Source organism: Antennarius striatus, chromosome 20, assembly GCF_040054535.1.
Source record: "Antennarius striatus isolate MH-2024 chromosome 20, ASM4005453v1, whole genome shotgun sequence".
In the NCBI taxonomy this organism is placed as follows: Eukaryota; Metazoa; Chordata; class Actinopteri; order Lophiiformes; family Antennariidae; genus Antennarius; species Antennarius striatus.
In genome coordinates this window covers 12,592,144-12,646,643 of record NC_090795.1, presented here as the reverse complement: position 1 = coordinate 12,646,643, position 54,500 = coordinate 12,592,144, and the positions used below count along the sequence as shown (strand labels likewise).

General features: G+C 41.5%; 2 protein-coding genes across 2 annotated transcripts; one reads left to right on the top strand and one right to left on the bottom strand.

The window, feature by feature from the left end:
- Positions 1 to 22,341: 22,341 nt before the first annotated feature.
- mtpap (mitochondrial poly(A) polymerase) lies at positions 22,342 to 31,435 on the bottom strand. Its single transcript, XM_068304586.1, has 9 exons — positions 31,251 to 31,435; positions 30,456 to 30,622; positions 30,102 to 30,332; positions 29,751 to 29,972; positions 29,355 to 29,563; positions 27,782 to 28,008; positions 25,569 to 25,661; positions 25,403 to 25,476; positions 22,342 to 23,329 (listed from the first exon to the last, which is right to left on the bottom strand). The coding sequence occupies exons 1-9, from the start codon at positions 31,399 to 31,401 to the stop codon at positions 22,973 to 22,975; spliced, it is 1,731 nt and encodes a 576-aa protein (XP_068160687.1). The 5' UTR covers positions 31,402 to 31,435; the 3' UTR covers positions 22,342 to 22,972.
- Positions 31,436 to 31,849: 414 nt separating this feature from the next.
- On the top strand, positions 31,850 to 38,156 carry map3k8 (mitogen-activated protein kinase kinase kinase 8). Its single transcript, XM_068304196.1, has 8 exons — positions 31,850 to 31,952; positions 32,292 to 32,760; positions 32,886 to 33,056; positions 33,979 to 34,240; positions 35,076 to 35,182; positions 36,022 to 36,174; positions 37,055 to 37,301; positions 37,391 to 38,156. The coding sequence occupies exons 2-8, from the start codon at positions 32,434 to 32,436 to the stop codon at positions 37,513 to 37,515; spliced, it is 1,392 nt and encodes a 463-aa protein (XP_068160297.1). The 5' UTR covers positions 31,850 to 31,952; positions 32,292 to 32,433; the 3' UTR covers positions 37,516 to 38,156.
- The last annotated feature ends 16,344 nt before the right edge of the window (positions 38,157 to 54,500 follow it).

Below are 54,500 nucleotides of genomic sequence, written 5' to 3'. Positions count from 1 at the left end.
CAGACACTCAGACAGTCCCAGTAAGCCAGACATGGAAAAGTGAGGGAAGAAGGATGGAGGAGTGCCAGAGGGAAAATACAGAGTTATCGTGTAGACAGCCCAGTGTTTCCAATTTACAAAAAGTTTATGTAAGTTAGCAGTAACATGTAATTACAGCAGAGCTAGCATAATTACCGGTCTGACAATGCAGAGAAAGCACATTATTTCAGGGCTATAGGATGGATAATATGAAGGTGACTGCAGAGGCTTTTAATCGTTTGTTTAAATGACTTTTATTTTGTTTTTTTGTTTTTTTTCTACAGGAAAAACACCATTTGTGTCACTGGAGAGACTGAGTCACTCTGAATAAACAAGCGGAACAGTTTTAATTATCGAACAAAGATGATGTTTCTGTAAAAATTGGTTTCATGTTCCCAGAGAAGGCAAGAAGCCTCCTTTACATTATGAGACACCTGATATCCTGATGTCTCCCATTTGCTGTTGCTCCATGAGCTTTACCATTCATATGCAGAAACTGCATATGAATGAAATCACATCCATGTATGTGTGGGTGTAAGACTCTTGAGGGGGGCTTTGGCCCCCTATGAGCAGGAGGGCTCCTTACATGGCAGCCTTTGGATAAAATGGTGATGTTGGTGCAAATAAGTCACTGATATTAAAGCGCTGTATGAATAAATGTGAGCCTTAATCCCCAAAGGCATCGTGCCGACATAAACTCATTTAAATAAAATTTTTGAATGTTTTTTCTCCTGTATTTTAAAATAGCTGTGGGTTCAAAGGTCAAAGCTTTCTGAACGATCCCTATCCATGACTTGAATGGTATTGAATGGCGATGGACCCTTTGCTCTGTTTTGTGTTATTGTTCTACCCATAGTGTTGTGTCTGTGTATATAAATGAGGCTGGAACCATAATAGATTTACACAAAGTTGGATTTAGTCATTATTTTCAGATCACTTTTGCCCACTTTAAACAGGAACAGAAAAGATCAAGATGCAGTTTATCATTTAAAAAGAACAACAATCATTTCATGGTAAAATTGTTGCTGTGTAAACACCACCTAATATCAAAGCCATTTTAAAAAATTGTTTCTAGAAGCCGAGTTCTACTAGAATGGAGGTGGAGGCAGAATTTCAGCCGTACAGGAAATATAAAGCTGTTACCAGAAGAAAACACAGATATGATTTTATTTCAGGTAACCAACTTAACCCCTGAAGCTGATGATCATGCTGGCAGGATGACACATATCTTGTCCTGACCAGTACCAGGCACCCATCTCTACCCATCAACCCCTAGTCCATCCCCCTCCCCCTACTCCGCCCAGCAGGCGGGTGATGATGACCACTCACATGGAATGAGATAACTCACAGCTGGAGTCACAAACAGGGTCTCTGCTCCACTTGCATGGGAGTCACAAAGGCTCTGGAGAGAGGACAAAAACCTGCTCTAAATATTAGAATCTCTCCAGTGACTACACAGAACCTAACATTCATTGTTCAGTGAAGAAGAATGATGGTTCAGCTAACAAGACGCAGAGAGGGAACATTGGAACTGACCAAAACCACAGGATTGCAGAACGTCTGTAAAGGCTCTCCTATCAAAACTGAAATGGCATTCCAAAATAGCAGAGGGTGATGATAACATGTTTGTTGAACTAAAACCTGCTGCCCTTTTTGTGCCGGTTGTTCTTTTTTTTTTTTGCAGATGCAAAAGTTATGATTTACTCTCAACTGCATGCCGTGGCTTCCATTATCACTCACTCTCACAGGGCAGCGTGCATAAAAACACGGAACGGCATCCATCCTTCCCAGAAGAGACGTTAGTGGTATAACTCGCTCAGAGGGGGCCAGCAGGCGTGAGAGATGGATGAGCGACAAAGGTTGATGGAGGGCGTGCACACACACACACATGCAAACACACACACACACACACATACAGAGCAGACATGGTTGGGATGCCTCTGCAGGTTCACTCCCTCTCCTGACATGTTGTTCTGGGTTGAAGGAACTCTCTTCCTCCACCCTGAGGACTCACAGCGGTCACTATTAGCTTTTCACAGAACCTTTCCAGTGACTAATTATAGTGTCAGCCTATCTTGACTCATTCCTGCACCCTGCTGTTCCAGACACTCCCTGGCCTTTGCCTATAGCAGAGCAAACTTTGCTGTTACTTGATTCAGGATATTTCTTTCAAACTTCTTTAATGGATGTGCTCTGTGAGAGTGGGCCTATGGCATAAGGAGCACTTAATGTTAATGTTACCTCGGTCCCACTGCACTCATGAAACCTGTGGGTTACGCTCCAAAGGATATAATATGGATCTCTTGGTGAAAGCTGCCCGATATGATGCGGAAAAGTTGAAAGAAACTGAAGAAAAGCAATAAAACTATATAAAAGACAAAGAACAAGTAGAAAGACACAGGAAGGTAGAGTGTGGAGAAGTTGGAGAGGTATGTCATGAGTGTACCCCAACAGAAGGACCAGTATTTTCTGAGCTCAGTTGAACAATAAATCACTTTAGCAAGGAGAATATGAAGCGGTGTTATTTCTGCAGAGCTCCAAAGCAAGCGCTCATGAGAGGTAAAGATTGAGGGTGGAAGTTGAGCCAAGAGGACTTAAAGTATTTGTTGTTTTTCAGTGTGTTGATCCTACGTGGAATCTAACCTCTCTGTGCTGCTCTGTACAACAATGGAGGTCTGTGTGAAAGATTCACTCAAGGATGTAGTTAAAGGTTCAGTCCGCGACTCTCAAGAGCCCAGCCCGCACCTCATTACTTCTGCTTGGGTGATGCTTGTAGTAGGATGGAGTTGAGGAGGTTGTGTCAGATTTATAATTCATGTGTCTGGCCACATCACTAGACTGTGTTGGTGTAAACAATTCAAGAGAGGACAGCAGGAAGCTCTGGGAGTAAATCTGGATGCTCATTGTGCAGCGAGACCCCACCCGAATAGATCTGCTTCCAATCAGAATCACGTGGACCTCCTACAACGCAGCCGCATACTGCATATAGAGTTCTCAGCACCGACTTCCAGCCACTCATTTATTAACATTATCAACGAATGCCCAGTTCACTCAGAGTCCATCGGCGCAGGATTGAGCAGACGGCACGCTGGTCAGACGGTACCATTACCGACTCATTCCTCCAGGCTCTTACTGGGAGCTATGGGACTGAGGCAGCTGAAGCAGATGTAGCTCAGCTCAAGCCAACCTCTTCACTGCACATTCTTTTAGGTGTCTATGCACATGTTAATGTGGATGAGTTGGATTTTCATTTAAATGTGCATTTCCATATGATGTGAAACATGAGGTGACTTCTATTTCCCTTCTAATCCCTATGATAAAATACCTTGAATCTGCAGGGCCAGCTATTCGGAAAATTAATGTGATAATTGGCACTCATGTCCAAGTCAACATAATTGCCATGACTTCTATTAATGTAAATGGAACTTGAAGCATGAAGAGGATGTGCCACTTTCATTAGAATGCAAATGTATGCATCTGGGTTCTTCGGTAATCAGTTCATCTGGGTGAGCATGCACTGTACTGTACTCAACATGTATTGTTCCTCAACAGACACAAAGAGATAGCATTACGTAACGTACGATGGCGGAGAGGCGTTGTGGAAGAAGAGGCTGTCATGACTGATGCAGAGCTAGAATTGCTGCTCAGTGTTCATTATTTAATGAACAGTGACAAGCCTGATGTCTGGAGTCCATCTTCATGGTTATGTGTTCTGCAGGCTTTCTTCACATCCCTACACAAACTCATTTACAGTATGACATCTGATCTGTCCATGAAGGTGTTGCGTTCACCTGTATGTATCCAGTATTTAGGAATTAAATATGACAGGCACACCCCATCATATTTCAACAATTGAATTCAGAAGAGAAGCTCTAATATCCATCCGTTTACTGTGAGGGATGTTTTATTACCACTTAATTCAGGAACAATTATTATACGTTTATCCTTGTTCATAACTTTATAACAGTTATGTCCATGCCGTAAGAAAAAACCCACCTGTTTGCGCTCCCTGTCCTGAAGTTACATCAGACATGTCCAGAATAACCTCATGTAGTCCAGACACGATTGTGAAGCGGGGGGTGCTAAAGTCAGAACACTTTCAGATCAGATTGGGTCAGTCGGAGCAATGGGAACGCCAAGCAGATTGCTTTATTGAAACAATGTGGGGGCAAATTCAGTCAAGAAAAACTTGACCAGGTTCAATTGTCTGGAAAGTCAGTTTAACACTAGATATGAATGTACAGTATATCTGCAATTAAATACATTTAAATGTAAAATATAATAACATTTCTCCATTTTAACATGTTCCCCTTCTCTGGTATTGCCTGATCAGCAAACCACTCGCTCAGAAATGCAGTAATGTGTGCCGGTGAAAGAACAAATACAGAATCAGAGGTTAAAAGCCCCAGCATGTTGCGGGGCAGATCTGGGGCTGCCTGGCAGCCTGTTTTGCTCTGAGGTCGCATGCACACAACCTGTGATCTGAAGCCAGCAACCAACTATCTACTCAGCCACCTCTACCACCTCCCTGTTTCTCACTAAACAACAGTAATCTGCAGTCCAGCTGCAGCTCAGGGACAGTGGTGGGAGTCAGGGACGGGGGTCAGCCATGGAGCTTTGACACTGTAGCCGAGGGGAGATAGGTGATGAATAAATGTAACCAACAGCAGCACATTCCACTCATTTAGCTCTGTCCACTCCAGTTACTCCTCTTCTTCAGACTGTTTTTGTTTCTTTATCTTTGAAACATGGTGCTCAATTTCACACAAAGGCGTTCATTCCACAACTGACCCTGACCCAGTTGGGGAAGGAGGTGCATGTTTTCCAGTAGGCTTCAGCACCGTTTCAGTTTAAGGGAGGAATAAGCCTTCATACACATCAGGGTTCTTACACACATGCAATACATTACAGCATTCCATTTCCACTCGCCGTCTTTTGCCATTCAACAAAGACCTGTAAGCACTGACTAGACTGTGCCATAAAATCTGAAGGGGGGGGACCACCAACATAGTGAGACCCTTTGGAGGGCCCATTTTACTGGTTGCTTCCTACCATCTCTCCACCCTCCCCCAGTTGGTGGGTATTACAGGGTTTTACCATCCGGCCACATCAACCTTGCTGATATCTGCAGAATGAGACAAGGCAAAAGATAACTCTGAAAATATTTACACATGTGGTTTTGTGTAGAAGTGTGCAGCGAGTAGGTTTCGTGATAACTCTGCCTCCTAGAGAATGCTTGAGCTGTTTTTTTTTCTTCTTTAAGTAGGCCAGTGATTGATGCTGGGACACCTGTAGGTTAAATAGCATGTTAAAAGAGAACTCAGCCAATAAACACTTTGCTCCTTATGCAAATAGCGGATGGTGATCCATGCCTGGCCCCATTCTGTTTTAATCAAACATAGATTAATCAAAGATCCTCTTTGTTAAGTCACCATTTAACACAAACGTTTAGTAATCGCATAGGGAGAAATTTATTGCAGATGAGTTTCCAGTTTCCAGCTGTGGTTTCAGTGAGCCATACAGCAATGCACAACACATGTTGGTTGGAGTAAGAATCACAGCTCTCCTCTCCTCACACTGTAAACCTCTTTTTTTTCTTTTCTTTAAGTATTCAGGATTTGTGCATCCTTCGGAGCAATTTGAATTTTACAATCTAGTAACATCAGAAAAAAAGATGCCTCGTGTTAAAGAAACCACAGCGAATTACACAACTGTACGGTTCCTGTCAGCTGTGCAAATAGTTTTTGCATCTTTCAGCTGGTTGTTTTGGTTTTTGGGGCCTTCAACTTAATGGAACACTTCATCCAAAAAGGAAAGTTCAACCATTCTTGTCTCCTGTAGATGGAAAGCAGGCATGAAATAATTGCTCGCAACTTATAGGACATAATCTAAATTTATACCCCAAAGCCCCACAAATGTATTTGAAAAGATATAATTCACTTCCTAAAGCCGATCTTCACTGTAGGCTGTGTGCCAAAAAGTTTTAGTTCTCACTCATTCTAAGGAGCCTGTTTATGTGCAGCTATACAAGATAAACAAGGACTTTTAGTATTTGAATACGTGGTGTTTATTTACGACCCGGTAGCTGTGGCACACACAACAAAGACAGCCCTGCTTTTGTTGCAGCAACAGGTGCTTCTTGCAGATACGCTGTTGCTCTCTGCTTTATACGGTGCATGCAAATGTTTTTTTAGCTTGGAAGCTGAAGTGAAGATTTTTGTTATGTAAATGTCATCTTCGTGAGTGATTATGGGATGATTAGGCTCCTGGAGACTTGGATCACACTATGTGAGCTTTATTGAGTTCAGGTTCACTTTTTATTGAACGCTGTAACATTTTTTGAAGGTCAAGAAGAAAGTGAACCCAATTTTTTTTAAAATCTATCTCTGTTAGGTAATGTGATGTTGACATTTGGTTTTTGTGCCAATTTCAGTGCTCTTACTGCTAAAACACACCACACCCATCAGCGAGCTAATGGCAAATGGACACATGTAGACATTAGAGGGTGAACAGATCCAGATATTTCTCTCACACATCAGTGGAGATCAGAATTGAAGCCATAAAGAGAGTATTGAACTGAATGCTGACAAAACAAAAAGATGCTCACATTTCTCTGTCTCCTGATAGATAAATGCTTGCTAACAAGTTTGACTGGACTAAGAACAGTTGTTAGACTTGCAAGGAAATTGTCTGCTTTGAAATAAACAAGCGTTTCGAAAAACGTCTGACGTACAAAGCAATGTGCAGATGTAAAGAGATGGTGGTGAGGGTTTGGAATTGCTGTAATTGCAGGATTTTTTTTTTTTTTTAATCAGTCTGGTTACTTAATAAAGTTGAATTAATATGTGCTTTCGTGAAAGTGCTGAAGTGATAATAGTGTCTGTAATTCAATATATTAACAAGACTTCTGTTTAATTAAGATGGATTCAGTTCTGCTGTGAGTCCTCTGTCCCTTCCCTCGTCTTTATCTCGCTCTCGGTGGAGTCGGCTTTACTTTGAGACATCAGTGCCACTTGTTGATGTCTGCAGTGTCCTCACTCGCTCTGGACAGCGTTTCCAGTGAGAGACACACCCATCCCGTTTCTGCTGGAGCTCAGCCACTGCCGATTCACATTCCAAGAGATAACGGCGAGGGAAAACTGATAGCGCGTCTCTGTGATAGTACTCCAAAACAAACTTGATAACACACTATAAATACGAGACTTCAAGACAGCTTGATTCCATCAGTAACAGTATTTGCCTTTGAGTTTTGCCTTGACAGAAGAAGTACAGTAACAAAAGGCATCCATCATAATTATAGTGCAGTGTTTTACGTCTACACCCACATGCTGATTGTTTGTAGAGGGAAGAGATTCCATTTGTCATGTCACTTTAATAGGCTACCATGTAGGCCAGAGGAGGGAGAGTGTTGTTTTGGACTGATGCAGTACTCAACTTTCTTGGAAACACACCTCCACACATTACTCACATGCCGACAGACTTTAGGTTAAGTCCACACTGTCTAGCATATGGTGCAACCAGCATCCATGTGGTGAAAACTATGAACCAGTCCCGAACAGCCCCCCTCTGTGTCTCGGTGAGCTGTCCTCTACATACAGCCTGCTGGTACCCCTTCTTTGGAGGAACACTGATTTGCAGTACAGCTAAGTTATGAAATGGAGTTTGTTGTCCCAGAGGTGGAGAGGAAATTATACTAATAAATTGTTCTGGGACAAACAGAGCAGAGCAGACTGTACAGTACTTTTCAGAGTAGCAATCTTGAAGTGCAATGTTTGGTCTAGCCTGAACACAATCCCACAGAGTCTGTCTCTCTAACGAGCAGTCAGGGGTCCATCATCTGAATGGGGCTCTGTTGTGACTCTGTGGGGGTTGGACTAAGGTCAAATTTTAGTAAAGATGGAGGTCAGAGGTTAATCTCAGAGGGTCGGGCGGTCACTTTCATGGGTCAGAGCTCACAAAGTCTCCAGGCCTCGGGGTTTGTCATGGTGGTGGAGACGGACCCTGACGATCAGGGTCAGTGGTTTGCATGCTTGTGCAATAGTGCACTTTACACTAATATGAGCAGCAGATTAAAAAAAACAGGTTCTCTGGAGAGAAAGCTACCTTTGCACATCGACGAGTTTATGTGGAAATCAACTGTGATTGCAGGGAGACCGTTTCCTTGTTCAAATAAGAGCAAAATAGACCATAAAGGTAGCTGGCAGCACCTTGGACTGAAACCTCTCATCACCAAAATGATCTTGGTAGATTGCATGTATGCAGCAAAGTGCAGAGCTACATGTAAACGTGTGATTAAGACGTGATTACACACGGCAGGTATGGTAACCCCTCCCTTGCAAACACATAGCAGCCCCAGTCTTAACAAACAAGCGCACACGCTCCTCAACTGGCCTGGCTCTGCAGATTGCTCACACATGCTCGTGGCTCCTGGCTTCCCGCCACCCGCCTCCTCCTCTAACTCCCTTTCCCCAACACAGAAAGCCCAGCAGGCTAGTGGTGAGGGTCTGCTGAGACAGCCAGTCTGGACGGAACAGGCAAAGTTCACACTGGGTAACTTTGGCATCCAAAAATAACAACGATGGCCGTTTCTATATCGCTCACAGCGGAGTATTTCTTCAACTTCACTGCGGGCCCTTGAAACGGGTCACGGGCCAGATTCTGAATGGATGCCACATGGCAAAATGAATGGTACGCTTCAATGAGCCTGTGTGCCTACAGAGTACATTTCTGATTTGCAGTGTTAGTCTAAGAAGTGCCCAGAGATTTCTAGAGTATTTAAGTTACTCACTCCCTCAAACCACATGCTTTCACTAAATCCAGCCATTTGTCCTGAAATCCGACTCTTCATGTATTTAACTTTGCACCTTTGAATCTGTCAAAATGAAACGAATAGTTAGAGCTGATGATTCTCTTGTGAGAAAATAGTTTCAGTCATGTTTACAGACCGTTGTCAAAATTAATCACTTATGACTACTTTTTTCAGTCGTCCTATCTTGACAGATTCACTAACTTCATCATTTTATCATCTTAAACAGAGTCATCAGCCGCCGCCACCACCATGATCAGCGTCTGGACTCTAAGGGTGGGATGGACAGCATACCTCACTGCTGGTCAGGACAAATGCCATTCACTCTAAAATCTGAAGGATTCTCACATATAATGACATACTTAATCATATTTACTTTAACTACTAGTCTATACTGATTGAACTATTGGCGGCACGGCGTAAAGGACAGAGTGTTAACTATCCAGATGAAGCACCAGGGTCTAAAAAAGAGAATTTTTTATCGCCTTCACATCCTTAAATCAAACCATTGTCATCCCAACCTGTCAAAATCTGATGAAAAATGTCAAACTTTTTCATCAGAACTCCTTGGCTATCCTTTAGCATCTTTAATCAAAATACCAATTTTTTCAGGCACAAAGCATTTATTGTATTATAGTATTTGGTTAGGAAAAGACAAGTAAATATTACTATTACTGTGTTATGTAAAACCAGATGTGGTTTTTCCTGCTGATTCAGTGTCGACTCGCATTGCCAGTGGTCGGTAGTGTTATAGTTAATTCTAATAAACTGTGCAGTCATGGGTGTTACTTGTTAGGGTGTACGTAAACTGCCTCAAAAAGGCGTTATGATTCGTATTTTGGATATTGGTTTTCGCTTCATACCACACCAAAGCAAATGGCTCTCCAGAGACAGACAGATGATTTTCACTGTCTCTGCTTATGTCACTAACCTTAATTGAACCAGTCTGACCCACCACTAAACCTCCTCTTCACAACTTGACAAGGAGAGGAAAAGGGTAGATTTCACACCCACTACTCACCCCACAAAGAGCATCCACTCTTCCCCCTTTGCGTGACGTCTAATGTGAGTTGTTGGTATTGACTGTTGAGAGTCAGACAGTGGTCTCACCTCAGTGTGTCTTGAGTTCAAGGAGAGGATACAGACTGAAAGAGCTGACCACCCAGAGAACCCACTGCACACCCTCCTTTACCTCACACTATCTTTAGTCTCTACTTTCAACTATTCCTCTATCTATGTGTTCTTTTTCAGTCCTTGAGTTTGTCCTTCACTCTACCCACTTGAGTCTTTCCTTGCTGTCATCTCATTCTCTATCTCTTACTTGCATTGCCAGTAAGAGATAGAGAATGAGATGACATTCTCTATCTCTTACTGGCAATGCAAGTAAAACATATGCTTGTCAACACAGTTCTATGAAGTTGTGTTAAATCTCTGGATTTCCTCAAAAAAAAAAAAAAGAAAAGAAGAAAAGCTATGAAAAAAGTCACATATTTCTTCCTTCCTTCTTCCTCCAGCACACACCCTTGTTTTCATTTGGAGCACAGAGCTGGAGTTGGCCAGACAGCAGGGGTGGGTTTCATGTAACCAGAGCTGGTACTTGAAGTCATTCTCTTTCGTTCCCTGCTAATAGATCATTACAAGGCAGTCACACATTTTCCTGGTTACAGAGGAAGGAGAAGATGATCCTCCATTTGTAGTATATACTGTATCATTCCATAGAAACACACTCGTAGTTTTTTTTTTTACCGATTATGACAAACAGGAACTAGAACAGCGAGAGAGAGAGAGAGAGAGAGAGAGAGAGAGAGAAGATCATCCGTCCATCAATTTATCAATATGTTACTATTGCAGGCATAGCAGGGTCACATCGGGATAGATCGATAGATCAATAGATCAATAGATCGATAGAGCATTAGATAGATTGTTTTCTCTGTTACTGTTTTGTGAACAGGAACCTAGAACTTATTCTCTCAGTATCCAACATATCAAAGTCTTAGTATAATTACTAATTTCAAGTTGAAGAGACAGAAATGTTTTTTCCACTCCTCTACACAATTTCATGTGTAAAACTTCAAAGGCCTCCAGTCACTGTTCTTTTTATAACCCAGTCTTTTCTTCAGCAGAGAGACAAAGGGATCAGAAACCAAACCAAGGACATGAGTAGCAAAGCAGGCCAGACGGTCAAACACAGATCCCACAGATCCATCATGCAGTTGGTGACTTGGCTAGTCAACTGGCTAACGGTGGACAACGGGTGAGATAGATGCGGATTTATTTCGTGGGATGGAGAAATTTTCATCTTCTTCATTTTTACGTAACAGCATTCATTATTCTCTTGGGACTGGGGTGCCTATTATAAGGAATGACTAAGATGAGATCCAGCTCATCGTGCGAGACGTGATAGACAAACATTTTCTAAATGAGTGAGAGGGGAAGTGAAATAACGAGAACGGGTCATGTGGGTTAAGATAAATATTCTTCCACGCGTGGTCAATGCTATTGGCCTCCTTTGACACAAGGAGGAATGCAGTATGTATCCCTCCATCACCTCGCACCATTTCCTGGTTATCTCTCCATCATGTTTCTGTCACTGACCTTAGTGAGTACTGCTTTCTCTTTCATTCACACACACACAAACACACTCACACACCAATCGCTTCCTTTTCCAAGCCAACATTGCACCCCACTCTTTTTCCTTAATTGCCTGAGGGCGCAGGTCGGAGGCAAGAGTGGAAAATTCCACAGCCGTAAGATAACTTCACTCTTGCTCTGCCTCATTCCAAATTAAAGGCATGTGTGGAATTTCATGCCAGACCTGTGAGAAGACGATGGAGAATACAGAAGAATACCGCTTCTACCTCTGCAGCTTTCCCTGACCAGCTCCTCTCTCACCTCCTCTCCCCACTGCCACCCCCTCCCTCCAATGAGGGCACAGAGAATGAAGGTATTATAGAGGCTCAAGCCGGGCTGCACATGCCCCGAATGCCTATTTAATAAAAAGAAAATAAACTTGAGCAAATTCACATATTGGTGTCTCCGCAAGTTAACCTGCCTTGCCGATGGAGAATTGAAACCTGCTGTTGGAGCGTGCAGGCTTCTGGCCCACGTTGCTTTACCCTAACGCCTGCTACCTAAACACAGCAGAGGAAGGCACACCCCGCCCTCAGCTCAAACAGTCCGTCTCAGAAAATAAGCCTAAATGAAAATATGGCTCCTGCCTCGCAGTCTTATCCAAGAGAGTTTTTAATCAACAACTTCAGCAGTACCCTCCCTCCTCCTCCCAACCTTGCAAGTGGAAGGATAATGAAATATGATAAGAAGAATAATCTATTTGGGATGTTCCATTTTTTTTAAATAAGCAAAATGTTTATGCCGCTGCAGAAAATGAGCTCCCAGCAGACTCCAACATCCAGAGACTAACCACTTTCCAAGAACTCCTAACTGCAGACGCATAAGCTGAATGCCAACCGGCCATCCTTGTTAAAAGCTGTTTGGGCTTCCTCTCAAACACAACGCAGCTTTTCTTAAAGAGTATTTGAGGGTGGATATTTACGGGAGAACGGCCTCTGTCCAGGAAAAAAGCGTCAACATCACGCTGCTTTCGGCCCTCGTTTGCTTCGGCTCTTCTTGTCCTCTCTGCTCTATTACCAAGGCAGGGCTATCCTGTTACCATAATGAATCCCTTTAGAGGAAAGACCTGTCTCTACTGGGCCCCCAGTCAGGCTCTCACTTCTGGTCTAATCTCTGCCAGTCTTCTTTTCTACTTACTAAATTTTTCCAGTCCTTGTCTGCTCATTTGTGCTTAAAGAAACCCTCTGATGAACTCTGCCCCAGCAGAACATCTCAACCATCTTTGGCTTCTTCTGAACTCCAAGGCAATGATGCTCCATTTCAGGGGCCCCTCTGTACAGACGATAGATTGGCGGGATGCTTCTGCATGCAAAAGTCTTCTTGGCCGAAACGTGTTTAACATGCAAAGCCACAACATATCGTAAAGCCACTGACTGAAATTATCAGTAATGGGCTGTTTAATAGCACTGTGAGACATGAAAGCCCCCGGGGAGCGCGACCCTCATTGCCTTCTCGATATGACCCATAGACTCCGCTTGAGGGGAGCATCCAAGGTTGAAAAATGCGTGTGACTGACTGCTGCTATTAAAGACAGCAGCGTGTGGAGTGAAATGTTTAAGTATAGCGATATTACAACCATATTTAAGGGCTTACAGTAATAATACTGAGCACATTATACACTGAGTGATTCACTGAGTGATTCATTGCTGAAGCATAATCTTTAAAGAGCGATGTTCCTGCACTGGCTTTCTGAACTGTTTGTTATTTCAGGGCAACTTAAGCCGTGCCAGGGAATTACAGGAATAATTCATCTTCCAAAAAAACTGCTGCAACATTCAACAGTTGATAATCCATTAAAAAGGGAGATATTAATTTCTCCTCTGACAGTAGCATTCACTCACCAAGCATTGCAATTTTAGTGGTCACAAGAAGCATTGGAAGAAAATGACTCTCAGTTTTTCCTGCACTGGAAAATACGATTTTCCCTTTGTCTGTGTAGGTTCTCAGTCACCCAGGGTTGGGGTGAATCAAGAAGAACAAAACTAGAACCGACTGGACTTGTTTCAGGTTGGATGAAGACGTTTCACCTCTCATCAAAAGGCTTCTTTAGTTCTACCTGATGCTTCCAGATACTTCTACTCCTCATGGAGCAGAAAACAACAAATGACTGAAATCACCAAGACAAGAAGGCTCATTAGTAGTTATGGCTATTCATAATGGGGTCGCTGTCCCGCCCACCCTGGTGTGATCTGCTATGGAGAGCTGCACTCAGGTGTGAATGGTTATAGGGATAGACATCAATACTGCACTAGGTGGTAGGTGGCTGATAAAAGGTGTCTTAATCCTCCTCCTCTGTTCAGAGATGGTTTCTGAGTCATATATTTGTTGTACAAGTCACAACATACAGTACAATGTACAAATCAGTGCATTCCCCACTGTATTGGACATTGTCTTTTTTGCGACGTGGTGTTTGGACAGGTGTTACTGTGTAACAAGAAAAAAATCTGCACCAGTACAAAGTCAGTGTGTTACATGTTCTTTCAGATCTGTTTGACATCTGTGACATTCCTTTGATTACTTTGATAAAAGCATTACATGTTGTGCTGCTATTTATTGGTTCCTCAAATATCAGCAGGGAAACGTGTTGGGCAGGATCCCTCTGTAAAATCTGTAATACAGGATAGATAAAATGAAGCTTAAAAACTGCACAATCAGCATTATATATGCTCAGTGGGTCAAATGAATATATGTAAGATGCAACAGGGCTACACCAAACCTACATAGAATTATGAAAACTCTGCAGTTCTCTTCTTCTCTATGGAGCTTTTCAGCAACTTTATACTTGTTTCAGTTTTATGGCGTTCAACTTTACTGTTTGGTTTTTGTCTGTCACATCAACACCATCTCCACTGTAATCTACCTATGTACTGTACCACAATTTGTTACCTGTTCGGCAGAGTAACCAATCAGCTGGTTAGCACAACAAAGCATTTATCATATTCCAAAATGGAGCAATAAGGTAAGTTGAAATTTGAAAAAGTAAGAGGATATTCCAAATGAAAGCTAATGCTAGTCTGTGGCTAAAAGTGTAACCAGACCAATATTTTCTATTCTGTTTGCCATACCTGGTCCATAATTAATCCATGGGGCATTCCTGGACTTTGCCTGTTGCCTGCCCCTCGTTGGATTTGTTTGCCTGCATGGACTGATTACCTGATATTCTGTTTCTTTATGTTGAATAAAATACAAGCTTTGATTCTGCATCTGTTGACTCTCCTGTCGGGCTTTTGGGTTTCATCTGGAATGTATGAGAAGCGTGACACTTTTGTTTAACATGAAGATGTCCAATTTCAGTTATTCATACCAGTAAGTAATGGGAATTTTACAGGAATTTTCTGCTTTTTTACAAATCAAAACAAAAGTAAGCAGATCACCTCAAGTTCAAACACAACATCACAGGCCTTTATTAGGTAAAGAATCTTGCTCTCTCTGTGAATCTTGTGAACCATGCCAGGTGATTATTTTTGGACCATCTTGAGCTATAAATAATAATGAAAAAGTGCACAAAAAGAAAAACGGATTTATAGAAAAAAATACAGGTCAATCAGTCTGGTGAACCAGTCAGTCTATCACCCAATCATGTCGTCAGTCTGCCTTGTACAGTAAGTGGGCCATTACAGATGCTCTCTAATGAGCTGGGTGCCTCTGATCCAGTGGGCCCTGCCACATTCCACTGGCTCTAATAAGACCTTGTCCCGCTCTGTGAGCTGATAGCGGCTTCATTAACCACACTATGAACTTGCACAGGAAGCCGATAGGGGGTTTTATTGGGGTTTTATTATGCAAGAGGAACCAGAGCCGGTTTAATTGGAGCCAACAAGGAAGGTTGGAGACTGGGGAAGAGGGGGCGAGGAGGAAAGGAGAGACGGTAAGCCACGTTTCATCTCTGCCTTTTCTACTATTCTCCCTGATGTTGAGGAAATCAGAGGTGGGGGCCGAAGGGAGAGAGATATATTGAAAATATACTGTAAAAATAGGATAATACTCCTGAGGATGACTTTATGTTTGTTCCCTTTCTTATTCCTGCACAGTTAACCTCAGTCCTGTTGTGCCGATGCTGGGCATCAGGAGCGGTTTGAGACGAGAGGATTTTTGACAGGCTTGAGATGTTTTAAGAATTTGGGTTGATTCTAAGTAAGGATGACTCCATACTTAGTTCAGAGCCTATATTTATCCAGCTTCTCAGTGTAGATTATTCATGTCAGAGTGCAAAAGGTGATAAAAGATCTGAGCTGCCTCTTTTAGCTGAACAGATGTTAGGCGTAGACCTAGTTCCCTGGGATAGCTACAGACAGTCATAGTAAGGCTTTGATAACAAATACCCAAAAATTACTATATTTTCTTTGGATAAAAATGTGACTTTTCACTCTTGATGCACACTCAACACATCTGGATGGGTTTGTGTGTCATTGTGGGAGTGTTACAGAACACTGAGTTCCATGGAATACACACAATACTGATCTGTCTGTCTGCCAGTAAGGGCCGCCCGGAGCTCACGCTGAAACAGAGTTGGCTTTGTGGCCTCCACCCTCACATCCATGTCCTGAACTGAGCCCACCAGGTTAAGTGTCCGCATCCATCCTCCTCCTGCAGCATCACCATCGTACCGGGACAAAGCATTGATTTCAGCGGCCTTACAAAGAACCAATACAATAACTAGGAAAAAGCCCTGAATATGGTTGCATCAAAATAAGCTACATAAATGATACCAATGATTTATTTAAAAACACGGATGCGATACACGCAATGTTAAAAAAAATAAATCAGTAAACAAATGTATAAATCCGAAAGACAAACACAAGAATTTTGATTATTTTGAAGTTCTAACCAGAAAATATGCAACAAAAATAGTGAAAATTACATTCATTAATGTCACTGTAACAGAATATGTGTTAATGCTGATGGCTCCATCATTTTCAAAATGATTGTTACATGACACTATGAGCTAATGGCAATGGCTAAAGGAACATTTCACTCAAAACAAATTTGTTCCAGGAACGCTCCTCTCTGACCAATCAGAGGTCCGCTAAACTACATTTTCATTCCACGTTTGAGTGCTTGCTCAGCTTTTTTGGAGCCTTAATGAAAGTGATGCTAAATCAATTAAAGTGCATCTAAAATCATTCTGGATTCTGAGAGCTTCTGATGAATATCATTGTACAATTGAAGTTATAGAGTCAGGTTTTTATATCAGTATTTCTGAACCCTATAAAGCATGATTTAATGTTTTTAGGAATTAATTCATCAAAGGACACTGAAAAAAAAATGCATTTTATTCATGAATATTTTCTTTTCTTTACATCCCATAATTTTTTTGACAGATTTATGAATTTGAGTTGTGAAATAATGTCTGACAAGCCATGGAAAAGAAGGTATCGCATCCCGTGTATCTGTCACAGCTCATTCAACCTGAAAACCTGCCCTCCGCGGACGCTGACCACCCTGTCTCTGTGGCTCTGGATAGAGTGGCAACCAAAACGATGTCAAATGTAGCTTCAAGTTGAGCGTGGCACTAGGAGTTCTTCTCTGAAAGTACCAGTTACAGTGCATTTCTTTTCATTCTGTCTCAGTTCATTTCCGTCGTTCCTTCTGATGCTCTGATCTCCAATTTGTATTTACTGGAAAACAGTGAGGCAGAGAAAGAAAAACACTCCAGCATTTCAGGAATTCACCAACCACCTACAAGTGACATCTGAAATTAATTGTGCATGGAGGAGTTGGGGGGGGGGGGAGGAAAATGTTTCCATATAAGTGAAATGCATGGAGGTCACAGTCTACACCACATGAGCAATAACGCTGAAGAAAAACAATCTTTTACACTGAGGAGGAATGAAATTCTGCGGCTTTGATTGGAAAAATAATAGAAAAAGGAGCCCCTAGTTTCTGATTACAAAAACAGAGTCTCTGAATTGTATCTTTATGATTTCCTGGAATGAATTCCATTATGTCTAAATGGATGGAAAGCAAAAGAGCCCAGAGAGGAGAGTCTGACCTGGAAAGACGTTAAGGAGTATGCCACACATATAGCATAAGCACACCTACTAATTTGGTGCTGCTACGCTGTTCAGGAAATCAGCAACACAATTTGTCAAAACAGGAAAGTGGAGGGAATCATTTCATAAATGTCACTCGGGAAATAAAATTAGGGCTATTCCTCAAAAATGATGGATGGGGATGGAAAGTTAAACGTGTCAAATTTACTTTAGTGCTGAGTCATGCAAAAATATTATATTTCACAGAAACGAGAGCATTTTGAGGACGATTTTACACACCAGTGGAATCAAACCTGCAGTTGAACCCCGTAAGAGATCAGAAGTTAGATGTTAGTGGTCCCAGGATTACAAAACACAACAAACAAATCATTTGTACAAAAGAATTTAAATACTTTGACCGTGAAATAATCATAATTACAATAATGACTGGCTGGAATGAAAACTACAGCTGCACTGGTTTGAAGATAAGGCCTAATACACATTTTAATAAACACGTTAGCATACTAAAATAAGCTTAGTGGCAATACACATCAAGGCACAAAGGCACTTGAAGCTGATTTGACCTTGTGACACTAGGTGTGGGTGAGGAATCATGAAATTGAGATTAATTCATCCAAAATGTAAGGCCAGTCCACCCAGTAGTCTTCAGAGATATTTCCATTTAGCACAAATTGGTTGTTCTCTGAACAATGCAACCTGGGTTTGATACTTTTTTTTTCTTTTTTTGGGGGGGGGGGGGTACTTTGAATTATCTGAACCAACTGCCCTGTTGTCCACTCTTAAGGGGCAGTGAACTCAAACCATGAATATGCATGTCCATAGGATTGTGTATCTGTTCAACCAGGCGTGTTCAGTGAAGGGAGCCCCGGCTGGAGCTAACATGCAGCCTCTCACTCTGCTGATAACGTCCGCTCTGGCTGTGGTGCAGAATGTAGATTAAGCTCTTATAGAAAAGGAAGAAGAGATCTGGCTCATGAGGATGAGGAGGAGTGGGGTGGGGGGAGGTGATCAACCTTCCAGCCACATGGCTAACGTCACCATCTCTTCAAGCCCATCGTTACACCCCCAACCCTCTTTACAGTCCTACTGTAAAGAGGGTTGGGGGTCCACATACGGTACTGGAACACACACTGGAAGAAGCTGATGGAGTCGTATTAATGGTACATTCAGAACGCGTGTCGCTTCGTTTTTATGAACCATACAATGCAGTGGTGTGAAAAAAATAGATTTATATACAATCTTTTTGAAAAAAAATTCTAGTACTTTAATACTTTTTACAAATTTTCAAAAGCTGTCATTATTTCCAGTGTGCTGCTGTTATAAATGGACCAACCATCCTAAATATACCAATAGAATTAATTTAAAATAGCATGATCAAACTGTTTCTCCATACATCTATTAACTGAGGATTTTATTTCATGAATCTATAACATGAAACTTTTCTTCAGGAACTCTCTTGGAAATATTGTATTATCAGTACAAATTTAAGCAAAAAAAAAAAAAAGGCAGTCAGGGACTGCAACATCCTGCGACACCCCTGAATTAAAAATTTTACCCTGAACTTCTTTCATAGGTCATGGTCATTTAATAAAAGACCCATGATCCAACATGTAACTGGTGCATTCTATTTGTCATGAGGTGTCAGAGATGTGTCCCTAAAGAGATATAAAAGTGAAAATGTGACCTTGATATAGTTTTGTCTTTCTATCTTATCCGGTTCCTGAGATATGTGCAAAAGTATCTCAGGATAGAATCTATCTCAGACCGTAAATCAAAGCACTAGCTTTGATTTACGGTCTGAGATAGATTCTCCTTCGTCTATCTATCTTATCCGGTTCCTGAATGTACAAAAGTTGAAATTTGACCGTAACCTACTTTTCTCAAGGTCAAGATCATCATCTCACTTTCATCACCTTTGCTGCCCGAGTGACATGTTTTTTCTTTCTATTTGCAATGGTTGTGAAGATATTTGATGGAAGGACGGATGAACAAAAAAACGCTCCGCGAGATGTAAACAGCAAATGTGATAATGTCTTGTCTGGGATCACACATGCACTGCAGCCCAGCGAGCTGCTGTGGAAGACTGGGGTCTTGTCATGGATACCCTCCTCCATCCTGATCACAATGTGCCCTGTGTGTTTGTGCGTGTTGTATCTGTGTGACGGTTCGTCTTCCATCAGATGTGGTCCCGGTCTCAACAGGGCCTGATCTCAGTGGACGCCTCTCTACCATCCAGTGAGAGGAAGAATGTGCGACCCACCAGGGTGGCCGTCACTTGGGGGCTTTGGTTGCTAGTAGCTCTGTGCCAGGGTCCAATTAAGCAGCCATGCGTCCTACGCTGAAACAATGGGACAATGTGTGGGCACAGTAAGTCCAGGGCATTCCCATACAAGTTACCCACATACCTTTAACCAATGGGTTTGTGGCCAATAGCTTACCTCATCTTTTCAATGTAGAGGGGATGTGGAGACCTGTACTACAGGCTCCTTTTGACTGGGGTCACTGGAAGGCAGCTTTCAATAAGCCATTTTTCAGCCAGAACACACCTCCTCAGTTACACACAGAGCTCTGCAGCCTGATAACATCTGGGGCCTCACTGTGCTGAAGTGCATTCTGGTGCTCCTTCTCACCACCTCCTATGCAAAGCAAACGTGGTGTTGATGAATGGGAAACCTTGCAGAGAAGTGGGGTCCCCCAGGATGCTTGTCCCTCAACCACGGAAACTGGTGTAATGACTTCAAACAATGTTGCAGGGACAATACATGGAACTGCAGAGGAAGTGTTTCTGCGATTATGTTTTCCACACTGCTCTCAGGGCTTGGAGTCGGTGAAGGTAAGTCGGGGAGGCGTGTCGATCGGACGGCTTGATAAGACAAGTTCTGAAAGTGCTCCAACAGATAAGCTTTCCACATCAAACATCATGTTCTCCAGGAGCTGAACCCTTCTCCAGCGGTCTGAGAGTGGCTCGAACAGGGGGGCACTGAACCAAAACTGCATGCCATGATCTTTTTCCTTTCTTGTTGTTTTTCCAACCCCCCCCCCCCCCCCCGCCTCCCACCACCACCACACCCCCTACTTCGTTTCTTCGACTCCCTCCATGTTTTTCAAACCCTCCAGCCACCTTTTTACATTCTTTCAGGCTCTGAAGGCACGTCAGGAGCCGAGGAAAAGACAACAACATAAACTTTGGCCATCACCCGTAGGACTTCCTGAGAGACGACCAATCCATCTAGGACTTTTCATCAGTTTTCCTAATGAAGGTGCGCTGCCTGTAAATACCCCGGAAGGTCACGATTGTGTAGGTTAACCAAACACAACCTTGGTCCCGTTGCGAACTTCACTCTGAGATGGTCACATAAAACCTTGATGCTGTTAATGTTGGCCTGAGCTACAAAAAATATTAACCTTGACTGGAGGCAACCTTTTGGAAAATGGCCACAGTTTCTATCTATACAAGTAATTACCCAATAAAGTGTTCAATAAATGGAGCGAGTGCCGTCAAAGAGGGGTCTATAGATAAAAAACAGTGGAGCACATCCTAATTAGATGATCCACAGCACTGGCATCTCGCACCTTCAAATGAACAATACCCTGCAGCACCAGTTCATCAAAGTCTCTTGAGTAGATGATTTCTCCACCCATGTTTCGTAATGGATGCTCCATCAGACCAGATCCACCAGTCAGAAGCACTTTACAGAAATAAACAAATAAAAGGACACGGCCTCTCTGGGCGGAGAGGGAAAATGACGGAGGTAGAAAAAGGAACGCGTTGAACTTGAAGGAATTGTAAGCTAGGACAGACGAGGCAGGGGAACCAAGTCAAGTTGAAAACCACAGGTGGCGTGCGTCACCTCTTTCCTCCCATCCGTGCCGTGCCCCCATGGTAAAGGGTGGAGGAGGTAGTTAAAAGTCTATTCTCTCACCCTCCTGACCTCCCAAAGCAATGAGTGGAATAACAGCTGCAGGCTGCACACACCCCCCTACTCCTCAAACAGTCCCATGGGCTCCAAACACACACACAAACACAATCAAGAACACTCATAGGAAGTGAACCTGCACATGAACTCTAAACACACGCACCCTACTGTCTTTTCTTTCTCCTACCTTACACACACACACATAAACTCCGGGCTATGCTTCCCAGTTTGTGGGGGGAAAATTCAATGGAAATGTCAATAGCATTTTTATTCCTACAATCTCCAGTTTGGACCACATTTGAAACGGAGTGCATACAGTCCTATTAGCCTGGAAACTGAATTAAGATGAGTTTGTATGACAAGTCAACCAGTGGGTGTTTAAGGTCAATTCATTCTACAGACACGAACACAGAACTGGCTGACTTTGACTCCAGGGAAACGGATGACCAAACTGATGGGCTGCTTTCTGAATAACACATGCTCGCACCATTATGTCGCTGCTTTAGATCCTTTACTGCTGAAAACTTCATTCTATATGTAGCAGTGGAGAAAATACTTCATTGCCCTTTGTGTTCTTTTACTAATAAGCCATGAATGCAAGTACAGGCATTCAAAGATTATCTAATTTAATGCAAACACATTAAAAGTAGGTAAAATGCTTAATATTAAATGGCCCAGGGACCAGAGGGTGGCTGGTTCAAGTCCAAAACGTTTGGCGTGTGAACTGGTAGTTGGAGAGGTGTCAGTTGAACTCCTGAGCACTGCTGAGGTGCCCCTGAGCAAGACCCTGAAGCACGCAAGCTTCACATGGGGCGCTGCTGCGTGGTCACACTTCACTGCACCATCTATTTATTTGCATGTCTACAGTTCCTCACGAGAGTGTGTGCGTGTGTGCGCTAAGTGTAAAAAGAATTTCCCATTTGGGGATTAATAAAGTTCAAAACTGAATAAATTGCAAATTGTTTATTCAAAGTCATTTATTTTTATTCACACACGCACACACACACACACACACAGAGTGTACCAGCTGCTAGATTTTGATGTAAAACAAGGAATTGAGGGAATCTGTGAAAATGATTAAAAGATATTAACTTATATACAGTATATAGCATACGCATAATACATATAACTAATACATGATATATAAAGTTACTTTCTAATTCATATATCTCTCTACACTCAAAATACAGTATTGTGGTGTTCATTTTTAAAAATATTTTACGTTATTTTTTGATCATCTGATACCTTTTTAAAACCTTTGTCAGGCTTGAGATGCCATGAAAACTAAACCATTTTGCAGAGTATTCCATGTGTATTGAAACCATACCAAAAAAAAAAAAAAAACACATCCGTGGTGATTTTGTGTCAACAAACAAACAGATGTTATTGATGTAAATCAAAATCCTGACATACAATTTTAAATTCACATGAATCTTTGAATGCATAATCTTAATTTAATATTTGAGTGAGATTTACAGAGGAATCTTCAGTATTAGCAACAACCGCAAAAGTCGTCAGTCCCATACAGACTCAGGGCCGCCCTCATGTGTTTGTGTCTGGAACTACAGTGGAGTGCAGCAGCAGCTCCTCTCATCCCTAGTGGGCCATCAGGTAGTGTTCTTCACCGAATGAGCCACGTTTTTTCTTCTCTGGGTCTCATCTTTGCTCGGCGCTTGAACACCTTCCAACAGGCTCAGAATCATCTCCTTGGAGAAAATCTGTCCCTGTTTCCTGCCTTTCCTGATCCCTCCAACCCCGCTTGGCAGAAGGAGGTTAGCGAGTCCCCAAGGTTTGGTAGCCGAAGGTTCATCACTACCCTGCTGGAGCATCCAGACGCTCTCCTGACACAAACGCACAAAGTGATTGATCTGTATTGTGTTGACGTTCTTGCTGACGTTCAGGCTGGGTTCAAACGGGTTCTGGATGTACAGCGGTGACATATCCGACTTATTCTGCTCTGTGCCCTGGAGAGATGGAAGAGAACAATGCTGGGAGATGAAAACACAATCTGAAACAGCAGCTGTCACAAGCGTAGTCCTGCATGTACAGTATGTTATGGTCCATCTATCTCATTGGTCACAGTTCTAGCTCTTTGGTGCTGTATCTGGGGCAACTTTAACTGACTGGATCCCCTCTCCACAGGACTCGGACATGGCTCTAGAAAACATCTAGACTTTAATCGTGAAAACTGATAATAATTCTTAAAGGGTAATGAAAAATTATGGAGACAAAGTTGAGCTGATAAGAAAACCTACTATGGAATGTCAATTATGTTAGCTGGAAAAGCATCTGTGATCTGTACATCTGTTTGGAAGTCATGGGTAGCACATGATTCATCAATTTGTAGGGTCACACAGAAGTCAAGAGCCTTCTACAGTACTTTGCATGCACTATCCCGCCTAAAGCCTGACAGTAAAGATGAGGGTGGGACAAAAGACGGCAACGTAAAGCCATCAGTCAAAGGAGAGGAACGAACCGGAGAACTGCAGCACAGTTAAGCAGATTTATGGCTCTTGCCCTGCTGGTGAAAGCCTGCAGTCATGGGTCACGGCCACAGCTACATGAAGGCTTCCTCTGCTTTGTCAAACCTGATATTAGTCTCATATATTAGACTGCAGTGTCTCCTATTCCCAGAGGCATTCATTCATTAAATTCAAAGCTCCACTAGTTTGCTCCCTGTATCTTCTGTGACAATATGAACTAATACCTATTTTATCAATGATATGTCTTGACCCAAAAGGAAAAGACAGTAAGGATATTAATTGCTTCACACTATTAGAGGTAAATTAACTTCCCAGTACTGTTATGAGGATAATTTGCAAATACTCTCTCTGATATAATCTTTTAGATGCACTGTGATATGAATATAGATTTACAATCATTTAGGCTCCATCTTTTCTCTCCATTTCATTAATAAAATCTTAATGTTTTACCTAATTCTCAGGGCTGCAGATGAAAATAAATACAGCAACAGGCTTGACTTAGATATAAATAGAATAAATATGGTTGTTTACACTTCCAGCTCCTAATTGGGACCCAGCTCAAGGATGACGGGCCCTGTGGGGCTGGCATTCAATCACATATGACAAGGACAGATGTCATCTCTGTGTGTGGGACGATGCCATCCACCAAACGTCGTCTTTATTAGCAGCAGATTTCTCTGCTGGAGCTCAGCAGCAGTGCTGGTCAAAAGGACATTGAAAAGAATACTGAAACTCTTTTTGATGACATGTGTTTTGTGTGTGTGTTCTGGTTTCATAAAGACGCACACACAATCATCCAAGCAACAGATACGACCTTATGCATAGACGGACCATTGCATAAGTTGAGCCTGACTGAGGACCTTTGAGGTATTTACGGTAAAGATTTGCGATCAGGAGCCCAAAGATTGTTCACATCTTAAAAGGCTTGCTGCCCTCTGGTGGAAAAAAATAAAACCAAAGCGTTTGAAATCGTATTAAACAAATCTTTGACATTTCTGTGCTTAATTTATCAAAAAATGTCATTGAATCTGCACATGCCCGATTACCTCACTTAAAATAATACCTTTGGTTTGTTTGACTGGGTTTTTTTTGTTTGGTTTTTTTTTTGCATTGACAGGATTGCACAATAACAAATTGATGGATTTAGATGAAACATTGCCAATAAGAACTCATTACATGTAATTTTAAGGAGCTCAGTATGTTCTTGTTCTATGGTTGAATCGTACTAAAATCTGCAATAATGCATTTGTTTCGCTTGCAGAAATTAGTTTTCAGCAAAGGACTGAGTCATTATTTCTGTATAAGTTTTAGAAAAACTAGCAGTTACAGAGAAACAGTATAGTTTGTTTGGCAATGTGTTTCTATGCATACCTGCTGAACGAAAGCATAAGAGTGACTCCCTGTGATCTGACTATTCCAGTGTCACCCACTGTCTCCCTGTGTTCACTAGCTAGTCGTTACCTTTACCTGCACTGACAATGAACTAGAGGACACATGCAAGCTAATTATGAGACTACATTGGGCTTCACATATGATATGAATATTTGCACCTACCTTTCTGATATTTATGGCCATCTTTTGGAATGCAAAGGTGGAATAGAAGTCAAAGAATCCACACAGCAGACACTCTGACAAACAGCCAGAAAAGAAAACGTTAAATGACACATTGGCATCGATCAAAACTGAATAACCGCCCCCCCGACCCTGACTCTGTGCTCACCGAGGGTTTCCGTGTTGCTCTGGAGTGGGATCTTGGTGACGTCGCTGACAAACGTGCAGTCTTGTCCCTCAATCACGCTCTGGTCCGAGGGACCTTGTGAGATGAGAATGGGGATACAAATGACTGCCTTAACAGGCCTATGATAGCAATAAACAAAACACAGATGAATGGTGCGGGTCTTCTTATGGTGAGGAAACAGAGGAGAGCAGGTGTTTGGACATGTGTGTGCCAAGGTGGTCTTAAGGAAACAGCATGACAGCACAGCTCACGTCCCGATCTGGCCCGTTTACTTCTCCACCAACGCCCTTGTTACAAGTCACCTTTGTCACGAGGAGGCTGGTGGTGTGTGACCACTGTTTAAATAGATGTATGCATGCTTTTGTGTGTTTTGTGTGTGTGTGTGTGTGTGTGTGTGTGTGTGTGTGTGTGTGTGTCCGAAGGAGGCGGGGTCATTGACCTTCCCAGACTGATGGGCTTTTTATTGTCCTGTAAGCACTCTGTGTGATAGAGTCGGTGCCAAACGGGGCTGGTAGTGGGGTTGGGGGGTCGTGGCAGAGGGGAGGAGGGGGGTTGGATTGCTTTTGGAAGGCAATTATCAGGTAGCCAAGGTGACAGAATAGACTGAGATGAAGGAGCTGCAGTCTTGCAGGCAGGAAGGCGATTTCATTACAGATTTCTGTGAGCTAAGGTTGGCTTTGACGTTCCTGCGAAGCAGGAACAGCTGGGTTTGTGGGGTTGGTGTCGACACACCTGGGTCACACCTGGCACTGGAATGATGCTGTGTGTTAAAGGTTATAAAGTCTACTTTCGCCACACTGACTGACTCAGCTTTGGCATTAGATCTTTTTCTGGAGATCATTTTCCCTGAGAGGATAGTTCAGGCTGATCCGTCCTTTATTTTTAACAATCATTTGTTTCAGCTTTTTGATCCCAAAGGAAATGTTCATCAGTTGGTTGAACAACAACAAAACATGAAATGACATTTCTTTGGTCCTCAATTACTTTGATTGAGCAATTAAATCAAACAAAAAAAAAATCTGTATAACACCTCATTGATCCTAATAAGTACCTGTAAGTGCAATTTGGATCACAAATTTCCTTTTAGATCAATAAATGATTTATATCTATCTTTCTGGATTGATGACTCTTCTTCATTTACAGATCTACAGATTACAGATCTTATTTTGTGGATCATTAAAAAACGTTTGTGTTTTTTCTTTTCAGTTACACGAAAACAATCTTCTTTTACAGTATTTGATACATTTTTTGGACACGATTTAAAAAAAAGACTTGAAGCTATTTTGCTGACTTATTTCCGGTCTGCTGAAGAAGTGAAATAAGTTTAAAAAGCTCCATTATTACATGGCTATTGTATCACTTAAAACAGACCAGACCAATGGTATTGCTTTGGCTCAATAAAAAGGCCAGCTTTTATTGGGGGTAATAATTTTGATCCTGGTAGTTTTTTTTGGGTTTTTTTGTAAAATAATTGTGCTTCTATGTGCCAAATAAATTAATGTAATCAACCAGTTAAAAAAAAATCATTCATCTGTTTAAATGGGGGGGTTAATCATTTTGACCTCAACTTTCAGCAATTCAGCCAACAAGACTGATCAGGGTGAAGATGGTTCCCACCAGGCTGCTTTACACATTTTCACATTTCACATGTGTAGACATATTTTCACCCATAAAACAGCCATGTGATAATAAACACAATTTAATTGCTTTCCTGTCTGAGTACCTAAGGCTTAAAAACAGAAGGATCCTCAGAGTGAAACTCACCAGAGAGGGGGCACCTTACACACCCGAGTTACACTCCTTGTAGATCTGTTTTATGACTATAATAAATCAGTTTCAATAACCCTCACAGCTAAGGCCTAATAACATGGCTAACAGACACAATAGCCAGAGCAGCCTGTGTATTTTTTATCTCTTCCTGACAAATTGAGGTACTTCATCATATGGATGCATTATTATAAGAGAGACAATATTAACCAGACAACGTAACACCGGCATGTAATGTGTGTTGTCCCTCCTTGCAGAATGACGCACACTGTGGTGTAAGGATGAATGATATGCAAGCGCTGCTAGATTACACTGTGACCTTGTCACACCAAACCTCCATGACGTGTCTGTAAGGCTGTAGAAAAATCAACAATAATGCAGAACCACTGACAATAACGAAGCTTCTCTGGGGAGGAGCTGGGGAGTACCTGCCAGGTCCTTTAGGTGGTCCAGAGTGGGGATAATGGGAGGGTTCCTCGTCTGCAGGAAAAACAGCACCATGAGGGTGAGGGAGAAATTGGTGATCCAGGCTCCGGAGACCCTGCTGGTGATGCCCTGAGCTCGCGCCCAGCTGCGCACGGCGAACACCAGGTGACGCACCCGAGGGTCCAACTCAGAGTACAGGTAGAGCAGCTCTGTGCTCTTGACCGCCACCCTGTGGAGAACAAGCAGTGTTACTAATGCCTCACCAAGCACCGCGTGGAAGAAGTTTGAATTCAGCATTAGCGGTTCCGTGTAACACAAGAACACACAATAAAAAGCATGTGAGTGACAATGTAATAATTTATTTTCTGCAATCTGCCAGCTCTATTTTGCAAAACGAAATGGATAAAAAGTCAGTGTCCTGCTGAGAGCCCAAAATAACCATCAAAGGATTTGAGTGGTATTTTGTGTGGGGAAAGGGGTGTATATCTCCTTCCAAATATACAGGAAGGAGATTAAGAACAGCTTTAGGTTCTGGATTATTTTTTTCTCTACATTTTGCCAATATGTTCCAGCCCTGTATACAGATCCAGGTCCAGAATGTAGCCAAGAAAGTATCTTCCAACTTTTTAGGTTTCGGTAGGAGCAGCGTTATGGAGTCTATCTAGTGTCTGTTTGTTGTTAGTTGTTTTATTAAAACAATCATGATAGAATAGTCATTACAACAGTACCATAATATAACAATCACATAAATTATGATTATTATACGTAGTCCTACATTCAGCCATTTCAGAACTATTAAAGATGCTTTTGTGGATAAATATGAACGTGAGTTTGGAACATTGCTTTAATGCTGTGCCTCAAATTTTCAGATTTTTGCTCTACTTCAAATGTAAAATGTAGGCCTGTATTAAAATATCTACAGTGTGTCTTAAACAGTGTTTCTACGGAACTATTGTACGAGAAATACAATTTGATACTTAAGACCTACTCAATCCCCACGTCATTCCAGACTTCAGAAAGTAAAATAGTGATGTGAAGGGATCAGTGAAACTCAAATCAAAGCATAAAAATCACCAAAGAGCAGCGTTTAGCCTGTGACACATGATGCTTCAAAAGCCTCAGAGCACGAGAAAAGTCCCAGTAGCCCCCCCGTCTGAACTGCCTCCGCCCACAGGCGGTTCAGATCCATTTCTTAGAAACTGCAGTGTGGTTTGTGTCTACGTTAGCAGGTGCGTTACACCATCAGTGGCGATCACAGTGAGACCCGTAAGGCTGAAGGAGGAAGAACTGAAACTCACCCGTCACACACACACACACACACACGCACACACACGCACAGCGTTCTGTACAGTTTCACAGTGGCAGGGTGGAACTGAACTATTGCAGCACTTCCTGCAGGACTCCTGTTCCATTTGGGGCTTTTGCAAACTCAGTGTGACTATGACCAATTCTTGCTGACATTTCTGGACCCGACAGTCTGAAACTGACGGCTGCCATCCAAGAAAATGACTAACACTTCATTCTGTTTCTGTATTAGAAGCAGCCCATCTCTTACATGAGACAAGAGGTGTATACCTGTTATTGGCTGTGAGGTCACACTGAAAACCAGAGGGCTGGTGCATAAACCGGAGCAGGGGACATCGAGCGTTAAGAATCTTTTGTACCCCAACAGATCCAGGCATAAAGTGCTCGACACACTCCCCAATGACTGAGAGGATGTGCTGAGTGACAGTTCGCTCTGAGGTGACTTCCTTCATGACGTACTCCAGGGACAGATTTCCCCGCTGAAAAGACAAAGTTTACAAATGATTAAATCAACCTTCTTTTGTTACAGAATGAACTGTTTCTCTAGGTCCCTTTTCACTCTGCACAATTCACTGAACTGAAATGGCTGGACCAGCTGTTTAAAAATGTCTAATAATTTGCTAATTTCATACTAAAGTAGAACCCCAAACTGTTAAGAGTTACCACCTTTTTTTGTTTCCCACTGATGCCATCCAGGTCCAATCTCATATCTAGGTCACAGCCTAGTTTTCCGAAGCCATTAACGGATGAGCCAAACAGTTGTACGGTGCACTCAGGGAAATAAGTAGCAGTAATGTCCTGGACCAGAGAGCAGACGAGGAAACGAAGGCGAATATTCTCCTCTGTAAGCTGATAGGCTTCTGTCAGAGAGGTTATCTGTTGGTCTATCTGAGGGGCAAAGAAACGTTGTTCATGGTTAACTCAATCCTTGAGTCACATGTCTGTATCAGATGTGGAATGAATTGTCCTGAATCCAAACTACTAATATTATAGTTTAATCTATAGTGTTGCACTTACAGTTTTCAGTGCTGATAGTCTGCTTATGAGATGGTTGATGTGAATACTGTTTTGTGGCTGAAGCTTTTTGTCCGACAATGCTGATGAGTTTGGAGCACTGAGGTTGTTCAGTGACAGCATTCTTGACTTAAAAGGCACCATCAGTTCACTGTTTGTTTTGGAGATGACTGCTTCTTCAAATAATGAAGCAATACTTGTCCTGCTGTCGAATTCCACGGCAGCATAACTTCCCTGGAGAACAATCGTGAAAAGCATGTCATCAACTAAATCCTAACATGATACCAACATTTGTCATATATAAAATTTATATCAAAAAACCGCTTAGTTATCAGATGAACATGTGCATTTACATACATAGCTTTCATAAAAGAAGTATTTGTTGATCTTTCCATGTTTTGATAAATAATTGAGGAAAGTTTTCTCAGTGATCCTGTGCTGTAGGTTGATGAGAACAGATCTCTTTGCCTGTTCTTGTCTCTCTGCATGGACAGTGAGCAAAGACTTGTATTCAGCAGGTTTATCTGGCGACAAAGAAGCAAAGCATTAGTCAGAAGAGAAGAAGAAGAAGAAACACTTTATTATCCTCCTGGGGAATTTATCTAGTCAGTAATGTAGCATTAAAGAAAAGGCTTTGAGGAGAAACATTCTCTTTCTTATTATTGCTCTTGTTTATTTGTATGTAATATTGAGACAGTTGTGTCACCATTAGCTGCAGAAGGGTTTAACACTATTTAAAACAAGTGTGGCCATACAGTATACATTACGTCCCATCAACTCAATGCCAAATTTCATTCAAACTTAACGTTATAAGTATGGATTCCTCTAAATGCATAAATGCAAACTAATTACACCCATAACACAACAACTTTCATAACTCCTAGACACAATGTCTTTCATTCATCCCACAAAGAATCAAAGCTCCATCATTTAAAATATATGTCAGAATCAATTTGACAGAAAAATAGTTTATTAGCGGAAAGATTACAATAGTATATTCCTATTACATAAGTAATTTATTACTATATTACTTATGTTACATAATTAGAGTTAAATCCATGGATAACTAAATCATTACATTGCTGACAGAAGGGTGAAATAGCGCTCCATTAGCATTTAGGCTAACTTGGTTTAGAAGTTTGACAGACTAACCAGAGACGTCATCAGGAAGTGTTTGAGCCTGGGCAGGAACAACGTTAGTTCCAATATTCCTGCGAATATATGACTCGATCTTCTGCTGACATGTTACGAGGCTACCCTTTCCTCTCATGTGTAACTTACAACCAGCGAAGGAGGACGCCATGCTAGTTGGAACGAAGAAGCCCAGCGCATGCGCAGAGTACTCTCTACGGCAACAAGGAGGGCCCAAATTACCCATAAACTAAGCGGAAAATGCAACAACGCACGTAGCTCGTTTTGTAACATGCCGTTGATAGATATCAAATTATAACTATGAAATAATTCGTATATTAAATTATTCATATGATATTTCAGTTTATATTTCTATAATATATATATATATTTTATATATATTTTGTATATATTTATATTACTATTACTTGTAGAGTTTCTTATACAATTTGCAACAGGGAAACACCCAACGTTTCTGTGGAACATGATGTTCTATGTTTAAGCAGGAAAAACATGAAATTTACTGTTCATCCGAGAAAACAAGGGAAAGAGAAAACGAAACTGACACAGAGAAAAGTGTTTGGCACCTGACGCCACCATCGAGGCACCTCCCCCGAGCTGTCCCACTTCCGGTGTTTACTTCCCTTTAATAACAACCTGAAGCCTCCGTCACCGTCAGACCCGCGAGACGGAACGGAGGCGCGAGCCTTCCGGTGAGAAATGGTAAGAAACGCTTTGGTCTTTACGTCTCATTTAACCTAATAAATAAAAAATAACCGCGGAGACCGTCATGAAATCAAAAATATTTCATTTTCCATAACTTACTGAAATTTTATACTAATAATTATTATTTTATTTGGAATTTGCAAATTTGAATTGTGGCGTAGATAAAACATTGGTTGTTTTTCTTGCGCAGTGAAATTCCTTTGAAAATCTTAAAGATCTTTTTTTGTTTTTTTTGTTGTTGTTTTTTAAATGAGATCAGCTCTTTTGGTTTTACAGATGAAACTTCAGCTTTAGGGACTTCCCAGATTTATTAAGAGACTCTTTCCATTTGTTTAGAAATGCTCCTCCCAGTGGTGTGTCCAGCCAGAAGAATCCAGCTCCAGTGTTTCAGTGAAGTGTCTGGATCCCTTGCAAGATGTTCATGAACTGACTTCTGGATGTTTCCTGTTAGAGGTAGCGGCGCACGTCAGTCATCAAGATGGATTACAAATATGATCATGGGCTAGAACTGCTGTTGGCTCACATGAATATAGAAGACATCATCAACGCTTCAGAGTCGTTGTATCAGCTTGAAGAGGCGAGAGGCTTGTCATTTGAAGAGGAAGGTCTTTCCCAGGAGGAGATGGATGAGAACGAGGAGACGAGTTATTCTGAGGGGTTGGAGGGGCAGGAGAAGGACTATGTGGACGGAGGGGTGCGATATGGGACTGTGACGGACCTCCTGTCCTTTGTTAACCGGCTGTCTAACATGCAGACAGCGTCACTTGAGCATCTGCCTGAGGAGACTGGAGTCTTCCTGAACAAGGTGAGAAACACCTGTTAACCACACTGCGTGTGTGTTTGTATAATCAACAGTCTGGGGAAGAAAAAAAACAAAAACAACTTGCAATGAGAAGTAGTTTCTTATTTCTAGCTTTCTTTTGTTTGCAGAAATACATGATGATCAAAAAGGGCCGCTACCAGATCAACATGGATGTGGTCCTGTTTCCATGGAGACTGGCCTACAAGAATCCCAGCTCTGGCCTCGTTCCCAAGGGATCATTTGGGAAAGTCCACTTAGCTCAGGACAGCACAACCAGGAAGAGAATGGCCTGCAAGCTGGTGAGTCGTGCTGAGCAACGTCTGGAATCCTGCCAGCGCTGACTTCTTGAAACTGCACTGCCAAATAGTTTGTCTGCCAAGAACTATTTGTTCGCGGTGGAGCTACTCCTCTGTTTGTACGGTGACTTTTAATGTCAACACGACATCTGTTTTCTTCTCAAATAAGGACAAAACAGGAACGGTTCGTTCAAAAGAAGAACTTAAAAAACAGTCCAAAATGAATGCAGGAATTTGGAAATTTAGCGGTCACTATTAGAATATTTTTGTGACAAAGATAAATTAATGATAAAATCAATTCATAGGTTATTTGTGATTTAACTCTGCTGGCACTCAACAACTCATTTTTCTCTTATGTAACTGGCCTCTTCACTTCAGGGAGTAAACAATGCGACCACATTCTTTTATTTGTCATTTATGATGTCGTCAATAAATTCACGAGAGGGCAGAAAACTTTCAAAGGTTTGATCGCAATGAAACGTAATTGGTAGAAGATGTGATAGTCTGCTTTGTCAATGAGAAATAGCACAAGTGGAATCAGGAATTTTCGTCATAACTGAGATCTGTGAGGTCATTCCAAACATTGTGATTGAAAGCTGTGTTTTCCTTGAATTAATGTCTTCCTTGTTGTGTCCATGAACATTTTTGGTGCTTGTATTTTGGCTCCACTCTCCCTGGTGATTTCCAGGAATGCTGCGACATGTTTATTTGTTAATTTACAGAGTAGCTGTATCTTTCTGCTCCAAGTCTCTTTGCTGATCCACATGAACAAACTACTAGCTTTAGCTTCACTATTACCATTTGGGTTAAAGAGGTAAAATCCTTTCTAGTAACTCTCCAGTAAAGTGAATAAGAAGGTTTCACAGTACTCTTGCCACTGACAAATGATAATGAAGTTGATGACATCTTATCATTATCTTCACAGATCCCTTTGGAGAATTTTAAAGCAGCGGACATTGAATTCCAGGCCAGGTTCCAACATGAAAACATTGCCGAGCTCTACGGCGCTCTGCTGTACGACCAGAACCTCCATCTGTTCATGGAGGCCGGTGAGAGTGGCTCGGTGCTACAGAAGCTGGACACCTACGGCCCTATGAGAGAGTTTGAGATCATCTGGGTGACCAAGCAAATCCTGCGAGCCCTGGAGTACCTGCATTCGCACGGTGTCATCCACCACGACATCAAACGTAAGAGTGTTAGGAGAGAAACACGTGTTGTTGACGGATGTGTGTGTAATGGAGAACAAGTAGGTCAGGAAATTACGTGATGTAGACTTGGGTACGTCACAGTCAAGCCACAGAGATACGCAGTCACGTGGATCATTCTAGAGAGAGAATTGATACGGAGTTGAAAAGAGATTAATCGGTTCAGACAACCACAAACACCACACAAAAATCTGACACTGGTACAAACTATGTTTGACAAACCTGTTTGTCGGAAGTATTCAGAGGAAGTGAGACCACTATAACTGAAACGCGGTAGTTGTAAATGATTTGGATTATTGTGTGTGATGATGATTAGCTGAGGTTTGGCTTGAGGTGGTTTCAGCAGCGCCGTCGGGATCAAAACATTCTCCGTCATTCCGTCAGCCTCACAGCCTGAAGGCCGCTGCCTGGAAATTCCAGCCCTTTTCTTTTTCGCTCAGGGTTTAAAGAGGGAAGTGGCTTAATGCAGTACCCCCACCCACACACACATACACACACACACATCCCCTGACATGCTGCTGTGGGTATGAGTGTTAGCTGACTGCAACGAAATATGTAATTAAAACTCTTTGTGGTGTTTAAACACAGTGGTGAAACTTGTTTGAAAAGACTTGCCCTAAAATTATACGTCAAATGAGTGCTAAAACCAAAGTTTGCCACCTTTGCAGGTTTAAATAGTAATTTCCAGTGGAAACAATTGCTAAGTCAGTTCTGTATTTTTTTATTTTTTTTTAGATTCTTTGAAATGACTCAATAACTACTGAAAATACCGTACACGGCAGCATTTGTGACTCATCACTGTTACTGTCTTCTTCAGCTAGCAACATTGTCTTGATGTCAGACAAGGCTGTTCTTGTGGACTTTGGTCTGGCGGTGCAGATGACCGAGGATGTTTACAATCCCAGGGACCTGAGAGGAACGGAGGTAAGAAAATGACACCCCATTGAGCAAAAGCAGGCAGCAGCTGTACGACTGTGATCCAATTTCAATTATTCCAATAAGTACGTGTTTTTCTATCCTGATCTTGAGTAATTGGTTTTTTTTTTAGAACAGCAGAACTGTTCTTGACTCATGACTTGGTTTATACAGACATTGGAAGCATATGCTTTAAGTCTTGTTATTGCTTGTCTGTCTTTTCCCACGTGAACACAGAGAGTCAGTGATTGGCTCAGATCAAACGCAGAGCAGTCTGTGATTTTATTGACCCAAGTGATGCTAATAAAAACCTGCTTTAACCTTACAGCTATCACTGCTGATGGAATCAGCGCTTTGCGGATTTTAGGATTTAGAAAGTTTATTTCTCACAGACCCATCAGGATTTGATTTAGTGTTTCCTTGTTTTTGAAGTGTGTGTTTGAGTCTATTTAGGTTTTAGTACATACACACTGGGGTTATCGAGGCTTGACTTGTGGAAAGTCCCGGAACAGACACTCAGCAGCAAAAAGAGAGGCAGAGGTAGCGAATGCAGCGGGCTGCTCAGGCTAACATGAATATGGGAGAATAGCCCGGAATTTCCAGAGGTCAAAAACCAAAAACAACCTCTGCTACTGTTTGCTTTTCACACTCCAAAGGCCACCCCAGTCCTGCTCTAACCGTTGTATTGACATACATACTGTGGGCCAAAAGGGTAGCTTCTTTCTTGAAACAGAAAAAAAAACGCCTCCTAATTGTTGTTCAGCTCTGAAACCAGAGAACATACTTCTGCCATCATCCTCCATTGGCCATCAGATCAAAATCATCCTGAACTATCCTTCTTCGTTTAGATGTATATGAGCCCAGAGCTGGTTCTGTGTCGTGGACACAACACCAAGACAGACATCTATAGCTTGGGTACCACCATCATTCACATGCAGACCGGTAGCCCTCCATGGGTCCAGAGATACCCCCGGACTGCCTACCCATCTTACCTCTACATTGTAAGTAATCTACTGTACATTTTTAGGAGCCATGACAGCATCAGTTTTTACAACTTTTACCACTTTCCAACAGAGATTTGATGTTTTCTGTGGATGAATCCTCCAAACTGTTGGTTTAGTGGAACATTTAGCAACCAAACAGCCTAATACAGACCTCAAGTGTAGGTCGAGCCCGAAATAGAACTGTCAAGTGGACACAACTCTGATTGAGCACTAATGTTTGCCTTTCTCAACAGAGTGAGCAAATAAAAAGTTGTACTGAAAATGTTTGCTAATAGCTTAACTTTCACTTCCCGTGAGCTAAAAAATAAAAAAGTGAAGTTGACTGAATGTTGGGGAGCTCAGTAGTGATGAGAAGCTGGTTGTTTGAACAGATAATTAACCACAATTTTATCAAAAATGACACATTTTTCTGTGACATTCTTCAGGGCAGTCAAAATTAGCCTGATATGAAACATCATGAAGTGACTGATGTAACGTGAGAACCGTGGTCAGTTTAGTCACCCCCCCCCCATTATTTATTTAAACTTGCCATGACATGAGTTGTTTGTTTTCATGAAATCCTGTTTCTATATTTGAAGTGATTATCAGCCTTTGTGACTCACGCAGGTCAAATACCGGTGAATCTGCTGCCATGGAGAAGTAATGTTGTAGATCTATGTCACTTCTGTAGACTGAGCGAGTTTGTATTGTTCCTTTTTATCACAGCCAAACTTGTATGACAAGTTCCTGTGGTCAGTGGTACTGGAGAAAGACAAGTTGTAGGAGAGTTTTCATGTATTGCTTCTGGATCTATTGAATCCCTTACTGTCTTTGATCATTTTTTTTACCAATACTGCAGTTTTCTCCCATTAATGTCACCCCATCTCCTGCCCATCAGATCCACAAGCAGGCCCCTCCTCTGGAGGACATAGCAGAGGATTGCAGCCTCGCCATGCGCTCCTTCCTGGAGCGAGCACTGGACAGGAACCCTGCTGTTCGAAGCTCCGCGTCTGAGCTGCTGAAGGACGATGCCATCAACCCATCAAAGGAGGATCAACCACGCTGCTGGAGCCTGGACTCGGCCATGGAGGAGGTGTCCCACACCTTACTGCGGCAGCAAAGCCAGCACCATGACGCCACACAAGGTTTGGACCTCGCTGGCAAGATCAGTTTGGTTTCCATAATTCAAAGATGCCTTCCTCACTTAGACTTTTCTTTCTTTTTTTTTTTGCAGAATCTTCTCTTTACTCTGAAGAGTCTGGGCACATGAGGAGGAAAGGCTCTCTGTACATCGACCTGGGGTCCTTGTCAGGTTACTGTAAACTGGTGACAGGCCCACCTACTTCAGAATATGGCTAGTCCCATCCACAGTTTGGCATTTATATATTACTGTGTTTAATATATTTATTCTTTAGGCTTCAAAGTACTCTTTACTGGTGAAGGCCTGATGAATAATTAGGTAGATAGCTGCACGCAAATATGCTCATGGAGTTGTGTCGAGCAAAGGGAATGAATGTCAGCCGTATTGGTGAAATAGAGCCGTTGTGATTCAATGCTGCAGGACAGCGGTTGAAAGAGACGTAGGTCTTGTCACAGCCAACAAATTACAGAATGCAGGGGATCAGAGCTTCTTGTACATTCTATATATCATTGTGGTGACACAGTTATCAAGTCACAATCTCGTGTTGGAATATAAATTATTTTATCACTAAAATATGTAAGAGTCTGAAGCATGAAGTTACACATGTTGTTCTTTATGGAGTTCTATTAATTCCTGTGGAATATTAATGGCATCATGATGATGTGCAAATGACACTTGTGTGGAAGGCATTTAATAACTGAATTGTAACTTGTACATCCTGTGAGATGAGGTCTACTTTGCTTTTTTTTTTTGCCACAAAAATAATTGTGTTCTATTTTTCAAATTATTATGTATGGTAAGTGCAGAGTTTGGAAATATGCAATCCATTATGCAATAAATGCAATAACATGAAAATCCCCTCCTGTCTGTGATATTTCATGACAACCTTAAATCAAAACAAATTGTTCATTTTGGATTTTTAAGCTTCCAAGATAAGAGATACGACTGTTAGTTTTGAATTCAATTGGTCACATTAATTCTGTTAAACATTTCATTGCGTGGACTCAACTCATTTTGGTAAATGCTCATACGTTCCCTTATAGGATTCTTCAGAGTTCTTAAAGGTGGTGTGTTACCTACAGAAGATAGAATAATAGATGAGACCAATAAAAAGCTGTGATACACCCCGTCTGAAAACGTCCTCCTCAATGTTACCCAGAAGGAATTTGCCATCAGCACACATCACATAATAATTGCACAACCAGACTTGCTCAACCTACAGTTTAATTTATTTGCTGAGAGGTTAGTCACTGATCGATGTAGCTGGCTCTAGTAGACAATGTACCAGAACAGGTTTGCAATGTTTGTTTGCAAATCTTTGTATGGACAACTTGTTTGTCTGACAGTGACAGGCCATCTTGTACTTGTCTTGGATTAGTGGTTAATCCATAAGTGGCTTCCCACGCAGATTTTAATGCTGCCAACAATGTCATTCCTTTGGACAGAATCAAAATAAATTTCAACATGTCTCCAAAAGTGGCAGCAAATGTAAATTTGTTGTCTGATAAGAGTTACTTCTATGATTGACGGTGCAAGAGGATTTTCTATATCTTGTCAAGATTACCTCTTCATCCAACTACACATTCCTCATGAATGAGGATGTGCAAAATCTCAAAGTGTAAATGTCAAATATACTGAGTTGTGATGTCAAATTTTCAAAGAAATCTGAACCTACCCTGCCAACTGATGATGTTACAGCTACAATTGAGAAAAATCCCCCAAGTTACCATTTATCTGAAGTTACAGTAACATGGGATTTCATGGTTTCCCCAGCTGGGGGGGGCCGTCACATAGGTGAACCGTTAAGTTCCATTGACGTGCTCTGCCATTACGTTTGACTGCTGATTGTGATTGTCAGAGCTGATTTAGCAACAGGAAATCAAAGCAGCTGAAGCGTGTGGCGTGTCTTTCTATAGTAACTAAGGTGGTCTCTTTTATGCCTGAATGTAATTCACCAATCAGAGCTAGGTAGAGTGTTGGACTAGTCTTAATCACAGGTTGCAGCTCACGTTTATGCCTCAGATCTTTTACATACACCCTGTTGACCCCCCAATATTGGCTGGCCCAGAGAAGAACTCATAAATGAATGGGACTGAATGGAGTAAATGGCTACAATAACTATCTTCACACAGTCCCAGAAAATGAAAAAAGCTGAGCAAACAGCAGCGACAGTCAGTACACTTGTATCTCATTTTAATGGACAACTTTAATATCACTTTGTAATTTTTGTTGTTTAGCAGGCTGTACAGTGCTGAGCTGACGGTAGTGTGGCTTCAAGGCACTGGACACAGTGTAGTGAATTCTAGTCTCTTCTAGTGTAGAACTGGTCCAGTGTTCCACGACCGGCACGAAAACCGCATTGTTCCTCCTGAAATCTGCAGTTTGACTATAGGTCTATACCCGGGAGGCTGAGGAGTGTGATCCCCCTATAATTGGAACACACCCTCCCGTCCCCATTTTTAAAAAGAGGGACCCCCGCCCCAGTCTGCCAATCCAGAGGTACTGTACTCGACTGCCATACGATGTTACAGAGACATGTCAACCATGACAGTCCCTGCACATCCAGAGAATTGAGGTGCTCAGGGAGAAACTCATCCACCCCCAGCGCTTTGCAACCGAGGAGTTTGGCAACCACTTCGGTAATGGAACTAATTAATTATTTAATTCACTAACTACTTACTTAATACAACTTCATAAATGAAATAATAAACTAAACTAAGAAGAGACGTAACACTGCAGCTGCATTTTCCATCTGGTTTGAGGCCATTTTTTTTAACCTAATAAATGATTTTTAAAGCAGGTTTCCTTTAAATCTAATCAAAATATGCAATTCATTTGAAGAGAAATCCACCAAGTCTGTAGTGATGCAAAAGATTAAAGTATAACAGTAGAGGTATTTGTTCTGAACTTTGGGTTCACTGGAACAAGTGTGGTTCATGAACAGCACATGTTTGCTTTATGATCAATTTGATTTGAGTTTTCTAGGTAGATAATTAGTAGTCTATCGAAAATATGAGGATACACTATGATAAATAACAAAAAAGAGAGAGGTCTGTACTTTTGTGCTTCTTTAGGGATGAATGAAACCACATGGTTGGGTCGTCAGAGAATGGCGCCTGACTGTCCAGCAGAGGGCGCTATTTGCCTGTGAAACATTCACTGAATCAAAGACAATATCAGTCAAATCCTTTCCTACTGATATAACAGTCCAGCAAAAAAGCCCTTCATTTTACTTTTCCCATCATGCAGCACAAGAAGCATTTTTCAATAAATATTTTATTCCGATGCATCTGCCTTTGGTTGTCTGTTAAAGTCTCCAAGTCATTAGGGGTGTCAGTGGCCCAGTCCACAAGACCGGATCAATCCAGCATGGACCAAAAGTATGGAGTGTGAACTATCAGCTGGATAGGTGTCTCAAAGCACTGTTGAGGTGCCCTCGAGCAAGGCACCGAACTCCAGAAACCACTTAAACCCCTATAAACCGCCTCCGGGTGCTGTCATCAGCCTTCAAATTTCTCAGTATTTGTATGTGTACTGGCCCTGTGTGTGTGTAAAGGGAACATACACATACGCATGTGCACATACACATGCCTCTGTGTATGTACCTGTACTGTACGTGTGTGCAATATAGTAGTGTAAAAATAATTCCCCAACTGGGGATTACTGTAATAGATTATGTTAAAATAATTAAAAATAAAAGCTAAAAATCCTGGTGACGTGATTACAACAGTGAGGCCTGTTTCCTTAGACTTCGCACCTTGTCTGGAGCCCCAGGGGACGTCGTGCTACAGCTGAAAGAAACACATGGTAACTTCTGTAGTTGACTCACACGTCATTCATTGATGCATAAAAATGGTAACACGTTCAATCTGGACAAGAGAAAGTTTGAAAAAGTTGGAAGACGGAAATTCAGCTGCAGCATCAAACTTGACATCTAATTTCCGCAGACACCGTCTTATTTTAGTACAGCCTGGAAACACATTGTCAGTCATTGTCAACTGAAAAATGCATAGAAACAAGTCAAGCTTATGCTGACTGGATACTCTGGCAGAAAACACTAATAAAGAACACCACGGGCAGAACTTTATGAAATATGTTACCAAGTTTAAAATCAAAGATCTTCAGTCTCACAGGATGGCTGACTCTATATAAGTGTATTGGACCCTCTGGGCCAGCTCAGGACAGCTGGTTGTTGTTGCACATAATGTAATAAACCAAAGGTATTTGCACCCAAATGTCCAATCTCCATGTACGGTTCAACAAAATGAATGAAAAGCAAGAATGTGGTAATGTGAAATTAGGATTAAACAACTATATTCTAACACTTCAGATTCTTCCAATAAACTCAGTTTGTTATGCATACATGTTTTCCACATTAAGATGATATTCACATTATGATATCTGACTATCATGTAAATCATGAATATTTACATGTAAAATGAAGGAGAAAAAATACTTCAACTCTTTGTTTATTATAATGGCGACATTCATGTGGCAGGAATGGACATAAATCCCCGCATGATCCCATTTTCCAGTTCATCTACTCAACTGCCTGTTGAAGAAGGAATTCATCAACCTCTTCAGCAATAAACAAAAGTCCCGTAGAGTGCTCCTTTACCTTCCAGCAGAGTTTAAAGTACCCTTGTATTGTACTCCAGTATACTCATGTAGTCAGCAGAGTGCAAACATAACTCACTTAGCCCCAGGATTTGGAGCGCGCCCAAAAAAGTCCTATAATTATTGACTGTAGGGAAACTGCAGTTGTGCATGAGTCGAATTGAGCTTGACACTGTTTCTATAAGATGCTGCACTGCTGCGGCAGTCCCGATTGGCCAGTGCCACTTCAGCAGCATGGCTTGGGGGATGTTGGTTGGTTGGGTCACCACACTCGCTCAAGTGGAAATATTTTTTAAACTAATCCTTGCCAACATCAGAATGAACTGTAATAAGACTCGGTCTACTGCTGGGATTTGAAGGCATATATAACGCTGTATGCTGACTAAACAGCCATCGTCTCACCCTCAAAGTGCCACGACACAGTTATTACACTGGATCAGAACTGTGTTCAAAAGACGATGGTGTAGAAGAAGCCTAAATTTCAAATGTCTCTCCATCCTCAGCTTTAATCCACCAGAAGAATTTGGTGGTATTTACACACACCCTGTAGGTGGGTTTATGGTCTTTTACTTATTCATCATGGAGGTTTCCATTTGTGTTTGTCAGTCGGTTTTAGACAGAATTAGACAAAAATAGATTTCCAGAATACTTGGATGAATAATAAAGTGTATTTCATTCTAAATGGGCATGAGCCTGGAAAGAACCCGGTAAATTACAGACTTCTGCTGGGTATTACTCCTAATCACACGAAACTACCAAACCAGTTTCTGTGTAGGGGTGGGGCACGGCTCATACAAACACATTGGCCCAGCCCTGGTGTAGGTTTATCCTCTACAAAGCACCATTCTAGTATTGTTATTTTTGGTATTAATCTTTTCCTGCTGCCTCTCTCTCTCTGTCTCTGTCAGCGTCGTGAACGTATTAACAGCTACATGTTTGTATGGATTTTGTGTTTTCTCTGATTCACACACAATCCAACAAGTTAGCATCGTCCTAGTTGTTTGTCTGAATCCTGGATCGAACGATAGCCTTTGTAATGGAAATAAAGATAAATGACACTGAAACCATGGCACCAATAGTATTAAGTGTGTCAGGGTTCATCAACTTGGAGACAAATGACTTGATCTCTACTTGTTTTGATACCAACCTTTAGGGAGGAGCTTCTTCCTTTCTTTCAGACTCTCTCTCCGGTCTGAAATGTTTTTTTTTGTGTGTTTTTTTTTCACAGCCAGCTGAATAAATCTACAGGTGGGCAGATCTTGGATCTGTATTTGCAGAATGTGTTGATCTGCATGCAGACATCTTGCTGAGAGTGTGGATTTGCGACCCTGCCTTCTGGATCCAAATCATACCTGATTACCTTACCTCAACATCCTCATTGGCATTAAGGAAACTAAATATTGTGCAAAAGTAAGCTACCAACATTTACATGCCTACATGCGTAGGTATCTAAATGTCTTGACCAGTAGAGCTGCATAAGATCGGACTATAATGATACAGATACAGTACAGCTATTAAATGCTATTACAGTGTTCACTTACCCACGGCACTAGCTTTAATTCCCATTCAGAAAACCAACTCATTCTCTGCTTGACTGTGAACTCAGGTAAATTATTCCACCTCTTTCTAGCTTCAGGTGTCACACAACATATGGCTTAATATCCAGCCAAGTCTCCCTCCTTGCCTTCGCCGGTGAGTGGATGTACCAGCAGACACCGTGAGGATGTCACTCGTTAGGTGGGACAACAACTTGTCTCGCTGAAGTGCTCCTTCTCCTCTAGCTAAGCGGTAATTGCTTCACAAATCACAATGACTGCTGGAGGAAGTGGGGAGGCAGCAGGTCTCTCTGCCGCTCGCCAATTTGAAGTGGGTTGCCATGGCCACCAGATGCATTTCATTTTCCTCAGAATGAGATTAGTCTTCATTACTGCTAATCACAGTGCACCTTCTCATACCTTCTTCACAATTTACCTACTTATTCACTATAACACGGCTATTCCTGTCAAGCGAACAACAAATGAATGTTTGTTTTTTCAACTGTCTAGTTTCATGCACAGATTCCTCTTGGATCATCCTAAAATAAGGTTGATTGGAGTTGTTGTGTTCAAACAGCTGTGTTCTAGTGGCGCCTTAGTGGGAGGTGGATGCTATCCTCCTGGCTGGCTCTGTCAGCCTCTCTATTGACAATTTGCATGTCATCACACACTGACAAGAGAACTGGAGGCATTCAGTGATGTGAAAGCTTTGTCAGACTTTCACTGTTCCCAAACTCTTACAGCAAAGCATCACTGAGCATAAAAAAAAAATATGAATCACAGTCAAGACGCTCGGTGACAAGAATGCTTCGTTGAGGTAAATATGATGCAGGCGGTCACAGGAGACGACTTCCTGTCTTCTTTTTATGAGGCTGATGGTGAACAAACTAATATCAATTTGTTGTAGGCAGTCAACTCTTACTCCTCCTCCCTCTTCATCACTTTGTCGCAGTGGGCGAGATGACACGCCACCATCAATCTCAGTACAAGAACACAATTACCACCAATCTACCAGCAAATGCGCCACAGCATTACAACTTCTTTCTGTTTTGCTTCAATCTCCACCCGGAAAAAAACACTTTGGCTACATGTCGTAGATGTTCCTTTAAAAAAAAAAGTGGACCAAGGCAGCAGAACAAGTAGTGAGTAGGCTCTCAGTAATGTTTCTGCCACTTATTGCATAGATATCAATGTAAATACGCATTTTAATAGTGGACAGGGCACCACAGAGTCAGGCCATCCTTGATTTATAAGACAGAACTGAGCAGAATAATCTGTGCTTCCTCTGAATTGCTACTTTACATCTGCAAAGATCATGAAAAGGCAGAGTGATGCATCTGCAGCTTTTAGGCATTACTGGGAATACATCCTGTCTGTTTGGATAAAATGAGTATAAAAATCACTGAACCCTCTCTAAGACAGCTTTGCAAATCATTCTGCCTTTGTGTTTCATTGAATAATAGATACATCTACAACCATAATCATTTGAACAGAAATGTCTACATTGTTAAGACAAGTTCAGATATTGTGGCCAAGCTTTAGCAAATTGTTGTATTATGGATAAATTTACAGGTAGACTAACGTATAAGTACCAGACTTCTGTTTTCTAATTTTCTCCTCTCATCCTTTCTCTCCTCTCCAGCCTTCTCTTAACAGTGTAATTTATTTGTCCTTGTACAACAGCTAAATGAAAGTTTCTCCTTCAAGCATATATGCACAGTTAATTACCTCCTCCAATGAGGTCATGTTTTCATTCTAGTCTGTTTGTTAGGACTGCTGCTTGGTCAAATTTAATTTTGAGGCTGTCGCGTAGACGGCATTAGAACCCATTATTTAATCTTAGCTTTAATAAAAAGTAATGGAACAGACACAATTTTTTTCACCTGGCTAATCTGAGGAATGCAAAGTTATTTCTGATTGCAATCGTCCCATCTACAGCGCTTATCCACTTTGTTTATCTGCCTCTGATGGAGCCTATCTTACTACAAGTGGATGGCAGGGTAAACACCGGATCCAACACCAGCTTATTGCAAGGCCACATGTAAGACAAACACTTACACTAACACCGACGGACAATGTAGTTTGACCTGTTCACCTAAGCTGCATGTTTTTGGAGGTAGGAGGAAACCGGAGAACCCGTAGAGAAACCACGCAGACACGGGGAGAACATGCAAATCCCACACCGAAAGGAATCAAACCCAGAACCTCCTTGCTGTGAGGCAACAGCGCTACGCACTGCACCACCATTCTGTCACCAGATAAACTAATAAACTAATATCAGCAGTAATCTCGTGCAATTTTCTATAGTGTGCTGAAGGAAGGCGCATTCATCTCCACAGATAATGTTCTTTTGCACTTGCAGAGTTTTGTACTTGTGGACATCAGGGTGTGTCCCATGTGTGTGTGTACATGAACAGTGAATTTTGAGCATGGCTGCTGACTGCAGGCCTTCAGATGACACACAGAAGACAAATAACTCAACATGACTCTGTATGACATTGGAGGATGTTCCTATTCTCAGCGAATATTGTCTTTTTAATGAGATGGAAGAGGGAACTGCTTTGCCTAATGTTATGTGCTGATCCATCTTTATCAAGCACGACAACAAGAGCCACGTCGGCATCCTCCACAACTGAACCACTGCCAATAAAACCAATCAGAGCGTGGAGAGAACCCCCTGCGGCCACAGAGGCATGGTGGAAAGAGGAGGAGGAGAGAAGACGAGAGAGAGAGAGAGAGAGAGAGAGAGAGAGAGAGAGAGAGAGAGACAGAGAGAGAGAGAGAGAGAGAGAGAGAGAGAGAGAGAGAGAGAGAGAGAGAGAGAGAACGTAGAACTGCAGAGAAGATGTGGGAGGAGGAATCAAAAGTATTAAATTCACCCTCCATGATGCCGCTCAAGGACGCTACAAGAATCCCTCTGAGACGCAGCACTTGTTTGGGGAAACTTTTCACTTTAACACTGTTCCTCAAATAAACATTGCTCTGCAAATCACAATGAACTTCAATAAAAAAAAAAAAGAGGAGGGAAAACATACAAAAGAAACAGCAGTGCTTGATATAATGTGTATTGGTGGGAATGTGTTAACTTTTGGGGGTGTTTAAAGGTTCACCGGGGAGTCTTTGCGGATTGATTCCACTTTAAAATCTGAGGCAACTTTATTTGGATCTTTATTGATTTTGAAAGAGTAATAAAAATGGAAATGTTTTGCAACACAAAACAAATTTGTAATATAATAACACAATGCATCCCTAATACAACATAGATCACTATTTATCACGTGCTGCTGCTTTCCGGTGTTGTTTTATATTTCCCACTTTTCAAATAAATCTTTGCCAGCTTGAGTCCATCTGTTGGTCAAACCTCAGATTTTGGAGTCTGCTCATGGAATGCTGGGTAACTCTTCACTCTTGCTGCATGAGCATGGGAGTTTGCCCATCTAGATCATGTGGACTAATGACACACGGTGTCCACAAAAGCTTTCGTGCATTCCCTTTACAGACGAAGTGGTCCTGTTAGCATCATCATCGTCAACGCCATCTGTCAGTGGGACAGTTTGCTGCATGAGTGTGAAGCAGCTGGGATGAGAATCAACACCTCCAAGGTGAGTTTCTGCACCAAATGGTGCAGCTCAAGCATCTTGAGGTCTTGTTCTTGAGTGAAGGAAGAAGAGAACAAGAGATTGATCAACAGATCTGAGCAGAGTCTACAATGGTACGGACATTGCATTGGTCTGGTTTGGTACACAGGTTATCAAACATGCAAACAAATGATCCAGAACTTACAAAGTCCAGGAACAAACAGATGAAAACAGTCCAGTAAAGACGGAAGGGATGATACTGACGTGAGGGGAACACAGGCAGGATTACAAGACAGCAGTGGGAAAAAAAACAGGAGCCATGATGTCTGAAGTGACACGCACAGGAAATGGAATTATATTATATAATAATTCCTTAACATTACACTTTCACTGTGATACACTGATGTGATTAATATTACACAATTGATATACAGAAATTTAGATTATATTGATGTTGAAAAAAAATTACAGATGTAATGATTCTGAGTTGTAAAGAGTGAGAGAAATTGTGATATCTGGGAAAGTGCAACAAACTTTCCTCACTCTTTGATGGTAACAGGATATGAATACCTGGGCCTCCATTCTCTCCTTAGAGCTGGTATAAACATTATTTCTCATGAAGTCTTTTTTGCAAGAAAAACTTTTCTCACTGTCTGAGTATACACTCCCACATCCTCCCTGTGGGCTTTTACACTTAGTCAATGACATGTTTCACTCTATATTCCTGTCTGACTGCAGGATTTTTGAAATTATTTTTACAGCTCTCCCTACAAAACACGCACAACAAAAATAAATTCAAAAGATTCTCACAAAAAAAACAAAAAAACAACAACCCCAGCAACAATAAAAAAACGAAACAAAGCTATAACAGCTTCAGGAAGCTGACATGATGGGGAATTTTAGACACATGGGAAGCCCAATTTCTGATTTGAACTTACATGGAACAGGAAATAAAGCATAATTTATTTAGGAATAATATAAATTACATTTTTTTAATCAATTGGGGAAAACTGTTGAATTATTGTAATATGAAGGGTGAGAGCCTCACAGGTAGTATGATCATCACTAGTATGAGCAATTGAGTATTTACTCTAGAGAACAGGAGGAAACACAAACACAAGATAAGTTAACGACTCTGTTTACTACATGTTTGAAATCATGCAACGTAACACAGATTGAATATGAAGGACACACACACACACACACACACACACACACACACACACACACACACACACACACAATGAACAGTGTATTCTCATGATGGCCCCACATCAAAGTCAGTGAGTCAGTTTTAGGGTAATCCTACTGATAGAAGGACATCAGCAAACACACGACCTCTTTAGTGGAGGTAAGATTTTCCCTGTGCACGTTACTTTGCCTGTAAGCATTTACATTTATTTTGTTCTTCCTCATTTCTAAAGCAGTTGTAAAAGATGCTGGGATCTTACTGTCATCTCATCCGGTGAGCGTGCTGAATTAATGTTCAGAATTTGACAGCCAATTGCTGTGAAAGGTTCAGTAGAGTCAGACATCTCACCTGACAGGCTTGTTGACGTCAATGGCTTCTTTCCCCTGAGTCCCCGTACTCTGTAGGATATTAATGAACTTCCTGTGAATGGTTGATTGAGTTTCTCACAGTGCAACTACACAACTAGGGTTTAATGATTTGCCGCTCCTGTTTGAATCAATGGTACCTCTCCATCCTCGCCCCACACTTCAGATTTATTCTACCCTGTTTTCCTCTAGTTTTCAGTGATCACTCTCTCTTTGTGTATTTTCCTTTGTTCCTTCTCAAAGTCATGGCTGTACATTTCCCATTCGCTACTTGTGGGTGGTGACCTACGCTCATGGTTTTCATCTCTCTCCAAAGATCACCTTCTCTAGAACAACCTAACCCAGTTTCACTGTGACTCGCACCAGGAGAACTTAATCTGAGATGTATTTTTATTTAGTCTGCAGACAGTTTTCTGCCAGTTAAATGGTCTCAAATTTGAAAACTACAATCAAAATACATGATTCTGTACTAATAGATGGAAGCTGAAAGTGGATGGTCTGGATGTTTAATTTATAAGAACACATTTGAGCAAGCAAGAGGTTTTATACACAAATGATTTAGATGCATTTCAAACAGTATATTTCACTTGGACAGAACAAAGAATTTGATTGGAAATTAAGAGCAGGACAGTTTCCACTTGTTCCCCTAAACTAAACTAGTTGCATCATGGCTCAGACAGAGTGGGTTCCTCTCCTGGATGAACAGTTTCTGACTCTACAGTATATGATGAGTCAGCTGAAGACATTCCACATGACCTCAACACATTAGTAGTTTTTATATCTCATGCTGACATTTATTTAAGTGCAATTACGTCGTCAAAAATGACAGTACCCATAATTGCAACAAAAGGGTGAGAAATAAAAATGAAAATGCTGGAAATTATATATTGTACTTGTGGAAAAAGAAGAAAAAGGGTAACCACAGGATAGATTATTGACATCCCTCGACGACTAGTCACGAGTCAACCACTGTTTGCGCAGTGATGATGCACACTTGCTGATATGAACAAGAGATCTGTGATTTCTGTTCATGTCGCAGTCAGGTTTCATCTAAATCTGCGTCATATCTGTTTCCTGCAGCTGCCCATGACCGCTGAAGACAAGTCATATAGTGGAAATTTACACAGCATTTTATATAATTAAATTGACATAGGTCAGTCATAACCATCCCAAACTTAAATTTAAGGGTAATTTATATGGGATTGATTACAGGCAGCCTCATGTAGCAAAGTTCTCTTCAATAATGTCTGCTCTGTCTGATTTTGCAAAAAATATCCAAATCCATTTGAGTAGGTGGATATACTAATGTCAACTGTCATAAACCTTCAAAGAAGAACACGAAGACTGAATAAAGGACCAATCACTGCCCATGCTGTGTGATGCTGGTGCTTGGGAGGGGTCGTCCCTCCAGAGAGCTCTGCAGGTGTTTGCACCCCACATTTACCTGTCCGAATGATGTTTGTTCTGATCCTTCAACTGGAAAGGTGACAGTTAAAGGTGCAGCTTTTCCAGGAAAAGTGGAATTTAGGTTTGAGCGAGTACACCATTGTCTGTATCTCTATCTGTTCAACCATCTAAACTATCTGTATCCGGGCAGGATTTAAACCAGAAGCGGGTGTGGTTTTACCGGAAATGGGTGGGGCTTAAATCAGTACATTATCATTATTTAAGTCTGAAATTGATATGGATTGATCAGAAGTTGCTATATTTATTTATTTTAGAACAATTTACAGAACAGCCTCAAAATTTAGATTCAAATCAATGGTTTTGATCACAAGAGTAAAGAAACCATTTACAGAACAAGGTTTTCTGAACTCAGAACATGAAGTGCATTAATGAATGCAACGCATGCAACAGGAAAATATAAACTGCAAAGTATGCATGAACAAGAATTGTCATACTGACACAACTTTCTTTTTTTTTTTTTTCATTTTTAGAGCAAGAGAGAAAGAGAGCGAGAGCGTGTGTGTGTGTGTGTGTGTGTGTGCGCGCTATGTAACAGTTAAAATATCTATACAGTATATAAATTATTAATTTGAATTGAAGGGAGAAAGTGTCAAACTAAGGGCAGAAATCCTCTGCTACATCAGTCTATGTCAGTGGTCCCCATCCATCGGGGGACGTTACTGCTGTGTGATGCTCACCTGTCACTCGTCTCACCCCGATATGTGATGGTGTCTCATCTTTTGTACAAGTTCATCAATGTTCAGGGTCAGGCTCTGAGCTGAGGAAAATATTCACACGGCTTCTGTGTGATGTTTTGTTCTGCTTCATCAGAGAGAAATATTCTTCACACACGTATGTGCGGCTAAACATAGAGAGCGTCCGAGCAGCTTGGATGCACAGCTGGGGCATTGTGTCGGGGATGAAATGTGTAAACTCAGCAGAAGACACACAGGTTTACCTTTTACTTCTCTGAGCATGAACTCTGACTCCCACCTGGCTTGAATCCCCCTGCTCTCAGCGTCCACCTTCCTTTTAGCCATGTTTGAGGAGGGGAGAGGCTAAATCCACCTCCGCTCTGACTGCTATTGACAAGTATTGACAAGTTTTACTCGTATTGTGCTTGTACTCGTAAAAAATGCTTTATTAGTACCGGATACTCGTCTGAAACGAGTAACCGGCTCAACCCTAGTGGAAATTATTATAGTTTTACACCAAAAGCTGAAATAACCGACTGCCTGATTGGACATAAAAGTGTTTCCTAGTTCATACTAAAGCTATTTATACATGCTACGCTATCGAAGAGCGGCCATGTTGATATACTGAAGGAATTCAACTACAGGCAGAGTATGGAGATGTTATATATAACAACAACAATATGTGAGGAGGCTCAGTCAGAGAATTTTTTTTGCCTTAATGTAGAAATTAGACAGTTATTGTTTGTAAATGGATAACAACGCAAAAGCTGTCAAATACCAAGCGGATGAAAGATTTGTTGTTTTTTATTTTGGTTGACACAAGGAATCTGAACGCCAGCCTTCAAGGAAAAGATGCAGTAGTGAGTCAACTAGTTTGACAAAGTTGGGACAAAGCTGCACCTTTCCCAGAGTCGCTAAGAGAGCCATAGTCACGTATTTCCCAGCTCTGCAGGACGTCGTGGTGGCAACACGGGCATCTACATCGCGTGAAGCCGTTTTGACTCCATATATTTGCGTGAGCAAACGGGCTCTGTTATGAACTTGACCCATTTGTGATCATAAGTAACACCCACCTCCGTGACACTTTCTGTATGTCTACCACCGCTGTCCAACCTGCCATCCGTAATGAGATGACATCCTAAAGGACTGTTGGCCCTCGGACACATTCACATTATTAAATCTGGCTCTCCTCACAAGAAGTTTGAACACATCATCTGTAAGCTGTTTTGTTATGGTGACAGCTGGTGGCAGTAATACACCATGAAAGACTCAAACATGGACTTATAAGGGAGGACAAAAAGAGCTCAATGTGTTTCAGGATACACACAGCATCTTGCTATAAAACACCATAGGTTACATGTATTTGAAAAAATTCTGTATACCTACTTTGTTTCTGCCATCAACCATAATGGTACTATAGTTTTTGCCACAGCTTTTTCAGTAATAGTTAAGTAGAAGCATCATGATTTGTTTCTGATTGAGGGAAAAGTACTACAGATTGAGTTGCAACGCCTCCTCAAACTGACCTGAACTATACGTTTCCATCGTTGCTGCTGCTGTGTATGTCCATTCCCATTAGGCTGCCTCCCCTACATCCCCTGAACCTTCATGAAATTGCTGTCCAGAGTTGTGTAAATATTGTCAAGTCTGCTCCCTTATGACAGGATGTGCAGAAAACATGTTTGCCTCCCACGCTCTTGGCTTTGTTTTCAAAGAATCTAAAAGAACAAAAACTCAGTTAAGAAATTTGTTGAAAAGACTACCATGTTTACGTAGTTAACATGGTAGTCTGATCACATACAGTTAGTGGTATGGAGCTGATAGGGCCTCTCATCATGTGTATGTCTCTTTGTCATTAGTCATATAAAAAAAAAAAAAAAAAGAAGCATGTGAGAATATTTTCTATACGTGTGTTCAACTGCAGTTAGCAAAATGCCAGCATTTTTAAACATTGCTTTTTGGGGGCTACTCATGTCATTTAGATGGTAGAACAGTTAAAGATGTGTGACATGAAATTGTAATTTTTAAAAAAAAAAACAGCAAATTGTATGAAAATAAATATAATATTTTCCGCACTATAAGGCGCACTGGACTATAAGGCGCACCCTCAATAATTTGTTTGTTTTATAATTTATTTCATATTTAAGGCACACCGGATTATAAGGCGCACACAATAAAAAATGAATAAAATGTATTTGATAAACTGCAGTGGCTGTAGTTGCGTAATCCGTCCACTAGATGGTGCCGCGCTGCTCAGGCAGTCATGACTGCATTCATGACTTCCTGACTACCTTTGAATGGCCCCTATTGTTATGTCAATAATCCATTCTGAGCCTCATCAAGGAAACCTGATCACTTGATCACTTTGCCATCTTAGAAAGAAGTCAACACGCATATTAAAAAACCTGACGTTAAAAACTGGTTAAATTCATTACGAGTGCAGTCAGTGCGAACAGAGCGAGTTATTTCCTGATCTGAAGTTCGAAGCAGATATTTAAGCTCCGACGTTCGTCTTCGTTTATTAATTAAATATTGTTTCGATCGTATCCAGTCGGAGGTGAGGTGCAGCTATTTGCTGCTGTGTGTCCTCAACAATTTTTTAACTAGTTTTTAATGTCAGGCTGCTAATTTACTGGCAAATGTGACGCTGTTTTACTCCTAGAACTGACTTTAACGTCGGTGTCTCACCGCCGTGAATCTCACAGCACGTCGCTGCAGACAGAATACACAAGCCTGAATGCGCCCCTCCGACGCCCCCCCAGAGCTATCAACTACATTTGTAAATCAATTGCAGCACACCCGTTGGCATCTTTGTCTAGCAGTGACTCTGCTCTTGAAATTTCAGAAATGGCTGTAAGTTCATCTTTGAGGGTCTTTCATTCACCTTTATGCCAGTTTCTCTGTGTGTTTCCACAGACTAATAGAATGGACCGTCACTAGATTCCAGATGACAGCACAATGGCATTTTTTAGACCAGTTAAGTTTAAAGTTGGTTATTTCTGACGCCAAATAGTTAGGAAATACTGAGATCAGTCAGTCAGTCAAACTTTATTAATAGAATTGTTGAAAGTTCCTTGTGTGTTGCTACGTCATCACCGGTGCTCCTACAGTCTGCTCTACCGTCTGAGAGCAGATCAGTCAGAGCCGGGACTTCGGTGACGCCCCTTGACTACCGTTGTTAGGGGGCGTGGGCCGAGTGCCTTGTGAGGTGCGCCTCTGGTGGCGGAGTGCGGCATGACTGGCGGCCAGACTGCCGGCTTTTTTCAGCGATCATGTTTTTAACCAATATTAATATGAATATTAATCCATATATAAAAACCCACCGGATTATAAGGCGCACTACGGGATTATGAGAATATGTTAGGCTTTTAGGTGCGCCTTATAGTGCGGAAAATATAGTAAATGCCAAATGCAATTTCTGTTAAGTATAAATTGTGAGTTTAAAAGGCTTTTTGTCTCATAGATCTTCCTGTGGTACAAAGGTGTGCTCATACTTCTAGGCATGAAATTTCTTTTCATATCTGTGTTCATCTGTGGCTTTGGACCTGACATCAGCTTGAGTGGGCTGGGGTTCACCGTAATGGTGAAGGCCTGCACAACATGGTGAACACCTGCTTCATAATGCATGTCTGCACTGCCTTACCAACACTTTGACAATTATATACCGTTATGAGAGTACAAGTACAGCAGCACGAGTAAGTTCCAGTTTGATGCTTTTTCTTGGCACCAACAGACTCCTGGTATTACTGCAGAGCTACATAATAATGGTCATGTC

Coding starts and splice junctions, on each gene's coding strand:
- map3k8 (XM_068304196.1), top strand. CDS start 32,434: ATGGATTACAAATATGATCATGGGCTAGAACTGCTGTTGGCTCACATG. Junction 33,057..33,978: donor AGAGAATGGCCTGCAAGCTG/GTGAGTCGTGCT, acceptor TTATCTTCACAG/ATCCCTTTGGAGAATTTTAA. Junction 36,175..37,054: donor ACCCATCTTACCTCTACATT/GTAAGTAATCTA, acceptor CCTGCCCATCAG/ATCCACAAGCAGGCCCCTCC.
- mtpap (XM_068304586.1), bottom strand. CDS start 31,401: ATGGCGTCCTCCTTCGCTGGTTGTAAGTTACACATGAGAGGAAAGGGT. Junction 28,009..29,354: donor GACCTCACAGCCAATAACAG/GTATACACCTCT, acceptor TGTTCTCCACAG/GGTGGCGGTCAAGAGCACAG. Junction 25,477..25,568: donor GAGCAACACGGAAACCCTCG/GTGAGCACAGAG, acceptor GCTGTTTGTCAG/AGTGTCTGCTGTGTGGATTC.